The sequence below is a fragment of the Copadichromis virginalis genome, linkage group LG7 (assembly GCF_057382275.1).
Source record: "Copadichromis virginalis isolate Kocher_CV1m ecotype Utaka linkage group LG7, C_Virginalis_male_GT1.1, whole genome shotgun sequence".
Lineage (NCBI taxonomy): Eukaryota > Metazoa > Chordata > Actinopteri > Cichliformes > Cichlidae > Copadichromis > Copadichromis virginalis.
Genome location: NC_140624.1, coordinates 61,712,410 through 61,784,498, shown reverse-complemented (window position 1 = coordinate 61,784,498; position 72,089 = coordinate 61,712,410). Strand labels below are relative to the sequence as shown.

Sequence of the window (72,089 nt, the reverse complement as noted above, 5' to 3'; positions counted from 1 at the left end):
ACCCATGATGCATTAGGAAATGTCTACACACTTATACATGGGCCCATTTTTAGTAACCATCACTGCTGTGTGGACAGATCACATGGTTATAAACCAGGTGAAAATTGACTTCAAACCTTTGAGCTGTAGTGTAGATTGCAATGATAGTGTATAGTTATCTATTACAGAAGAACATATACAAGTCTGAGGACAGGGAGACACTGTAAAAAAGTTATGAGCTGTCTTGCTGCAGAGAAAGTGGAGTCTGTCATCCTTGAAAAGCTCCCAAGATAGGCAGCTGGCAGGTTGAATGATGCTCTGCCTCTGTGGTCAAGTACAGACATAGGCCTTAAGCAACCATGAGCCACTGATAAGTGTGAGAAATTAGTGCACTTAATGCAGCGGTCCCCAACCCCCGGGCCTCGGAAAGGTGCCGGTCCGCGAGAGTTGAGGCTCAGGTGTGAAATGTGTGGTTTTCAGGGTTTTTATCGGTATTCAGAGTTATTTTGTTATCGTTTTTATCGTTAACTCGGTGTCCCTGGGTCTTTTCAAGTGTGTCATGAATAAATCTTCTTTTTTTCCGGTACCGGTACTAGTTTTATTTTGTTGTATTTATCCGCGACACCTTAAAGGCCGGTCCATGAAAATATTGTCGGGCATAAACCGGTCCGTGGCGCAAAAAAGGTTGAGGACCACTGACTTAATGCATGTTTCCTAATTATATACGTATGGGCCACTAAAAGGAGAAAATGAGCACGCAATAAAGTGGACTTGTTAGGGAGAGATTGCCACCAGAGTTAAAACACTCCAACTCAATTTTCATGATAGAAACAGCTAAAAAATGAGCGTTTTGTTGACACTGATGACAAAATCCTGATCAGATACAGACAGACACATGCATACAACACACACTACTGCTCAAAAGTTTGTGGTCAGATTCAAACATTCTTGTCTTAATTTTAAAATTATATTTGCTATAACATAAAATTAGGCAAAGTTTATCAGAAATGTTTTCACAGATGTGTGTTTAATGAATCATTTATGTTAAATCACCCATGATGCATTAGGAAATGTCTACACACTTATACATGGGCCCATTTTTAGTAGCCATCACTGCTGTGTGGACAGATCACATGGTTATAAACCAGGTGAAAATTGACTTCAAACGTTTGAGCTGTAGTATAGCTTGATTGCAATGATAGTGTATAGTTATCTATTACAGAAGAATATATAGAAGTATGAGGACAGGGAGACACTGTAAAAAAGTTATGAGCTGTCTTGCTGCAGAGAAAGTGGAGTCTGTCATCCTTGAAAAGCTCCCAAGATAGGCAGCTGGCAGGTTGAATGATGCTCTGCCTCTGTGGTCAAGTACAGACATAGGCCTTAAGCAACCATGAGCCACTGATAAGTGTGACAGATTAGGAAACATGCATACAGTTCATTAGTTAGACTCCTATGAACCACTAATAGGAGAAAATGAGCACGCAATAAAGTGGACTTGTTGGGGAGAGATTGCCATCAGTGTTAAAACACTCCAACTCAATTTTTGATGACAGAAACAGCTAAAAAATGAGCGTTTTGTTGACACTGATGACAAAATCCTGATCAGATACAGACAGACACGTGCATACAACACACACTACTGCTCAAAGGTTTGTGGTCAGATTCAAACTGTCGTCTTTTTAATTAATAATTTACATTTACTTTTAACATAATATTACATGAAAATGATCAGAAATGTTTTCACAGATGTGTGTTTAATGAATCATTTATGTTAAATCACCCATGATGCATTAGGAAATGTCTACACACTTATACATGGGCCCATTTTTAGTAGCCATCACTGCTGTGTGGACAGATCACATGGTTATAAACCAGGTGAAAATTGACTTCAAACGTTTGAGCTGTAGTGTAGATTGCAATGATAGTGTATAGTTATCTATTACAGAAGAACATATACAAGTCTGAGGACAGGGAGACACTGTAAAAAAGTTATGAGCTGTCTTGCTGCAGAGAAAGTGGAGTCTGTCATCCTTGAAAAGCTCCCAAGATAGGCAGCTGGCAGGTTGAATGATGCTCTGCCTCTGTGGTCAAGTACAGACATAGGCCTTAAGCAACCATGAGCCACTGATAAGTGTGAGAAATTAGTGCACTTAATGCAGCGGTCCCCAACCCCCGGGCCTCGGAAAGGTGCCGGTCCGCGAGAGTTGAGGCTCAGTTGTGAAATGTATGGTTTTCAGGGTTTTTATCGGTATTCAGAGTTATTTTGTTATCGTTTTTATCGTTAACTCGGTGTCCCTGGGTCTTTTCAAGTGTGTCATGAATAAATCTTCTTTTTTTCCGGTACCGGTACTAGTTTTATTTTGTTGTATTTATCCGCGACACCTTAAAGGCCGGTCCATGAAAATATTGTCGGGCATAAACCGGTCCGTGGCGCAAAAAAGGTTGAGGACCACTGACTTAATGCATGTTTCCTAATTATATACGTATGAGCCACTAATAGGAGAAAATGAGCACGCAATAAAGTGGACTTGTTAGGGAGAGATTGCCACCAGAGTTAAAACACTCCAACTCAATTTTGATGATAGAAACAGCTAAAAAATGAGCGTTTTGTTGACACTGATGACAAAATCCTGATCAGATACAGACAGACACATGCATACAACACACACTACTGCTCAAAAGTTTGTGGTCAGATTCAAACATTCTTGTCTTAATTTTAAAATTATATTTGCTATAACATAAAATTAGGCAAAGTTTATCAGAAATGTTTTCACAGATGTGTGTTTAATGAATCATTTATGTTAAATCACCCATGATGCATTAGGAAATGTCTACACACTTATACATGGGCCCATTTTTAGTAGCCATCACTCCTGTGTGGACAGATCACATGGTTATAAACCAGCTGAAAACTGACTTCAAACCTTTGAGCTGTAGTGTAGATTGCAATGATAGTGTATAGTTATCTATTACAGAAGAACATATAGAAGTATGAGGACAGGGAGACACTGTAAAAAAGTTATGAGCTGTCTTGCTGCAGAGAAAGTGGAGTCTGTCATCCTTAAAAAGCTCCCAAGATAGGCAGCTGGCAGGTTGAATGATGCTCTGCCTCTGTGGTCAAGTACAGACATAGGCCTTAAGCAACCATGAGCCACTGATAAGTGTGACAGATTTGGAAACATGCATACAGTTCATTAGTTAGACTCCTATGAACCACTAATAGGAGAAAATGAGCACGCAATAAAGTGGACTTGTTAGGGAGAGATTGCCATCAGAGTTAAAACACTCCAACTCAATTTTTGATGATAGAAACAGCTAAAAAATGAGCGTTTTGTTGACACTGATGACAAAATCCTGATCAGATACAGACAGACACATGCATACAGCACACACTACTGCTCAAAAGTTTGTGGTCAGTTTCAAACATTCTTGTTTTAATTTTAAAATTATATTTGCTATAACATAAAATTAGGCAAAGTTTATCAGAAATGTTTTCACAGATGTGTGTTTAATGAATCATTTATGTTAAATCACCCATGATGCATTAGGAAATGTCTACACACTTATACATGGGCCCATTTTTAGTAACCATCACTGCTGTGTGGACAGATCACATGGTTATAAACCAGGTGAAAATTGACTTCAAACCTTTGAGCTGTAGTGTAGATTGCAATGATAGTGTATAGTTATCTATTACAGAAGAACATATAGAAGTCTGAGGACAGGGAGACACTGTAAAAAAGTTATGAGCTGTCTTGCTGCAGAGAAAGTGGAGTCTGTCATCCTTGAAAAGCTCCCAAGATAGGCAGCTGGCAGGTTGAATGATGCTCTGCCTCTGTGGTCAAGTACAGACATAGGCCTTAAGCAACCATGAGCCACTGATAAGTGTGAGAAATTAGTGCACTTAATGCAGCGGTCCCCAACCCCCGGGCCTCGGAAAGGTGCCGGTCCGCGAGAGTTGAGGCTCAGTTGTGAAATGTATGGTTTTCAGGGTTTTTATCGGTTTTCAGCGTTATTTTGTTATCGTTTTTATCGTTAACTCTGTGTCCCTGGGTCTTTTCAAGTGTGTCATGAATAAATCTTCTTTTTTTCCGGTACCGGTACTAGTTTTATTTTGTTGTATTTATCCGCGACACCTTAAAGGCCGGTCCATGAAAATATTATCGGGCATAAACCGGTCCGTGGCGCAAAAAAGGTTGAGGACCACTGACTTAATGCATGTTTCCTAATTATATACGTATGGGCCACTAAAAGGAGAAAATGAGCACGCAATAAAGTGGACTTGTTAGGGAGAGATTGCCACCAGAGTTAAAACACTCCAACTCAATTTTGATGACAGAAACAGCTAAAAAATGAGCGTTTTGTTGACACTGATGACAAAATCCTGATCAGATACAGACAGACACATGCATACAACACACACTACTGCTCAAAGGTTTGTGGTCAGATTCAAACATTCTTGTCTTAATTTTAAAATTATATTTGCTATAACATAAAATTAGGCAAAGTTTATCAGAAATGTTTTCACAGATGTGTGTTTAATGAATCATTTATGTTAAATCACCCATGATGCATTAGGAAATGTCTACACACTTATACATGGGCCCATTTTTAGTAACCATCACTGCTGTGTGGACAGATCACATGGTTATAAACCAGGTGAAAATTGACTTCAAACGTTTGAGCTGTAGTATAGCTTGATTGCAATGATAGTGTATAGTTATCTATTACAGAAGAATATATAGAAGTATGAGGACAGGGAGACACTGTAAAAAAGTTATGAGCTGTCTTGCTGCAGAGAAAGTGGAGTCTGTCATCCTTGAAAAGCTCCCAAGATAGGCAGCTGGCAGGTTGAATGATGCTCTGCCTCTGTGGTCAAGTACAGACATAGGCCTTAAGCAACCATGAGCCACTGATAAGTGTGACAGATTAGGAAACATGCATACAGTTCATTAGTTAGACTCCTATGAACCACTAATAGGAGAAAATGAGCACGCAATAAAGTGGACTTGTTAGGGAGAGATTGCCATCAGTGTTAAAACACTCCAACTCAATTTTGATGATAGAACCAGCTAAAAAATGAGCGTTTTGTTGACACTGATGACAAAATCCTGATCAGATACAGACAGACACATGCATACAACACACACTACTGCTCAAAAGTTTGTGGTCAGATTCAAACATTCTTGTCTTAATTTTAAAATTATATTTGCTATAACATAAAATTAGGCAAAGTTTATCAGAAATGTTTTCACAGATGTGTGTTTAATGAATCATTTATGTTAAATCACCCATGATGCATTAGGAAATGTCTACACACTTATACATGGGCCCATTTTTAGTAACCATCACTCCTGTGTGGACAGATCACATGGTTATAAACCAGGTGAAAATTGACTTCAAACGTTTGAGCTGTAGTGTTGATTGCAATGATACTGTATAGTTATCTATTACAGAAGAATATATAGAAGTCTGAGGACAGGGAGACACTGTAAAAAAGTTATGAGCTGTCTTGCTGCAGAGAAAGTGGAGTCTGTCATCCTTGAAAAGCTCCCAAGATAGGCAGCTGGCAGGTTGAATGATGCTCTGCCTCTGTGGTCAAGTACAGACATAGGCCTTAAGCAACCATGAGCCACTGATAAGTGTGACAGATTAGGAAACATGCATACAGTTCATTAGTTAGACTCCTATGAACCACTAATAGGAGAAAATGAGCACGCAATAAAGTGGACTTGTTAGGGAGAGATTGCCATCAGAGTTAAAACACTCCAACTCAATTTTGATGATAGAAACAGCTAAAAAATGAGCGTCTTGTTGAAACTGATGACAAAATCCTGATCAGATACAGACAGACACATGCATACAACACACACTACTGCTCAAAAGTTTGTGGTCAGTTTCAAACAGTTGTCTTTTAATTAATAATTTACATTTACTTTTAACATAATATTACATGAAAATGATCATAAATGTTTTCACAGATGTTTGTTTAATTAATCATTGAAGTTAAATCACCCATGATGCATTAGGAAATGTCAACACACTTATACGTGCGCCAAATTTTAGAAACAATCACTCCTGTGTGGACAGATCACATGGTTATAAACCAGGTGAAAATTGACTTCAAACTTTTGAGCTGTAGTGTAGATTGCAATGATAGTGTATAGTTATCTATTACAGAAGAATATATAGAAGTCTGAGGACAGGGAGACACTGTAAAAAAGTTATGAGCTGTCTTGCTGCAGAGAAAGTGGAGTCTGTCATCCTTGAAAAGCTCCCAAGATAGGCAGCTGGCAGGTTGAATGATGCTCTGCCTCTGTGGTCAAGTACAGACATAGGCCTTAAGCAACCATGAGCCACTGATAAGTGTGAGAAATTAGTGCACTTAATGCAGCGGTCCCCAACCCCCGGGCCTCGGAAAGGTACCGGTCCGTGAGTCGTTTGGTGCCGGGCCGCGAGAGTTGAGGCTCAGGTGTGAAATGTATGGTTTTCAGGGTTTTTATCGGTATTCAGCGTTATTTTGTTATCGTTTTTATCGTTAACTCGGTGTCCCTGGGTCTTTTCAAGTGTGTCATAAATAAATCTTCTTTTTTTCCGGTACCGGTACTAGTTTTATTTTGTTGTATTTATCCGCGACACCTTAAAGGCCGGTCCGTGAAAATATTGTCGGGCATAAACCGGTCCGTGGCGCAAAAAAGGTTGAGGACCACTGACTTAATGCATGTTTCCTAATTATGTACGTATGAGCCACTAATAGGAGAAAATGAGCACGCAATAAAGTGGACTTGTTAGGGAGAGATTGCCATCAGAGTTAAAACACTCCAACTCATAATAACTCCAACTCTTATGAATACAATATTACAAGAGGTGGGACTGATTGATGTATGGAGAACACGTAATCCTCAAACCAGGGACTACACCCACTACTCTGCACCTCATGCCACATATTCGAGAATTGATTATTTTCTAATTAATATTGAAGAACTTCATAATGTTATAGATTGTAAAATAGGTGTGGCAGATGTCTCAGACCATAGTTTGATTAGTCTAGAAATCAGTCTCGATAATAGGAAAATACATACAGCATGGAGACTTAATTTGGGTATTTTAAATAGGGATGAACATGTTAAGAAAATTAAAGAAGATATAAAAATGTATATAGAAGACAATGATACCGGAGATGTGAGCCCAACTATACTTTGGGATGCATTAAAGGCAGTCTTAAGGGGAAAACTCATAGCCCTAACAGCAGCACAAAAAAAAGCGCGACTGGCCCTATATAAAAATTTGATAGAAAAACTTAAACATCTGGAGAGGGAACATAAACTACTTAAAAATCCTGAAATTCTAGAAGAAATATCAGACATCAGAAACCAAATTGATGAATTACTAAAAGAAGAAGTAGAAAAAAAGGCTAGGTATATGCAACAAACCTATTATGAATCAGGGCCCAAAGCAACTAAAATACTTGCCAGTAGACTGCGTAAAAAGCAGAGATCAAGGATTATTGATAAAGTAAGAAATTTGGATAGTAACAAATTACACTATATGCCTAATGAGATAGAAAATGAATTTAAAAAATATTACACGAGACTGTATTCACAACCGGCAGCTGCAGACCTTGAGACAATAAAAAATTTTCTTGACCCGCTGGATCTGCCCTCCATAGGAGATACCCAAAACAAGTTACTGATTTCACAGATTACAGATAAGGAACTAGATACAGTTATTGCCGAACAAAAAACAAATAAAGCCCCAGGAAGCGATGGCTTTCAGGCTGAATTTTACAAAGTTTTCAAAGAAGAACTCAAGCCACTTCTTCTATCTTGCTTCAACTGGACTCTGAATCAGGGAATAGCTCCACCATCATGGGGAGAAGCTATTATAACAATCTTACCCAAAGAAGGAAAAAACAAAGAATACTGCAAGAATTATAGACCCATTTCCCTCCTAAATAACGACTATAAATTGTACACTTCGATCATTAGCAAAAGACTCCAAAAATTTGTACCAGATCTGATAGAAGTGGATCAAACTGGATTCATCAAGGGACGTCAGGCACAGGACAATATAAGGAGAGTCCTTCACATTATTGACAATGCAGAAAAAACGAATATCAGTACTGTGTTAATTAGCTTAGATCAAGAAAAGGCATTTGATAGCGTAAGCTGGCTCTTCCTATTTGGAGTATTGGAAAAATTCGGGTTTAAGGACAGCTCAATACAATGTATAAGGACAATCTATAATCAACCTACAGCTAGAATCAAGGTGAATGGCAGTCTGACAGATAGAATTCGGCTATATAGAGGTACAAAACAGGGCTGTGTCTTGTCACCAATTCTTTTTGCTTTATATGTTGAGCCACTAGCACAAGCAGTGCGACAACATTCAAAGTTGGAGGGGGTATCCCTTGCTGGACAAAAACACCTTATTGGATTGTTTGCTGATGACGTTATTATTTTTCTACGAAACCCTGACAAGTGCTTCCCAATTTTGATGCAACTATTCCATACCTTTGAATACTTATCAGGCTATAAAATTAATGTATCCAAAACACAAATTCTATCATTCAATTATATACCCTCCCAAAAGATCAGAGACGAATACAAATTAAATTGGCACTCGAACAACATGAAATATTTGGGCGTAACCTTGACAAAATCATTATCAGATATGGCGGACATAAACTATAATCAGGTGGAGGGCAACATTAGAAAAGATCTAGAACGGTGGTCGGCAACACCTACAAACTTCTACTCAAGAATCCAAATAATAAAGATGAATATTCTCCCAAGACTGTTATACATGTTTCAGTCACTCCCACTTCCTATATCTCAAAAAAAATTCAAAATATGGGACAAGATGATATCAAGGTTTATTTGGGGTGGGAAGAAGCCCAGAATAAGACTAACAACACTGCAACTCCCGAAGCGCAAGGGAGGGATGGCCTTGCCGAACCTAAGGGAATACTTCTATGCAGCCCAACTCGGACCACTTGCTGGTTGGTGTAGACCAGAATATGAGGCAAGATGGAAGGAAATTGAGAAAGAAATCGAGGGAAACAACATTCAAATTTTTATCTCTGACAAACATTTAATGACAAAGAATAAAAGTGGAATGAATCAAATTGTGAAATTTACATTAGACATATGGCACACAGTAATAGAAAAATGTCAGTTAAAAGAACAATTATTTATACTCAGATGGTTTAGACATGATAAAAATTTCAAGGCAGGACAATTGGACCAAACATTCAAACAGTGGGAACTAAAAGGGATTACAGCAGTTTGCACCCTTATGAAAAACGGAGGACTAATGAGTTTCCAACAACTAAAAAACAAATACAAATTGGAAAATAGAGATTTCTTTAGATATTTGCAAGTTAGGGACTACTACGCAAAACAAATAAAATCTGACTGGCTTGGGAAACCACTGGGGGTTGTCGGAAAAGTAAAAGATTGCTATGAACATAAACAATTTAAAACTATTTCCACCTTCTATAGGTCATTAGAAGAAAATAGACAAGATTCAACACTCTATATTAAAAAGAAATGGGAAGTTGAACTGACCATAAAAATAACAGAGAAAGAATGGCTCAATATGTGTGAATTGCAACACAGTACAACTAATTCGCCGTTGTGGAGGGAATTTTGTTGGAAAAATTTGACACGTTTTTTCATTACACCCAAAATAAAAAGCAAACTGACCTCAAGTTTACAAAATTGTTGGAGATTGTGTGGAGAAATGGAAGCGGATCATTCTCATGTATTCTGGAAATGCATTAAAATTAAAAAGTATTGGGAAGACTTAAAAATGAATATGGATAATATTTTGAGTTATACATTCCCAAATACTTGCCAAGTGATGTATCTAGGAAACATAAAAGAATACATACAAAAAGAGGACGTGTATTTAGTCAAAATAATTCTGGCCGCAACAAAAAAAGCAATTACAAAGAAGTGGTTACATCCAGATCCTCCCACCCAGCAGGATTGGATCAGTATTGTAGAGGATATCTCAGAGATGGAAAAAATAACACTCAACATTAGACTGATGGGAGGTAAATACGACAGACTATGGAGGAAGTGGAAAACATTCAGAAGTGACACAAATGAAATAACATAATAGGTTTTCTTTTTTTTTTCTGCAATGTGATAAATGGAGAAAGATATGTAAACTCCAGACTCTGTTTGTTTATATGTATGTCTGTTTGTTATTTTCTTTACTGTATGTCCACAATGATAAAATAACCTAATAAAAATCAAAGTAAAAAAAAAAAAAAAAACACTCCAACTCAATTTTGATGACAGAAACAGCTAAAAAATGAGCGTTTTGTTGAAACTGATGACAAAATCCTGATCAGATACAGACAGACACATGCATACAACACACACTACTGCTCAAAAGTTTGTGGTCAGATTCAAACATTCTTGTCTTAATTTTAAAATTATATTTGCTATAACATAAAATTAGGCAAAGTTTATCAGAAATGTTTTCACAGATGTGTGTTTAATGAATCATTTATGTTAAATCACCCATGATGCATTAGGAAATGTCTACACACTTATACATGGGCCCATTTTTAGTAACCATCACTGCTGTGTGGACAGATCACATGGTTATAAACCAGCTGAAAACTGACTTCAAACCTTTGAGCTGTAGTGTAGATTGCAATGATAGTGTATAGTTATCTATTACAGAAGAACATATAGAAATATGAGGACAGGGAGACACTGTAAAAAAGTTATGAGCTGTCTTGCTGCAGAGAAAGTGGAGTCTGTCATCCTTGAAAAGCTCCCAAGATAGGCAGCTGGAAGGTTGAATGATGCTCTGCCTCTGTGGTCAAGTACAGACATAGGCCTTAAGCAACCATGAGCCACTGATAAGTGTGACAGATTAGGAAGCATGCATACAGTTCATTAGTTAGACTCCTATGAACCACTAATAGGAGAAAATGAGCACGCAATAAAGTGGACTTGTTAGGGAGAGATTGCCATCAGTGTTAAAACACTCCAACTCAATTTTTGATGACAGAAACAGCTAAAAAATGAGCGTTTTGTTGACACTGATGACAAAATCCTGATCAGATACAGACAGACACATGCATACAACACACACTACTGCTCAAAAGTTTGTGGTCAGATTCAAACTGTCGTCTTTTTAATTAATAATTTACATTTACTTTTAACATAATATTACATGAAAATGATCAGAAATGTTTTCACAGATGTGTGTTAAATGAATCATTTATGTTAAATCACCCATGATGCATTAGGAAATGTCTACACACTTATACATGGGCCCATTTTTAGTAACCATCACTGCTGTGTGGACAGATCACATGGTTATAAACAGGTGAAAATTGACTTCAAACGTTTGAGCTGTAGTGTAGATTGCAATGATAGTGTATAGTTATCTATTACAGAAGAACATATAGAAGTATGAGGACATGGAGACACTGTAAAAACGTTATGAGCTGTCTTGCTGCAGAGAAAGTGGAGTCTGTCATCCTTGAAAAGCTCCCAAGATAGGCAGCTGGCAGGTTGAATGATGCTCTGCCTCTGTGGTCAAGTACAGACATAGGCCTTAAGCAACCATGAGCCACTGATAAGTGTGAGAAATTAGTGCACTTAATGCAGCGGTCCCCAACCCCCGGGCCTCGGATCGGTGCCGGTCCGTGAGTCGTTTGGTGCCGGTCCGCGAGAGTTGAGGCTCAGGTGTGAAATGTATGGTTTTCAGGGTTTTTATCGGTATTCAGCGTTATTTTGTTATCGTTTTTATCGTTAACTCGGTGTCCCTGGGTCTTTTCAAGTGTGTTATGAATAAATCTTCTTTTTTTCGGTACCGGTACTAGTTTTATTTTGTTGTATTTATCCGCGACACCTTAAAGGCCGGTCCATGAAAATATTGTCGGGCATAAACCGGTCCGTGGCGCAAAAAAGGTTGAGGACCACTGACTTAATGCATGTTTCCTAATTATATACGTATGAGCCACTAATAGGAGAAAATGAGCACGCAATAAAGTGGACTTGTTAGGGAGAGATTGCCATCAGTGTTAAAACACTCCAACTCAATTTTTGATGATGGACACAGCTAAAAAATGAGCGTTTTGTTGACACTGATGACAAAATCCTGATCAGATACAGACAGACACATGCATACAACACACACTACTGCTCAAAAGTTTGTGGTCAGTTTCAAACATTCTTGTTTTAATTTTAAAATTATATTTGCTATAACATAAAATTAGGCAAAGTTTATCAGAAATGTTTTCACAGATGTGTGTTTAATGAATCATTTATGTTAAATCACCCATGATGCATTAGGAAATGTCTACACACTTATACATGGGCCCATTTTTAGTAACCATCACTCCTGTGTGGACAGATCACATGGTTATAAACCAGGTGAAAATTGACTTCAAACGTTTGAGCTGTAGTGTAGATTGCAATGATAGTGTATAGTTATCTATTACAGAAGAACATATACAAGTCTGAGGACAGGGAGACACTGTAAAAAAGTTATGAGCTGTCTTGCTGCAGAGAAAGTGGAGTCTGTCATCCTTGAAAAGCTCCCAAGATAGGCAGCTGGCAGGTTGAATGATGCTCTGCCTCTGTGGTCAAGTACAGACATAGGCCTTAAGCAACCATGAGCCACTGATAAGTGTGACAGATTAGGAAACATGCATACAGTTCATTAGTTAGACTCCTATGAACCACTAATAGGAGAAGATGAGCACGCAATAAAGTGGACTTGTTAGGGAGAGATTGCCATCAGTGTTAAAACACTCCAACTCAATTTTGATGACAGAAACAGCTAAAAAATGAGCGTTTTGTTGACACTGATGACAAAATCCTGATCAGATACAGACAGACACATGCATACAACACACACTACTGCTCAAAAGTTTGTGGTCAGATTCAAACTGTCGTCTTTTTAATTAATAATTTACATTTACTTTTAACATAATATTACATGAAAATGATCAGAAATGTTTTCACAGATGTGTGTTTAATGAATCATTTATGTTAAATCACCCATGATGCATTAGGAAATGTCTACACACATATACATGGGCCCATTTTTAGTAACCATCACTGCTGTGTGGACAGATCACATGGTTATAAACCAGGTGAAAACTGACTTCAAACCTTTGAGCTGTAGTGTAGATTGCAATGATAGTGTATAGTTATCTATTACAGAAGAATATATAGAAGTCTGAGGACAGGGAGACACTGTAAAAAAGTTATGAGCTGTCTTGCTGCAGAGAAAGTGGAGTCTGTCATCCTTGAAAAGCTCCCAAGATAGGCAGCTGGCAGGTTGAATGATGCTCTGCCTCTGTTGTCAAGTACAGACATAGGCCTTAAGCAACCATGAGCCACTGATAAGTGTGAGAAATTAGTGCACTTAATGCAGCGGTCCCCAACCCCCGGGCCTCGGAAAGGTGCCGGTCCGCGAGAGTTGAGGCTCAGTTGTGAAATGTATGGTTTTCAGGGTTTTTATCGGTATTCAGAGTTATTTTGTTATCGTTTTTATCGTTAACTCGGTGTCCCTGGGTCTTTTCAAGTGTGTCATAAATAAATCTTCTTTTTTTCCGGTACCGGTACTAGTTTTATTTTGTTGTATTTATCCGCGACACCTTAAAGGCCGGTCCATGAAAATATTGTCGGGCATAAACCGGTCCGTGGCGCAAAAAAGGTTGAGGACCACTGACTTAATGCATGTTTCCTAATTATATACGTATGAGCCACTAATAGGAGAAAATGAGCACGCAATAAAGTGGACTTGTTAGGGAGAGATTGCCACCAGAGTTAAAACACTCCAACTCAATTTTGATGATAGAACCAGCTAAAAAATGAGCGTTTTGTTGACACTGATGACAAAATCCTGATCAGATACAGACAGACACATGCATACAACACACACTACTGCTCAAAAGTTTGTGGTCAGATTCAAACATTCTTGTCTTAATTTTAAAATTATATTTGCTATAACATAAAATTAGGCAAAGTTTATCAGAAATGTTTTCACAGATGTGTGTTTAATGAATCATTTATGTTAAATCACCCATGATGCATTAGGAAATGTCTACACACTTATACATGGGCCCATTTTTAGTAGCCATCACTGCTGTGTGGACAGATCACATGGTTATAAACCAGGTGAAAATTGACTTCAAACCTTTGAGCTGTAGTGTAGATTGCAATGATAGTGTATAGTTATCTATTACAGAAGAATATATAGAAGTCTGAGGACAGGGAGACACTGTAAAAAAGTTATGAGCTGTCTTGCTGCAGAGAAAGTGGAGTCTGTCATCCTTGAAAAGCTCCCAAGATAGGCAGCTGGCAGGTTGAATGATGCTCTGCCTCTGTGGTCAAGTACAGACATAGGCCTTAAGCAACCATGAGCCACTGATAAGTGTGACAGATTAGGAAACATGCATACAGTTCATTAGTTAGACTCCTATGAACCACTAATAGGAGAAAATGAGCACGCAATAAAGTGGACTTGTTAGGGAGAGATTGCCATCAGTGTTAAAACACTCCAACTCAATTTTGATGATAGAAACAGCTAAAAAATGAGCGTTTTGTTGACACTGATGACAAAATCCTGATCAGATACAGACAGACACATGCATACAACACACACTACTGCTCAAAGGTTTGTGGTCAGATTCAAACTGTCGTCTTTTTAATTAATAATTTACATTTACTTTTAACATAATATTACATGAAAATGATCAGAAATGTTTTCACAGATGTGTGTTTAATGAATCATTTATGTTAAATCACCCATGATGCATTAGGAAATGTCTACACACATATACATGGGCCCATTTTTAGTAACCATCACTGCTGTGTGGACAGATCACATGGTTATAAACCAGGTGAAAACTGACTTCAAACCTTTGATCTGTAGTGTAGATTGCAATGATAGTGTATAGTTATCTATTACAGAAGAACATATAGAAGTCTGAGGACATGGAGACACTGTAAAAAAGTTATGAGCTGTCTTGCTGCAGAGAAAGTGGAGTCTGTCATCCTTGAAAAGCTCCCAAGATAGGCAGCTGGCAGGTTGAATGATGCTCTGCCTCTGTGGTCAAGTACAGACATAGGCCTTAAGCAACCATGAGCCACTGATAAGTGTGAGAAATTAGTGCACTTAATGCAGCGGTCCCCAACCCCCGGGCCTCGGAAAGGTGCCGGTCCGCGAGAGTTGAGGCTCAGTTGTGAAATGTATGGTTTTCAGGGTTTTTATCGGTATTCAGAGTTATTTTGTTATCGTTTTTATCGTTAACTCGGTGTCCCTGGGTCTTTTCAAGTGTGTCATAAATAAATCTTCTTTTTTTCCGGTACCGGTACTAGTTTTATTTTGTTGTATTTATCCGCGACACCTTAAAGGCCGGTCCATGAAAATATTGTCGGGCATAAACCGGTCCGTGGCGCAAAAAAGGTTGAGGACCACTGACTTAATGCATGTTTCCTAATTATATACGTATGAGCCACTAATAGGAGAAAATGAGCACGCAATAAAGTGGACTTGTTAGGGAGAGATTGCCACCAGAGTTAAAACACTCCAACTCAATTTTGATGATAGAACCAGCTAAAAAATGAGCGTTTTGTTGAAACTGATGACAAAATCCTGATCAGATACAGACAGACACATGCATACAACACACACTACTGCTCAAAAGTTTGTGGTCAGATTCAAACATTCTTGTCTTAATTTTAAAATTATATTTGCTATAACATAAAATTAGGCAAAGTTTATCAGAAATGTTTTCACAGATGTGTGTTTAATGAATCATTTATGTTAAATCACCCATGATGCATTAGGAAATGTCTACACACTTATACATGGGCCCATTTTTAGTAGCCATCACTGCTGTGTGGACAGATCACATGGTTATAAACCAGGTGAAAATTGACTTCAAACGTTTGAGCTGTAGTGTAGATTGCAATGATAGTGTATAGTTATCTATTACAGAAGAACATATACAAGTCTGAGGACAGGGAGACACTGTAAAAAAGTTATGAGCTGTCTTGCTGCAGAGAAAGTGGAGTCTGTCATCCTTGAAAAGCTCCCAAGATAGGCAGCTGGCAGGTTGAATGATGCTCTGCCTCTGTGGTCAAGTACAGACATAGGCCTTAAGCAACCATGAGCCACTGATAAGTGTGACAGATTAGGAAACATGCATACAGTTCATTAGTTAGACTCCTATGAACCACTAATAGGAGAAAATGAGCACGCAATAAAGTGGACTTTTTAGGGAGAGATTGCCATCAGTGTTAAAACACTCCAACTCAATTTTGATGACAGAAACAGCTAAAAAATGAGCATTTTGTTGACACTGATGACAAAATCCTGATCAGATACAGACAGACACATGCATACAACACACACTACTGCTCAAAGGTTTGTGGTCAGATTCAAACTGTCGTCTTTTTAATTAATAATTTACATTTACTTTTAACATAATATTACATGAAAATGATCAGAAATATTTTCAAAGATGTGTGTTTAATGAATCATTTATGTTAAATCACCCATGATGCATTAGGAAATGTCTACACACATATACATGGGCCCATTTTTAGTAACCATCACTGCTGTGTGGACAGATCACATGGTTATAAACCAGGTGAAAATTGACTTCAAACCTTTGAGCTGTAGTGTAGATTGCAATGATAGCGTATAGTTATCTATTACAGAAGAATATATAGAAGTCTGAGGACAGGGAGACACTGTAAAAAAGTTATGAGCTGTCTTGCTGCAGAGAAAGTGGAGTCTGTCATCCTTGAAAAGCTCCCAAGATAGGCAGCTGGCAGGTTGAATGATGCTCTGCCTCTGTGGTCAAGTACAGACATAGGCCTTAAGCACCCATGAGCCACTGATAAGTGTGAGAAATTAGTGCACTTAATGCAGCGGTCCCCAACCCCCGGGCCTCGGATCGGTGCCGGTCCGTGAGTCGTTTGGTGCCGGGCCGCGAGAGTTGAGGCTCAGGTGTGAAATGTATGGTTTTCAGGGTTTTTATCGGTATTCAGCATTATTTTGTTATCGTTTTTATCGTTAACTCGGTGTCCCTGGGTCTTTTCAAGTGTGTCATAAATAAATCTTCTTTTTTTCGGTACCGGTACTAGTTTTATTTTGTTGTATTTATCCGCGACACCTTAAAGGCCGGTCCGTGAAAATATTGTCGGGCATAAACCGGTCCGTGGCGCAAAAAAGGTTGAGGACTACTGACTTAATGCATGTTTCCTAATTATATACGTATGAGCCACTAATAGGAGAAAATGAGCACGCAATAAAGTGGACTTGTTAGGGAGAGATTGCCATCAGAGTTAAAACACTCCAACTCAATTTTGATGACAGAAACAGCTAAAAAATGAGCGTTTTGTTGAAACTGATGACAAAATCCTGATCAGATACAGACAGACACATGCATACAACACACACTACTGCTCAAAAGTTTGTGGTCAGATTCAAACATTCTTGTCTTAATTTTAAAATTATATTTGCTATAACATAAAATTAGGCAAAGTTTATCAGAAATGTTTTCACAGATGTGTGTTTAATGAATCATTTATGTTAAATCACCCATGATGCATTAGGAAATGTCTACACACTTATACATGGGCCCATTTTTAGTAGCCATCACTCCTGTGTGGACAGATCACATGGTTATAAACCAGCTGAAAACTGACTTCAAACCTTTGAGCTGTAGTGTAGATTGCAATGATAGTGTATAGTTATCTATTACAGAAGAACATATAGAAGTATGAGGACAGGGAGACACTGTAAAAAAGTTATGAGCTGTCTTGCTGCAGAGAAAGTGGAGTCTGTCATCCTTGAAAAGCTCCCAAGATAGGCAGCTGGCAGGTTGAATGATGCTCTGCCTCTGTGGTCAAGTACAGACATAGGCCTTAAGCAACCATGAGCCACTGATAAGTGTGACAGATTAGGAAACATGCATACAGTTCATTAGTTAGACTCCTATGAACCACTAATAGGAGAAAATGAGCACGCAATAAAGTGGACTTGTTAGGGAGAGATTGCCATCAGAGTTAAAACACTCCAACTCAATTTTGATGACAGAAACAGCTAAAAAAATGAGCGTTTTGTTGACACTGATGACAAAATCCTGATCAGATACAGACAGACACATGCATACAACACACACTACTGCTCAAAAGTTTGTGGTCAGATTCAAACATTCTTGTCTTAATTTTAAAATTATATTTGCTATAACATAAAATTAGGCAAAGTTGATCAGAAATGTTTTCACAGATGTGTGTTTAATGAATCATTTATGTTAAATCACCCATGATGCATTAGGAAATGTCTACACACTTATACATGGGCCCATTTTTAGTAACCATCACTGCTGTGTGGACAGATCACATGGTTATAAACAGGTGAAAATTGACTTCAAACCTTTGAGCTGTAGTGTAGATTGCAATGATAGTGTATATTTATCTATTACAGAAGAATATATAGAAGTCTGAGGACAGGGAGACACTGTAAAAAAGTTATGAGCTGTCTTGCTGCAGAGAAAGTGGAGTCTGTCATCCTTGAAAAGCTCCCAAGATAGGCAGCTGGCAGGTTGAATGATGCTCTGCCTCTGTGGTCAAGTACAGACATAGGCCTTAAGCAACCATGAGCCACTGATAAGTGTGAGAAATTAGTGCACTTAATGCAGCGGTCCCCAACCCCCGGGCCTCGGAAAGGTGCCGGTCCGTGAGTCGTTTGGTGCCGGGCCGCGAGAGTTGAGGCTCAGGTGTGAAATGTATGGTTTTCAGGGTTTTTATCGGTATTCAGAGTTATTTTGTTATCGTTTTTATCGTTAACTCGGTGTCCCTGGGTCTTTTCAAGTGTGTCATAAATAAATCTTCTTTTTTTCCGGTACCGGTACTAGTTTTATTTTGTTGTATTTATCCGCGACACCTTAAAGGCCGGTCCGTGAAAATATTTTTTGGCATAAACCGGTCCGTGGCGCAAAAAAGGTTGAGGACTACTGACTTAATGCATGTTTCCTAATTATATACGTATGAGCCACTAATAGGAGAAAATGAGCACGCAATAAAGTGGACTTGTTAGGGAGAGATTGCCACCAGAGTTAAAACACTCCAACTCAATTTTGTTGACAGAAACAGCTAAAAAATGAGCGTTTTGTTGAAACTGATGACAAAATCCTGATCAGATACAGACAGACACATGCATACAACACACACTACTGCTCAAAAGTTTGTGGTCAGATTCAAACATTCTTGTCTTAATTTTAAAATTATATTTGCTATAACATAAAATTAGGCAAAGTTTATCAGAAATGTTTTCACAGATGTGTGTTTAATGAATCATTTATGTTAAATCACCCATGATGCATTAGGAAATGTCTACACACTTATACATGGGCCCATTTTTAGTAGCCATCACTGCTGTGTGGACAGATCACATGGTTATAAACCAGGTGAAAATTGACTTCAAACGTTTGAGCTGTAGTGTAGATTGCAATGATAGTGTATAGTTATCTATTACAGAAGAACATATACAAGTCTGAGGACAGGGAGACACTGTAAAAAAGTTATGAGCTGTCTTGCTGCAGAGAAAGTGGAGTCTGTCATCCTTGAAAAGCTCCCAAGATAGGCAGCTGGCAGGTTGAATGATGCTCTGCCTCTGTGGTCAAGTACAGACATAGGCCTTAAGCAACCATGAGCCACTGATAAGTGTGACAGATTAGGAAACATGCATACAGTTCATTAGTTAGACTCCTATGAACCACTAATAGGAGAAAATGAGCACGCAATAAAGTGGACTTTTTAGGGAGAGATTGCCATCAGTGTTAAAACACTCCAACTCAATTTTGATGACAGAAACAGCTAAAAAATGAGCATTTTGTTGACACTGATGACAAAATCCTGATCAGATACAGACAGACACATGCATACAACACACACTACTGCTCAAAGGTTTGTGGTCAGATTCAAACTGTCGTCTTTTTAATTAATAATTTACATTTACTTTTAACATAATATTACATGAAAATGATCAGAAATATTTTCAAAGATGTGTGTTTAATGAATCATTTATGTTAAATCACCCATGATGCATTAGGAAATGTCTACACACATATACATGGGCCCATTTTTAGTAACCATCACTGCTGTGTGGACAGATCACATGGTTATAAACCAGGTGAAAATTGACTTCAAACCTTTGAGCTGTAGTGTAGATTGCAATGATAGCGTATAGTTATCTATTACAGAAGAATATATAGAAGTCTGAGGACAGGGAGACACTGTAAAAAAGTTATGAGCTGTCTTGCTGCAGAGAAAGTGGAGTCTGTCATCCTTGAAAAGCTCCCAAGATAGGCAGCTGGCAGGTTGAATGATGCTCTGCCTCTGTGGTCAAGTACAGACATAGGCCTTAAGCACCCATGAGCCACTGATAAGTGTGAGAAATTAGTGCACTTAATGCAGCGGTCCCCAACCCCCGGGCCTCGGATCGGTGCCGGTCCGTGAGTCGTTTGGTGCCGGGCCGCGAGAGTTGAGGCTCAGGTGTGAAATGTATGGTTTTCAGGGTTTTTATCGGTATTCAGCATTATTTTGTTATCGTTTTTATCGTTAACTCGGTGTCCCTGGGTCTTTTCAAGTGTGTCATAAATAAATCTTCTTTTTTTCGGTACCGGTACTAGTTTTATTTTGTTGTATTTATCCGCGACACCTTAAAGGCCGGTCCGTGAAAATATTGTCGGGCATAAACCGGTCCGTGGCGCAAAAAAGGTTGAGGACTACTGACTTAATGCATGTTTCCTAATTATATACGTATGAGCCACTAATAGGAGAAAATGAGCACGCAATAAAGTGGACTTGTTAGGGAGAGATTGCCATCAGAGTTAAAACACTCCAACTCAATTTTGATGACAGAAACAGCTAAAAAATGAGCGTTTTGTTGAAACTGATGACAAAATCCTGATCAGATACAGACAGACACATGCATACAACACACACTACTGCTCAAAAGTTTGTGGTCAGATTCAAACATTCTTGTCTTAATTTTAAAATTATATTTGCTATAACATAAAATTAGGCAAAGTTTATCAGAAATGTTTTCACAGATGTGTGTTTAATGAATCATTTATGTTAAATCACCCATGATGCATTAGGAAATGTCTACACACTTATACATGGGCCCATTTTTAGTAGCCATCACTCCTGTGTGGACAGATCACATGGTTATAAACCAGCTGAAAACTGACTTCAAACCTTTGAGCTGTAGTGTAGATTGCAATGATAGTGTATAGTTATCTATTACAGAAGAACATATAGAAGTATGAGGACAGGGAGACACTGTAAAAAAGTTATGAGCTGTCTTGCTGCAGAGAAAGTGGAGTCTGTCATCCTTGAAAAGCTCCCAAGATAGGCAGCTGGCAGGTTGAATGATGCTCTGCCTCTGTGGTCAAGTACAGACATAGGCCTTAAGCAACCATGAGCCACTGATAAGTGTGACAGATTAGGAAACATGCATACAGTTCATTAGTTAGACTCCTATGAACCACTAATAGGAGAAAATGAGCACGCAATAAAGTGGACTTGTTAGGGAGAGATTGCCATCAGAGTTAAAACACTCCAACTCAATTTTGATGACAGAAACAGCTAAAAAAATGAGCGTTTTGTTGACACTGATGACAAAATCCTGATCAGATACAGACAGACACATGCATACAACACACACTACTGCTCAAAAGTTTGTGGTCAGATTCAAACATTCTTGTCTTAATTTTAAAATTATATTTGCTATAACATAAAATTAGGCAAAGTTGATCAGAAATGTTTTCACAGATGTGTGTTTAATGAATCATTTATGTTAAATCACCCATGATGCATTAGGAAATGTCTACACACTTATACATGGGCCCATTTTTAGTAACCATCACTGCTGTGTGGACAGATCACATGGTTATAAACAGGTGAAAATTGACTTCAAACCTTTGAGCTGTAGTGTAGATTGCAATGATAGTGTATATTTATCTATTACAGAAGAATATATAGAAGTCTGAGGACAGGGAGACACTGTAAAAAAGTTATGAGCTGTCTTGCTGCAGAGAAAGTGGAGTCTGTCATCCTTGAAAAGCTCCCAAGATAGGCAGCTGGCAGGTTGAATGATGCTCTGCCTCTGTGGTCAAGTACAGACATAGGCCTTAAGCAACCATGAGCCACTGATAAGTGTGAGAAATTAGTGCACTTAATGCAGCGGTCCCCAACCCCCGGGCCTCGGAAAGGTGCCGGTCCGTGAGTCGTTTGGTGCCGGGCCGCGAGAGTTGAGGCTCAGGTGTGAAATGTATGGTTTTCAGGGTTTTTATCGGTATTCAGAGTTATTTTGTTATCGTTTTTATCGTTAACTCGGTGTCCCTGGGTCTTTTCAAGTGTGTCATAAATAAATCTTCTTTTTTTCCGGTACCGGTACTAGTTTTATTTTGTTGTATTTATCCGCGACACCTTAAAGGCCGGTCCGTGAAAATATTTTTTGGCATAAACCGGTCCGTGGCGCAAAAAAGGTTGAGGACTACTGACTTAATGCATGTTTCCTAATTATATACGTATGAGCCACTAATAGGAGAAAATGAGCACGCAATAAAGTGGACTTGTTAGGGAGAGATTGCCACCAGAGTTAAAACACTCCAACTCAATTTTGTTGACAGAAACAGCTAAAAAATGAGCGTTTTGTTGAAACTGATGACAAAATCCTGATCAGATACAGACAGACACATGCATACAACACACACTACTGCTCAAAAGTTTGTGGTCAGATTCAAACATTCTTGTCTTAATTTTAAAATTATATTTGCTATAACATAAAATTAGGCAAAGTTTATCAGAAATGTTTTCACAGATGTGTGTTTAATGAATCATTTATGTTAAATCACCCATGATGCATTAGGAAATGTCTACACACTTATACATGGGCCCATTTTTAGTAACCATCACTGCTGTGTGGACAGATCACATGGTTATAAACCAGCTGAAAACTGACTTCAAACCTTTGAGCTGTAGTGTAGATTGCAATGATAGTGTATAGTTATCTATTACAGAAGAACATATAGAAATATGAGGACAGGGAGACACTGTAAAAAAGTTATGAGCTGTCTTGCTGCAGAGAAAGTGGAGTCTGTCATCCTTGAAAAGCTCCCAAGATAGGCAGCTGGCAGGTTGAATGATGCTCTGCCTCTGTGGTCAAGTACAGACATAGGCCTTAAGCAACCATGAGCCACTGATAAGTGTGACAGATTAGGAAACATGCATACAGTTCATTAGTTAGACTCCTATGAGCCACTAATAGGAGAAAATGAGCACGTAATAAAGTGGACTTGTTAGGGAGAGATTGCCATCAGAGTTAAAACACTCCAACTCAATTTTGATGATAGAAACAGCTAAAAAATGAGCGTTTTGTTGACACTGATGACAAAATCCTGATCAGATACAGACAGACACATGCATACAACACACACTACTGCTCAAAGGTTTGTGGTCAGATTCAAACTGTCGTCTTTTTAATTAATAATTTACATTAACTTTTAACATAATATTACATGAAAATTATCAGAAATGTTTTCACAGATGTGTGTTTAATGAATCATTTATGTTAAATCACCCATGATGCATTAGGAAATGTCTACACACATATACATGGGCCCATTTTTAGTAACCATCACTCCTGTGTGGACAGATCACATGGTTATAAACCAGGTGAAAACTGACTTCAAACCTTTGAGCTGTAGTGTAGATTGCAATGATAGCGTATAGTTATCTATTACAGAAGAATATATAGAAGTCTGAGGACAGGGAGACACTGTAAAAAAGTTATGAGCTGTCTTGCTGCAGAGAAAGTGGAGTCTGTCATCCTTGAAAAGCTCCCAAGATAGGCAGCTGGCAGGTTGAATGATGCTCTGCCTCTGTGGTCAAGTACAGACATAGGCCTTAAGCAACCATGAGCCACTGATAAGTGTGAGAAATTAGTGCACTTAATGCAGCGGTCCCCAACCCCCGGGCCTCAGAAAGGTGCCGGTCCGTGAGTCGTTTGGTGCCGGGCCGCGAGAGTTGAGGCTCAGGTGTGAAATGTATGGTTTTCAGGGTTTTTATCGGTATTCAGCGTTATTTTGTTATCGTTTTTATCGTTAACTCGGTGTCCCTGGGTCTTTTCAAGTGTGTCATAAATAAATCTTCTTTTTTTCCGGTACCGGTACTAGTTTTATTTTGTTGTATTTATCCGCGACACCTTAAAGGCCGGTCCGTGAAAATATTGTCGGGCATAAACCGGTCCGTGGCGCAAAAAAGGTTGAGGACCACTGACTTAATGCATGTTTCCTAATTATATACGTATGAGCAACTAATAGGAGAAAATGAGCACGCAATAAAGTGGACTTGTTAGGGAGAGATTGCCATCAGAGTTAAAACACTCCAACTCAATTTTGATGACAGAAACAGCTAAAAAATGAGCGTTTTGTTGAAACTGATGACAAAATCCTGATCAGATACAGACAGACACATGCATACAACACACACTACTGCTCAAAAGTTTGTGGTCAGATTCAAACATTCTTGTCTTAATTTTAAAATTATATTTGCTATAACATAAAATTAGGCAAAGTTTATCAGAAATGTTTTCACAGATGTGTGTTTAATGAATCATTTATGTTAAATCACCCATGATGCATTAGGAAATGTCTACACACTTATACATGGGCCCATTTTTAGTAGCCATCACTCCTGTGTGGACAGATCACATGGTTATAAACCAGCTGAAAACTGACTTCAAACCTTTGAGCTGTAGTGTAGATTGCAATGATAGTGTATAGTTATCTATTACAGAAGAACATATAGAAATATGAGGACAGGGAGACACTGTAAAAAAGTTATGAGCTGTCTTGCTGCAGAGAAAGTGGAGTCTGTCATCCTTGAAAAGCTCCCAAGATAGGCAGCTGGCAGGTTGAATGATGCTCTGCCTCTGTGGTCAAGTACAGACATAGGCCTTAAGCAACCATGAGCCACTGATAAGTGTGACAGATTAGGAAACATGCATACAGTTCATTAGTTAGACTCCTATGAACCACTAATAGGAGAAAATGAGCACGCAATAAAGTGGACTTGTTAGGGAGAGATTGCCATCAGTGTTAAAACACTCCAACTCAATTTTGATGACAGAAACAGCTAAAAAAATGAGCGTTTTGTTGACACTGATGACAAAATCCTGATCAGATACAGACAGACACATGCATACAACACACACTACTGCTCAAAAGTTTGTGGTCAGATTCAAACATTCTTGTCTTAATTTTAAAATTATATTTGCTATAACATAAAATTAGGCAAAGTTTATCAGAAATGTTTTCACAGATGTGTGTTAAATGAATCATTTATGTTAAATCACCCATGATGCATTAGGAAATGTCTACACACTTATACATGGGCCCATTTTTAGTAACCATCACTGCTGTGTGGACAGATCACATGGTTATAAACAGGTGAAAATTGACTTCAAACCTTTGAGCTGTAGTGTAGATTGCAATGATAGTGTATATTTATCTATTACAGAAGAATATATAGAAGTCTGAGGACAGGGAGACACTGTAAAAAAGTTATGAGCTGTCTTGCTGCAGAGAAAGTGGAGTCTGTCATCCTTGAAAAGCTCCCAAGATAGGCAGCTGGCAGGTTGAATGATGCTCTGCCTCTGTGGTCAAGTACAGACATAGGCCTTAAGCAACCATGAGCCACTGATAAGTGTGAGAAATTAGTGCACTTAATGCAGCGGTCCCCAACCCCCGGGCCTCGGAAAGGTGCCGGTCCGTGAGTCGTTTGGTGCCGGGCCGCGAGAGTTGAGGCTCAGGTGTGAAATGTATGGTTTTCAGGGTTTTTATCGGTATTCAGAGTTATTTTGTTATCGTTTTTATCGTTAACTCGGTGTCCCTGGGTCTTTTCAAGTGTGTCATAAATAAATCTTCTTTTTTTCCGGTACCGGTACTAGTTTTATTTTGTTGTATTTATCCGCGACACCTTAAAGGCCGGTCCGTGAAAATATTTTTTGGCATAAACCGGTCCGTGGCGCAAAAAAGGTTGAGGACTACTGACTTAATGCATGTTTCCTAATTATATACGTATGAGCCACTAATAGGAGAAAATGAGCACGCAATAAAGTGGACTTGTTAGGGAGAGATTGCCACCAGAGTTAAAACACTCCAACTCAATTTTGATGACAGAAACAGCTAAAAAATGAGCGTTTTGTTGAAACTGATGACAAAATCCTGATCAGATACAGACAGACACATGCATACAACACACACTACTGCTCAAAAGTTTGTGGTCAGATTCAAACATTCTTGTCTTAATTTTAAAATTATATTTGCTATAACATAAAATTAGGCAAAGTTTATCAGAAATGTTTTCACAGATGTGTGTTTAATGAATCATTTATGTTAAATCACCCATGATGCATTAGGAAATGTCTACACACTTATACATGGGCCCATTTTTAGTAACCATCACTGCTGTGTGGACAGATCACATGGTTATAAACCAGCTGAAAACTGACTTCAAACCTTTGAGCTGTAGTGTAGATTGCAATGATAGTGTATAGTTATCTATTACAGAAGAACATATAGAAATATGAGGACAGGGAGACACTGTAAAAAAGTTATGAGCTGTCTTGCTGCAGAGAAAGTGGAGTCTGTCATCCTTGAAAAGCTCCCAAGATAGGCAGCTGGCAGGTTGAATGATGCTCTGCCTCTGTGGTCAAGTACAGACATAGGCCTTAAGCAACCATGAGCCACTGATAAGTGTGACAGATTAGGAAACATGCATACAGTTCATTAGTTAGACTCCTATGAGCCACTAATAGGAGAAAATGAGCACGTAATAAAGTGGACTTGTTAGGGAGAGATTGCCATCAGAGTTAAAACACTCCAACTCAATTTTGATGATAGAAACAGCTAAAAAATGAGCGTTTTGTTGACACTGATGACAAAATCCTGATCAGATACAGACAGACACATGCATACAACACACACTACTGCTCAAAGGTTTGTGGTCAGATTCAAACTGTCGTCTTTTTAATTAATAATTTACATTAACTTTTAACATAATATTACATGAAAATGATCAGAAATGTTTTCACAGATGTGTGTTTAATGAATCATTTATGTTAAATCACCCATGATGCATTAGGAAATGTCTACACACATATACATGGGCCCATTTTTAGTAACCATCACTCCTGTGTGGACAGATCACATGGTTATAAACCAGGTGAAAACTGACTTCAAACCTTTGAGCTGTAGTGTAGATTGCAATGATAGCGTATAGTTATCTATTACAGAAGAATATATAGAAGTCTGAGGACAGGGAGACACTGTAAAAAAGTTATGAGCTGTCTTGCTGCAGAGAAAGTGGAGTCTGTCATCCTTGAAAAGCTCCCAAGATAGGCAGCTGGCAGGTTGAATGATGCTCTGCCTCTGTGGTCAAGTACAGACATAGGCCTTAAGCAACCATGAGCCACTGATAAGTGTGAGAAATTAGTGCACTTAATGCAGCGGTCCCCAACCCCCGGGCCTCAGAAAGGTGCCGGTCCGTGAGTCGTTTGGTGCCGGGCCGCGAGAGTTGAGGCTCAGGTGTGAAATGTATGGTTTTCAGGGTTTTTATCGGTATTCAGCGTTATTTTGTTATCGTTTTTATCGTTAACTCGGTGTCCCTGGGTCTTTTCAAGTGTGTCATAAATAAATCTTCTTTTTTTCCGGTACCGGTACTAGTTTTATTTTGTTGTATTTATCCGCGACACCTTAAAGGCCGGTCCGTGAAAATATTGTCGGGCATAAACCGGTCCGTGGCGCAAAAAAGGTTGAGGACCACTGACTTAATGCATGTTTCCTAATTATATACGTATGAGCAACTAATAGGAGAAAATGAGCACGCAATAAAGTGGACTTGTTAGGGAGAGATTGCCATCAGAGTTAAAACACTCCAACTCAATTTTGATGACAGAAACAGCTAAAAAATGAGCGTTTTGTTGAAACTGATGACAAAATCCTGATCAGATACAGACAGACACATGCATACAACACACACTACTGCTCAAAAGTTTGTGGTCAGATTCAAACATTCTTGTCTTAATTTTAAAATTATATTTGCTATAACATAAAATTAGGCAAAGTTTATCAGAAATGTTTTCACAGATGTGTGTTTAATGAATCATTTATGTTAAATCACCCATGATGCATTAGGAAATGTCTACACACTTATACATGGGCCCATTTTTAGTAGCCATCACTCCTGTGTGGACAGATCACATGGTTATAAACCAGCTGAAAACTGACTTCAAACCTTTGAGCTGTAGTGTAGATTGCAATGATAGTGTATAGTTATCTATTACAGAAGAACATATAGAAATATGAGGACAGGGAGACACTGTAAAAAAGTTATGAGCTGTCTTGCTGCAGAGAAAGTGGAGTCTGTCATCCTTGAAAAGCTCCCAAGATAGGCAGCTGGCAGGTTGAATGATGCTCTGCCTCTGTGGTCAAGTACAGACATAGGCCTTAAGCAACCATGAGCCACTGATAAGTGTGACAGATTAGGAAACATGCATACAGTTCATTAGTTAGACTCCTATGAACCACTAATAGGAGAAAATGAGCACGCAATAAAGTGGACTTGTTAGGGAGAGATTGCCATCAGTGTTAAAACACTCCAACTCAATTTTGATGACAGAAACAGCTAAAAAAATGAGCGTTTTGTTGACACTGATGACAAAATCCTGATCAGATACAGACAGACACATGCATACAACACACACTACTGCTCAAAAGTTTGTGGTCAGATTCAAACATTCTTGTCTTAATTTTAAAATTATATTTGCTATAACATAAAATTAGGCAAAGTTTATCAGAAATGTTTTCACAGATGTGTGTTAAATGAATCATTTATGTTAAATCACCCATGATGCATTAGGAAATGTCTACACACTTATACATGGGCCCATTTTTAGTAACCATCACTGCTGTGTGGACAGATCACATGGTTATAAACAGGTGAAAATTGACTTCAAACCTTTGAGCTGTAGTGTAGATTGCAATGATAGTGTATATTTATCTATTACAGAAGAATATATAGAAGTCTGAGGACAGGGAGACACTGTAAAAAAGTTATGAGCTGTCTTGCTGCAGAGAAAGTGGAGTCTGTCATCCTTGAAAAGCTCCCAAGATAGGCAGCTGGCAGGTTGAATGATGCTCTGCCTCTGTGGTCAAGTACAGACATAGGCCTTAAGCAACCATGAGCCACTGATAAGTGTGAGAAATTAGTGCACTTAATGCAGCGGTCCCCAACCCCCGGGCCTCGGAAAGGTGCCGGTCCGTGAGTCGTTTGGTGCCGGGCCGCGAGAGTTGAGGCTCAGGTGTGAAATGTATGGTTTTCAGGGTTTTTATCGGTATTCAGAGTTATTTTGTTATCGTTTTTATCGTTAACTCGGTGTCCCTGGGTCTTTTCAAGTGTGTCATAAATAAATCTTCTTTTTTTCCGGTACCGGTACTAGTTTTATTTTGTTGTATTTATCCGCGACACCTTAAAGGCCGGTCCGTGAAAATATTTTTTGGCATAAACCGGTCCGTGGCGCAAAAAAGGTTGAGGACTACTGACTTAATGCATGTTTCCTAATTATATACGTATGAGCCACTAATAGGAGAAAATGAGCACGCAATAAAGTGGACTTGTTAGGGAGAGATTGCCACCAGAGTTAAAACACTCCAACTCAATTTTGATGACAGAAACAGCTAAAAAATGAGCGTTTTGTTGAAACTGATGACAAAATCCTGATCAGATACAGACAGACACATGCATACAACACACACTACTGCTCAAAAGTTTGTGGTCAGATTCAAACATTCTTGTCTTAATTTTAAAATTATATTTGCTATAACATAAAATTAGGCAAAGTTTATCAGAAATGTTTTCACAGATGTGTGTTTAATGAATCATTTATGTTAAATCACCCATGATGCATTAGGAAATGTCTACACACTTATACATGGGCCCATTTTTAGTAACCATCACTGCTGTGTGGACAGATCACATGGTTATAAACCAGCTGAAAACTGACTTCAAACCTTTGAGCTGTAGTGTAGATTGCAATGATAGTGTATAGTTATCTATTACAGAAGAACATATAGAAATATGAGGACAGGGAGACACTGTAAAAAAGTTATGAGCTGTCTTGCTGCAGAGAAAGTGGAGTCTGTCATCCTTGAAAAGCTCCCAAGATAGGCAGCTGGCAGGTTGAATGATGCTCTGCCTCTGTGGTCAAGTACAGACATAGGCCTTAAGCAACCATGAGCCACTGATAAGTGTGACAGATTAGGAAACATGCATACAGTTCATTAGTTAGACTCCTATGAGCCACTAATAGGAGAAAATGAGCACGTAATAAAGTGGACTTGTTAGGGAGAGATTGCCATCAGAGTTAAAACACTCCAACTCAATTTTGATGATAGAAACAGCTAAAAAATGAGCGTTTTGTTGACACTGATGACAAAATCCTGATCAGATACAGACAGACACATGCATACAACACACACTACTGCTCAAAGGTTTGTGGTCAGATTCAAACTGTCGTCTTTTTAATTAATAATTTACATTAACTTTTAACATAATATTACATGAAAATGATCAGAAATGTTTTCACAGATGTGTGTTTAATGAATCATTTATGTTAAATCACCCATGATGCATTAGGAAATGTCTACACACATATACATGGGCCCATTTTTAGTAACCATCACTCCTGTGTGGACAGATCACATGGTTATAAACCAGGTGAAAACTGACTTCAAACCTTTGAGCTGTAGTGTAGATTGCAATGATAGCGTATAGTTATCTATTACAGAAGAATATATAGAAGTCTGAGGACAGGGAGACACTGTAAAAAAGTTATGAGCTGTCTTGCTGCAGAGAAAGTGGAGTCTGTCATCCTTGAAAAGCTCCCAAGATAGGCAGCTGGCAGGTTGAATGATGCTCTGCCTCTGTGGTCAAGTACAGACATAGGCCTTAAGCAACCATGAGCCACTGATAAGTGTGAGAAATTAGTGCACTTAATGCAGCGGTCCCCAACCCCCGGGCCTCAGAAAGGTGCCGGTCCGTGAGTCGTTTGGTGCCGGGCCGCGAGAGTTGAGGCTCAGGTGTGAAATGTATGGTTTTCAGGGTTTTTATCGGTATTCAGCGTTATTTTGTTATCGTTTTTATCGTTAACTCGGTGTCCCTGGGTCTTTTCAAGTGTGTCATAAATAAATCTTCTTTTTTTCCGGTACCGGTACTAGTTTTATTTTGTTGTATTTATCCGCGACACCTTAAAGGCCGGTCCGTGAAAATATTGTCGGGCATAAACCGGTCCGTGGCGCAAAAAAGGTTGAGGACCGCTGACTTAATGTATGTTTCCTAATTATATACGTATGAGCCACTAATAGGAGAAAATGAGCACGCAATAAAGTGGACTTGTTAGGGAGAGATTGCCATCAGAGTTAAAACACTCCAACTCAATTTTGATGACAGAAACAGCTAAAAAATGAGCGTTTTGTTGACACTGATGACAAAATCCTGATCAGATACAGACAGACACATGCATACAACACACACTACTGCTCAAAAGTTTGTGGTCAGTTTCAAACATTCTTGTTTTAATTTTAAAATTATATTTGCTATAACATAAAATTAGGCAAAGTTTATCAGAAATGTTTTCACAGATGTGTGTTTAATGAATCATTTATGTTAAATCACCCATGATGCATTAGGAAATGTCTACACACTTATACATGGGCCCATTTTTAGTAACCATCACTGCTGTGTGGACAGATCACATGGTTATAAACCAGCTGAAAACTGACTTCAAACCTTTGAGCTGTAGTGTAGATTGCAATGATAGTGTATAGTTATCTATTACAGAAGAACATATAGAAGTCTGAGGACAGGGAGACACTGTAAAAAAGTTATGAGCTGTCTTGCTGCAGAGAAAGTGGAGTCTGTCATCCTTGAAAAGCTCCCAAGATAGGCAGCTGGCAGGTTGAATGATGCTCTGCCTCTGTGGTCAAGTACAGACATAGGCCTTAAGCAACCATGAGCCACTGATAAGTGTGAGAAATTAGTGCACTTAATGCAGCGGTCCCCAACCCCCGGGCCTCGGAAAGGTGCCGGTCCGTGAGTCGTTTGGTGCCGGGCCGCGAGAGTTGAGGCTCAGGTGTGAAATGTATGGTTTTCAGGGTTTTTATCGGTATTCAGCGTTATTTTGTTATCATTTTTACCGTTAACTCGGTGTCCCTGGGTCTTTTCAAGTGTGTCATAAATAAATCTTCTTTTTTTCCGGTACCGGTACTAGTTTTATTTTGTTGTATTTATCCGCGACACCTTAAAGGCCGGTCCATGAAAATATTGTCGGGCATAAACCGGTCCGTGGCGCAAAAAAGGTTGAGGACCGCTGACTTAATGCATGTTTCCTAATTATATACGTATGAGCCACTAATAGGAGAAAATGAGCACGCAATAAAGTGGACTTGTTAGGGAGAGATTGCCATCAGAGTTAAAACACTCCAACTCAATTTTGATGATAGAAACAGCTAAAAAATGAGCGTTTTGTTGACACTGATGACAAAATCCTGATCAGATACAGACAGACACATGCATACAACACACACTACTGCTCAAAGGTTTGTGGTCAGATTCAAACTGTCGTCTTTTTAATTAATAATTTACATTAACTTTTAACATAATATTACATGAAAATGATCAGAAATGTTTTCACAGATGTGTGTTTAATGAATCATTTATGTTAAATCACCCATGATGCATTAGGAAATGTCTACACACATATACATGGGCCCATTTTTAGTAACCATCACTCCTGTGTGGACAGATCACATGGTTATAAACCAGGTGAAAACTGACTTCAAACCTTTGAGCTGTAGTGTAGATTGCAATGATAGCGTATAGTTATCTATTACAGAAGAATATATAGAAGTCTGAGGACAGGGAGACACTGTAAAAAAGTTATGAGCTGTCTTGCTGCAGAGAAAGTGGAGTCTGTCATCCTTGAAAAGCTCCCAAGATAGGCAGCTGGCAGGTTGAATGATGCTCTGCCTCTGTGGTCAAGTACAGACATAGGCCTTAAGCAACCATGAGCCACTGATAAGTGTGAGAAATTAGTGCACTTAATGCAGCGGTCCCCAACCCCCGGGCCTCAGAAAGGTGCCGGTCCGTGAGTCGTTTGGTGCCGGGCCGCGAGAGTTGAGGCTCAGGTGTGAAATGTATGGTTTTCAGGGTTTTTATCGGTATTCAGCGTTATTTTGTTATCGTTTTTATCGTTAACTCGGTGTCCCTGGGTCTTTTCAAGTGTGTCATAAATAAATCTTCTTTTTTTCCGGTACCGGTACTAGTTTTATTTTGTTGTATTTATCCGCGACACCTTAAAGGCCGGTCCGTGAAAATATTGTCGGGCATAAACCGGTCCGTGGCGCAAAAAAGGTTGAGGACCACTGACTTAATGCATGTTTCCTAATTATATACGTATGAGCAACTAATAGGAGAAAATGAGCACGCAATAAAGTGGACTTGTTAGGGAGAGATTGCCACCAGAGTTAAAACACTCCAACTCAATTTTGATGATAGAAACAGCTAAAAAATGAGCGTTTTGTTGAAACTGATGACAAAATCCTGATCAGATACAGACAGACACATGCATACAACACACACTACTGCTCAAAAGTTTGTGGTCAGATTCAAACATTCTTGTCTTAATTTTAAAATTATATTTGCTATAACATAAAATTAGGCAAAGTTTATCAGAAATGTTTTCACAGATGTGTGTTAAATGAATCATTTATGTTAAATCACCCATGATGCATTAGGAAATGTCTACACACATATACATGGGCCCATTTTTAGTAACCATCACTGCTGTGTGGACAGATCACATGGTTATAAACCAGGTGAAAACTGATTTCAAACCTTTGAGCTGTAGTGTAGATTGACTGCAATGATAGTGTATAGTTATCTATTACAGAAGAACATATAGAAGTATGAGGACAGGGAGACACTGTAAAAAAGTTATGAGCTGTCTTGCTGCAGAGAAAGTGGAGTCTGTCATCCTTGAAAAGCTCCCAAGATAGGCAGCTGGCAGGTTGAATGATGCTCTGCCTCTGTGGTCAAGTACAGACATAGGCCTTAAGCAACCATGAGCCACTGATAAGTGTGAGAAATTAGTGCACTTAATGCAGCGGTCCCCAACCCCCGGGCCTCGGAAAGGTGCCGGTCCGTGAGTCGTTTGGTGCCGGGCCGCGAGAGTTGAGGCTCAGGTGTGAAATGTATGGTTTTCAGGGTTTTTATCGGTTTTCAGCGTTATTTTGTTATCGTTTTTATCGTTAACTCGGTGTCCCTGGGTCTTTTCAAGTGTGTCATAAATAAATCTTCTTTTTTTCGGTACCGGTACTAGTTTTATTTTGTTGTATTTATCCGCGACACCTTAAAGGCCGGTATGTGAAAATATTGTCGGGCATAAACCGGTCCGTTGCCCAAAAAAGGTTGAGGACCGCTGACTTAATGCATGTTTCCTAATTATGTACGTATGAGCCACTAATAGGAGAAAATGAGCACACAATAAAGTGGACTTGTTAGGGAGAGATTGCCATCAGAGTTAAAACACTCCAACTCAATTTTGATGACAGAAACAGCTAAAAAAATGAGCGTTTTGTTGACACTGATGACAAAATCCTGATCAGATACAGACAGACACATGCATACAACACACACTACTGCTCAAAGGTTTGTGGTCAGTTTCAAACAGTTGTTTTTTAATTAATAATTTACATTTACTTTTAACATAATATTACATGAAAATGATCAGAAATGTTTTCACAGATGTGTGTTTAATGAATCATTTATGTTAAATCACCCATGATGCATTAGGAAATGTCTACACACTTATACGTGAGCCAAATTTTAGTAACCATCACTGCTGTGTGGACAGATCACATGGTTATAAACAGGTGAAAATTGACATCAAACTTTTGAGCTGTAGTGTAGATTGCAATGATAGCGTATAGTTATCTATTACAGAAGAATATATAGAAGTCTGAGGACAGGGAGACACTGTAAAAAAGTTATGAGCTGTCTTGCTGCAGAGAAAGTGGAGTCTGTCATCCTTGAAAAGCTCCCAAGATAGGCAGCTGGCAGGTTGAATGATGCTCTGCCTCTGTGGTCAAGTACAGACATAGGCCTTAAGCAACCATGAGCCACTGATAAGTGTGACAGATTAGGAAACATGCATACAGTTCATTAGTTAGACTCCTATGAGCCACTAATAGGAGAAAATGAGCACGCAATAAAGTGGACTTGTTAGGGAGAGATTGCCATCAGAGTTAAAACACTCCAACTCAATTTTGATGACAGAAACAGCTAAAAAAATTAGCGTTTTGTTGACACTGATGACAAAATCCTGATCAGATACAGACAGACACATGCATACAACACACACTACTGCTCAAAGGTTTGTGGTCAGTTTCAAACTGTCGTCTTTTTAATTAATAATTTACATTTACTTTTAACATAATATTACATGAAAATTATCAGAAATGTTTTCACAGATGTGTGTTTAATGAATCATTTATGTTAAATCACCCATGATGCATTAGGAAATGTCTACACACTTATACATGGGCCCATTTTTAGTAACCATCACTGCTGTGTGGACAGATCACATGGTTATAAACAGGTGAAAATTGACTTCAAACTTTTGAGCTGTAGTATAGATTGCAATGATAGTGTATAGTTATCTATTACAGAAGAACATATAGAAGTCTGAGGACAGGGAGACACTGTAAAAAAGTTATGAGCTGTCTTGCTGCAGAGAAAGTGGAGTCTGTCATCCTTGAAAAGCTCCCAAGATAGGCAGCTGGCAGGTTGAATGATGCTCTGCCTCTGTGGTCAAGTACAGACATAGGCCTTAAGCAACCATGAGCCACTGATAAGTGTGAGAAATTAGTGCACTTAATGCAGCGGTCCCCAACCCCCGGGCCTCGGACCGGTGCCGGTCCGTGAGTCGTTTGGTACCGGGCCGCGAGAGTTGAGGCTCAGGTGTGAAATGTATGGTTTTCAGGGTTTTTATCAGTTTTCACCGTTATTTTGTTATCGTTTTTATCGTTAACTCGGTGTCCCTGGGTCTTTTCAAGTGTGTTATGAATAAATCTTCTTTTTTTCGGTACCGGTACTAGTTTTGTTTTGTTGTATTTATCCGCGACACCTTAAAGGCCGGTATGTGAAAATATTGTCGGGCATAAACCGGTCCGTTGCGCAAAAACAGGTTGAGGACCGCTGACTTAATGCATGTTTCCTAATTATGTACGTATGAGCCACTAATAGGAGAAAATGAGCACGCAATAAAGTGGACTTGTTAGGGAGAGATTGCCATCAGAGTTAAAACACTCCAACTCAATTTTGATGACAGAAACAGCTAAAAAAATTAGCGTTTTGTTGACACTGATGACAAAATCCTGATCAGATACAGACAGACACATGCATACAACACACACTACTGCTCAAAAGTTTGTGGTCAGTTTCAAACATTCTTGTTTTAATTTTAAAATTATATTTGCTATAACATAAAATTAGGCAAAGTTTATCAGAAATGTTTTTACAGATGTGTGTTTAATGAATCATTTATGTTAAATCACCCATGATGCATTAGGAAATGTCTACACACTTATACATGGGCCCATTTTTAGTAGCCATCACTGCTGTGTGGACAGATCACATGGTTATAAACCAGGTGAAAATTGACTTCAAACCTTTGAGCTGTAGTGTAGATTGCAATGATAGTGTATAGTTATCTATTACAGAAGAATATATAGAAGTCTGAGGACAGGGAGACACTGTAAAAAAGTTATGAGCTGTCTTGCTGCAGAGAAAGTGGAGTCTGTCATCCTTGAAAAGCTCCCAAGATAGGCAGCTGGCAGGTTGAATGATGCTCTGCCTCTGTGGTCAAGTACAGACATAGGCCTTAAGCAACCATGAGCCACTGATAAGTGTGACAGATTAGGAAACATGCATACAGTTCATTAGTTAGACTCCTATGAGCCACTAATAGGAGAAAATGAGCACGCAATAAAGTGGACTTGTTAGGGAGAGATTGCCATCAGAGTTAAAACACTCCAACTCAATTTTGATGATAGAAACAGCTAAAAAATGAGCGTTTTGTTGACACTGATGACAAAATCCTGATCAGATACAGACAGACACATGCATACAACACACACTACTGCTCAAAGGTTTGTGGTCAGATTCAAACTGTCGTCTTTTTAATTAATAATTTACATTTACTTTTAACATAATATTACATGAAAATGATCAGAAATGTTTTCACAGATGTGTGTTTAATGAATCATTTATGTTAAATCACCCATGATGCATTAGGAAATGTCTACACACATATACATGGGCCCATTTTTAGTAACCATCACTGCTGTGTGGACAGATCACATGGTTATAAACCAGGTGAAAACTGACTTCAAACCTTTGAGCTGTAGTGTAGATTGCAATGATAGTGTATAGTTATCTATTACAGAAGAATATATAGAAGTCTGAGGACAGGGAGACACTGTAAAAAAGTTATGAGCTGTCTTGCTGCAGAGAAAGTGGAGTCTGTCATCCTTGAAAAGCTCCCAAGATAGGCAGCTGGCAGGTTGAATGATGCTCTGCCTCTGTGGTCAAGTACAGACATAGGCCTTAAGCAACCATGAGCCACTGATAAGTGTGAGAAATTAGTGCACTTAATGCAGCGGTCCCCAACCCCCGGGCCTCGGACCGGTGCCGGTCCGTGAGTCGTTTTGTACCAGGCCGCGAGAGTTGAGGCTCAGGTGTGAAATGTATGGTTTTCAGGGTTTTTATCGGTATTCAGCGTTATTTTGTTATCGTTTTTATCGTTAACTCGGTGTCCCTGGGTCTTTTCAAGTGTGTCATAAATAAATCTTCTTTTTTTCGGTACCGGTACTAGTTTTATTTTGTTGTATTTATCCGCGACACCTTAAAGGCCGGTCCGTGAAAATATTGTCGGGCATAAACCGGTCCGTGGCGCAAAAAAGGTTGAGGACCACTGACTTAATGCATGTTTCCTAATTATATACGTATGAGCAACTAATAGGAGAAAATGAGCACGCAATAAAGTGGACTTGTTAGGGAGAGATTGCCACCAGAGTTAAAACACTCCAACTCAATTTTGATGATAGAAACAGCTAAAAAATGAGCGTTTTGTTGACACTGATGACAAAATCCTGATCAGATACAGACAGACACATGCATACAACACACACTACTGCTCAAAAGTTTGTGGTCAGATTCAAACATTCTTGTCTTAATTTTAAAATTATATTTGCTATAACATAAAATTAGGCAAAGTTTATCAGAAATGTTTTCACAGATGTGTGTTTAATGAATCATTTATGTTAAATCACCCATGATGCATTAGGAAATGTCTACACACATATACATGGGCCCATTTTTAGTAACCATCACTCCTGTGTGGACAGATCACATGGTTATAAACCAGCTGAAAATTGACTTCAAACGTTTGAGCTGTAGTATAGCTTGATTGCAATGATAGTGTATAGTTATCTATTACAGAAGAATATATAGAAGTCTGAGGACAGGGAGACACTGTAAAAAAGTTATGAGCTGTCTTGCTGCAGAGAAAGTGGAGTCTGTCATCCTTGAAAAGCTCCCAAGATAGGCAGCTGGCAGGTTGAATTATGCTCTGCCTCTGTGGTCAAGTACAGACATAGGCCTTAAGCAACCATGAGCCACTGATAAGTGTGACAGATTAGGAAACATGCATACAGTTCATTAGTTAGACTCCTATGAACCACTAATAGGAGAAAATGAGCACGCAATAAAGTGGACTTGTTAGGGAGAGATTGCCACCAGAGTTAAAACACTCCAACTCAATTTTGATGATAGAACCAGCTAAAAAATGAGCGTTTTGTTGACACTGATGACAAAATCCTGATCAGATACAGACAGACACATGCATACAACACACACTACTGCTCAAAAGTTTGTGGTCAGTTTCAAACATTCTTGTTTTAATTTTAAAATTATATTTGCTATAACATAAAATTAGGCAAAGTTTATCAGAAATGTTTTCACAGATGTGTGTTTAATGAATCATTTATGTTAAATCACCCATGATGCATTAGGAAATGTCTACACACTTATACATGGGCCCATTTTTAGTAGCCATCACTGCTGTGTGGACAGATCACATGGTTATAAACCAGGTGAAATTTGACTTCAAACGTTTGAGCTGTAGTATAGCTTGATTGCAATGATAGTGTATAGTTATCTATTACAGAAGAATATATAGAAGTATGAGGACAGGGAGACACTGTAAAAAATTTATGAGCTGTCTTGCTGCAGAGAAAGTGGAGTCTGTCATCCTTGAAAAGCTCCCAAGATAGGCAGCTGGCAGGTTGAATGATGCTCTGCCTCTGTGGTCAAGTACAGACATAGGCCTTAAGCAACCATGAGCCACTGATAAGCGTGACACTACTGCTCAAAGGTTTGTGGTCAGATTGAAACAGTCGTCTTTTAATTAATAATTTACATTTACTTTAACATAATATTACATGAAATTTATCAGTAATGTTTACACAGATGTGTGTTTAATGAATCATTTATGTTAAATCACCCATGATGTATTAGGAAATATCTACACACTTATACATGGGCCCATTTGTAGTAACGATCACTGCTGTATGGACTGATCACATGGTTATATACCTGCAACACATCTGACAAGTGCAAACAGAAAATGGAGTGATCCATCACAAACTTCAACAATTTGCTCTTTTTAATCCACACAATGATTTTGGTTTGTGCTGATATCTTTGGAAAAAGATTTCTTCACTGACAAGTTGGGATCTAACATCACAAACTGACATCTGGTGATACGATGTACCAAATAAAAATGGGCCTCAGTAGATGTCATGGTTCCCTTGCTCTCTTTTGCTGGCCTGCTTCTTTCTCTCTCCTCTTTCGGTGTATGCCTGTGTTGTTGTCCGTGTGCTTGTCTTTTTTAGGGGATGCTCCTCCATCTTCCCGTCCCTCAGTCACTTGTGAACAATCAGCTGATTACTCGCCTGTTCCTCGCGAGGTCTTCATGCTGGCTTCTAAACAACCAGATCATTGCAGTACCAAGGTAACGTATTATGCCACAGTCATGTCACATTTTCCATCAGTTCTTGCCTTTGAATTGAATAGAATAGAATAGAATAGAATAGAATTCAACTTTATTGTCATTGCACATGCACAGGTACAGGGCAACGAAATGCAGTTTGCATCCATCCAGAAGTGCTTTAGTGATATAGATATATTACAATATATATTAGCAATAATATAGATATGTGAGTATATTACAGAAATGGGTCTATTATGGTATGTTATAATGTACACGGTATGAAGTAGGTTGTGAATATTCTATAACTATAAGTATGTACAGGCTGTAGTGAGTACAAGCTATGTACAGGATATGAACAGGATATAAATATGAAAAACTATACAGAATATGAAATAAATAACTTTACAGAATCTGGGATATACAGCTATACAGAAATGGGAACTATGCAAGTTGTAAACAGTTGTAGGATTAAAAATTATCGAATGTACAGAATGATTATTTACACAGAGCTATACAGTAGTGCAGTTAAGATAAGTGAGGGTGTAGATAGTTTCTACAGAGGCTGTATAAAGTGCTAGTGGTTGTGAGTGGTGGTTCAGTCCATGTTATTATTGTGTTTGAGGGTACAGTTGTCCATTGTGGGTGTGTGTATGTTCAGTCCATGAGTTTAACGTGGGTCAGATGTCAGGAGGCAGAGTTCAGGAGTCTGACAGCTGTGGGGAAGAAGCTGTTCCGGTACCTGGTGGTCTTAGTCCGGAGGCTCCTGTGGCGCCTCCCAGAGGGCAGGAGGGTGAAGAGTCCATGTGATGGGTGACTGGGGTCTTTGATGATTTTCCCAGCCCTTTTCAGACACTGCTTCCTGTAGATGTCTTTTATGGCAGGAAGTGGTGCTCCGGCGATGCGCTGGGCAGTTTTCACGACCCTCTGCAACGCCTTCCGGTCCGAGGCAGAGCAGTTCCCGTACCAGACTGTTATACAGTTGGTCAGGATGCTCTCGATGGTGCAGCGATAGAAGTTCACCAGGATGTCTGAGGACAGGTGGTTCTTCCTCAGAGTCCTCAAGAAGAAGAGGCGCTGGTGAGCCTTCTTGACCAGCTTGGAGCAGTTGGTCGTCCAGGTGAGATCCTCGGAGATGTGGACTCCCAGGAACTTGAAGCTGCTCACACGCTCCACAGCCGTCCCCTTAATGTGGATGGGTGGATGTGGGTCAGCATTCCTCCTGTAGTCCACGATGAGCTCCTTGGTCTTCTCGGTGTTAAGCAGCAGGTTGTTTCTGTCGCACCACTCAGCCAGACGATCCACCTCCTCCCTGTAGGCGGCCTCATCGTTGTCACTGATGAGGCCAATCACCGTGGTGTCATCTGCAAACTTAATGATGGTGTTGGAACCATCAGCAGGTCTGCAGTCGTGGGTGAAGAGGGAGTAGAGGAAAGGGCTCATCACACAGCCTTGTGGTACACCGGTGTTCATTGTGATGGTAGATGAGCAGCGGTTATCCAGCCGGACATGTTGGGGGCGGTTGGTCAGGAAGTCCAGTAACCATTTGCAGATGAGGGAACTGATACCCAGGTTTGTCAGTTTCCTGATGAGTTGTGAGGGGTGGATTGTATTGAATGCTGAACTGAAGTCTATAAACAGCATTCTGGCGTAGGTGTTGTTGTTGTCCAGGTGTGAGAGGACAGAGTGCATTGCGATGGAGACTGCATCCTCTGTGCTCCTGTTCCGGCGGTATGCGAATTGGTGGGGGTCCAGGGTGGGGGGGAGACAGGATTTGAAGTGTGCTAGGACCAGTCGCTCTAAGCACTTAGTGATGATGGGGGTGAGTGCTACTGGGCGGTAATCATTGAGGCAAGATGGGTTGCTCACTCTTTGTTTCTGTGCAGACGTTTCAGTGTTACGGATCTCCATGACCTTCTGTGACAGTGTCTGAGTGTGCCTCCAGACAACCTTACCTACATCTGCCCCGTCTCCTGGAGCCCACAGTGTTTATCCTGTATTGATAACTATCTGCAAATATACCTGTAAGACTTTACCACAGTGTCTCATCATCATTCTGTTGTTTTCATAACAGTACACTGTAGAAATAATGGACTGTCTAATAGGTATTGAGGTCATAGTGAATGTAGTTTATTAGTGTGTGTCGTAGTATGATTTTGTTGTTTATAGGATTTAAGATTAGAAAATAGAAAATAGTCCTGGGATGGGAACAAAGAACTGGGGTGCAGGGAAGTGGGGCAATTAACCCCAAACACAGGACAGTAGCAAGATTTACTGAGGGTGAGGGGCAGACAATTGCCAATGTACATTACCTTAAAAGGAGATGGGGGTCAGGGTGTCAGCACCCCAGGCCACTTTACCAGTGTTTTTCCATTGTGGGGGATTTACTGTAGAAATTGGAGACCAGAGACTATAACTGTAGCTGTTGTGTGAAACTCTTCAGATCAGCCTTTAGAGTAGGACTGCACAGGATGCAGTGTGCTGATCTCCAGATGCATCTGTAAGGAAAATGGGTAATAAAAGGATTGTGTGAAATTTGGAAACATCTCTGCGTGATCTCTACCGAGACAAAAAGAATCGGAGAGACCGACGTCTCAACAACACTAAGTAGATATTCCACTAAATCTCATTTGTGATTTATGATAAATGTTACCGTTAATTATTTATATTTCTTTACGCTTCTGATTAATTTAGTAAAACTTCTAAACGATTTTTACTGTTGTCAGAAAATAAGACATTTCTAATTCTCTACAGACTTTTGAGCTGTAGTATAGATTGCAATAATAGTGTATGGTTATTGTTTATAGCAGATGAAATAGCAGTATCAGGACAGATACGAGAGAAACGCTCTCGTATTTTAACATTAAACTCATAACTTTCCTTTTTGATGGTTTGCATTTGGCCTCTCAGGGCCACTGCAGTACAGCCCCCCCCCCCCCCCCCCATTTTTTTTTTAACTTAACCCAACAACATAGTTGGTTAAATTATACCAAAAAAAAAAAATCATATGTGCCCATAAAAGAGGTCAAAATAACAGAACTCTACTCAAAGTTAGCAACAACCAATACTGATACCTCAAACAAACTGACCTCACTAAAGAAGACAACGGGGGAAACTTAAATAGTGGCTGATCAGCCCACAAAAATCACAAAAAGGGGTAAAGCACACAAAAACCTAACTGAGACCAAAACCAGTTATTTATTATCCTGTAAATTAAACCTTATATTTAAAGAAAGACCAATGTGAATGCAGTGTTGTGTGTAAGCCTCTACACTGATATTACCACTGTGTGGCTGTAACTGCAGCCATCACATCGCCTGACCACGTTAAGGTGGTAATCTCTCAGGGGGAAAACAGAAAAACAAAACAACAAAAAAGAAAATAAAATAATGCTCATCAGATTCTAACAATTCAAAACATGACATTTACCTTAACTGGATGACCTATATAATAAATATATTCTAACCCAACAATAGTACTTCACACTATTGCCAATATTAACAAAACCAAAAAGGGTAAGCCAAGTTATTTAAAAAAAGACAATTCACAAAGTCTTGAAAAATAGAAATAAAGAATAAAAATCCTCAATCCACTCTATAACAACAGTCTCCTGCTTCCCTGCAGATCAACACGTTCTCACTCCTAACTCGTCATATGTGCGACGCCCATACAGCATGTATCACTTCTCAGTTATTTATTGCACTTCTTGCTCGTCAGTGAGGCACTTTTAGTGCTTTATCTATGTTTGTGTGGGGACTTGTTATAAATCAGTCTTCAACCTTTAATCTCTCTCTGAAAATGACTGGGATTAAATGCAGTGTAATAAACTTTCCTGAACGTGTGTCTTGTCATGATCTCCAGTGCTGCCATTTCATAGGATCTCCTGTCCAGGGCTTCTCAAACGTTGGTTGTTTTTATAACTCCTCTCACCTTCTGCTCTTGTGTCTGCTGTGATAAGCCTTTTATACTCACCCATTTTATTTCCATTTCTGTTTCTCACTATTTTTCTTAACAACATTAAACCAGAATCAAGGTATGACTCAAGTATGTGAGGAAATTCTACACTAATTGGTACCTGCGGTCTTTCTTCTGTTGCATACCACACCCCAAAGAATGGACACACATAATGCAGACACATTTTCAGTGACCCAAATAACATTCAAACACGCTCCGTATCATAACCTCCTTTTTGTTTGTGTTTATTTTAAGCAGTTGATTTAACATAAGGATTAAAATAGAAAGAACAATCCTTGAAATAACACATGTGTGTGAAATACATAATAAAAAACATAAAATAAATAAAATAAATAACTATGTCAAACCTCCTGAGATCCAGCCTCACAATCACTTGTTCTATGATGACTAAAGGAAGTTTATTTACTTCATAGACCCAGTGACGCCCATTCAGTTTCATTATCCAGGAAATAACAGCTGATGCTCACTTCTGTTTAAGACACAGTCCAATCTTAGGTTCCTCATCCTGAGTGGAACAATGGGTCTATAGAATAGAATAGAATAGAATAGAATAGAATAGAATAGAATGCCTTTATTGTCACTATACAGTTGTACAGAGCATCTCATACTCAGTGTAAACATGCTGGGGGGGGGGGTACAGTTCTGCAGCGCTATGTACATATGGACAGTATTAACATGAGGAAAAACATATATATATATATAAAATGTACAATATACAAGACGTAAGTAATATGTAATAAATAGTGTTATGTATATAAAGTTGAGTATTGCACATGGAATTGGTATAAATAGTGTTATGTATATACAGTGTGAGTACAGCTGCCTTTTTCAGATCATCTCTACATTATATGAGTTGATGATTCTAGCATTACAGATAATGTCTTAATTATTCCAGACTGAGCTGTGGTGAGATCTTTTATTTTCTTTCTTGTGTTTCAGTGACAGCCTTAGCCATCACAGCCGGGCAGGTAACAAACCTATTTGCTTATTTATTTATTTATTTTTGTCTCTAAAACTCATAAATACATATCAATACATGTATTCATTGTGAAGCATCCTGATGATCAGTAACCAAGTGTTTCTTCCTGAAACAATTACATGTAACTGTGCTGCAGTGAGGATAATACGATGTAGTATTAGGGCAAAGTTAAGAAAGGTATTATCGATCATTTTGAGAATAAAGTCAAAATGTGGAGATTACAGCTGTCTCAAGGCAAGCTGCCATGGTTGCTACTGTATATCATCTGAGTTGGTGAAACCGTACTTCAGAATTGGTTTTAGCAAGAAGGAAACATGAGCTAAAATAACCAGAACACAACTTTAAAATGCTTTTCACAGGAGTTTTAGCTCATGAGCTAAAACTCCCTGGTTTTAGCTCATAAACGCAGTGTGGTGATAAGTATTAGGTTGTACCAAAAAAGGGCTGGTAATAATAATAATGGATTGCATTTATATAGCGCTTTTCAAGACCCTCAAAGCGCTTTACAATTCCACTATTCATTCACTCTCACATTCACACACTAGTGGAGGCAAGCTACAGTTGTAGCCACAGCTGCCCTGAGGCAGGCCGACAGAAGCGAGGCTGCCATATCACGCCATCGGGCCCTCTGGCCTCTACTAGTAGGCGGTAGGTGAAGTGTCTTGCCCAAGGACACAACGACCAAGACTGTCCGAGCCGTGGCTTGAACCGGCAACCTTCCAATTACAAGACAAACTGCCAAGTCTTGAGCCACGATCTAATGGACAGATGCAAGGTTATCGATGGTTACATCCTCGTGCAATAAAGAGGTTGAATGTTGTATCACACAATGGCTGATCAATTTGTTTCACTAACTCATCTAAATAAGGAATTTTGTAGCAGAAACAGTAATTATAGCAGTTTGTTGTGGGACAGTAATGTCCATATCAACAACTTTTTTCTTGTGGCTCTAATACTCCATCGTAGCGTAGAGCCTCCCCGTCTTCTCTGTAGCTCAGTTACTTGATCTAAATCCTTGATCAGCTGTGTGCTGAGCTATGGCCCAGTTAGATGTTAATGTGTGTTCTTATGTTGTGTTATAGTGACAGCTGTGTGTACTGCTGCAGGAGCAAGTAAGCTAATTTGAATCAAAGCCCGATCCATGTCTGATACATGTCTTGTCTTCCTGCAGTAGGTGCTGTAGTCACTGCTCCTGCTCTTCTGGGAGTTGCAGGTTTCAATTCAGCTGGAATAGCTGCAGGCTCCTGCGCTGCAGGCATGATGTCGTCTGCTGCAGCTTCTAATGGAGGAGAAGTGACAGCCGGAAGTGTGGTGGCTGTTTTGCAGTCAGCAGGTAAATAAATAATTAGACGTTTTATTAGGATTTTAACTTACAACAACATGCAAAAAGAAGAAGTTCATGGCTTTGGGCCTTGGATTCCAGGCCGGAGTTGTGTCCTCAGCCTGTAGTCTGACTTGGAGGAAGAAAACTAAATCTTGTGGACCCCATTGCAGTGTGAGTGTGGTAGTTTCTTACTGGTCAATAGTAGACCTTACTACGTTCTTGTACGGGAGTCATTGTGAACCATACGTAACATTTGACGTTTGTCGACAGGATTTTTGACCAGCATACAAAACCACCTGCCTTAGACTGATCAATATGGCTGATGAACTATCTGAAACCGTTAATATGGTGTCACCATTTTTTATTGGTGCACCCTGTGTACCAGAATTTTGTGGCTTAACACGAATTACGAAGACCGGGAGAGCCAGATTAGTGCAATGCTCCATGCTCAAAAGTGGTCTATAGAACAGCAGTGTGATTTTGTGCTGAGTGCATTAGGAGAACCACAACGTGAAATTCTTATTTTGGAGCAAGTGGAGCGGGATACGCCAGATAAGATCTTTCTTCAACTTAAAGAACTGTACGGGGACAAAACAGCTGTGGGTACCTTGCATGCCATGTTTTATGACTGCAGACAAAGGCCAGAAGAGCCTATTAGAAAGTTCACTTTACATTTAAGGGAGATCTGTAATTTATTACTTTGGTTTGATTTTTCAGTTTTAACGATGGATAAGCTTGGTGTTAGTCCTTTCCATCAAGTTTGCTTTGTTAAAGCTGTTTTCTGCTTACAGTATGTGAATATCAAATAAAGTCTTATGAATCAAATTATGTCAGTCCTTCATCACATGTATCACTTGTTTTTTTGGAGTGTTTTTTTTTCTTTGTTTTTTAATTTTGTTATCCACATGAAAAATTCCAAAACTGCAGATTTTAGACACTTTAGACCTAAAATGTATATTCATTAGGGGAAAAAACATTCATTTGTGATAGTAAACGTAAAACAACCTGAAAGACTCCATGTGACAGTCAGAACATTGAGCTTAACAACTAAGGTCCAGTTATTTGTTTTAACAAACATTTCAGGCACATCCTCTAGTCTATTTGTAGGATTGTTGGCTGTCCACTCAAGAAGTTCAGAATACAAAAAGCAGAATAAGAGATTTTTGACTACCTGACTTCTGTCTGTATTAAGAGTGGCCTTTGCTGCCCCTGGGTGGGTCCGGGATGGGCGTGAGGTTCTGGGGGCGCTCCGTCTCTGGGCTGGGGCCCGGGCCGGGCCTCGGGGGCTTGGGTCCTGGTTGGTGTGTTGCCGGGGTTGTGGGCGGGTGGGTGCATGGGGGCCCAGCCCTGGAGCAGGGTGCCGCCGGTGCGTCGAGCCACCTGGGGGGCTCTTCAACTGGTGGGGGAGATAGTCACATCTTGCAGGAGCTTTCCTCTCTTCAGGAACTCTCTCTGCAGGAGGGGGAGATACAGGAGAGGTGGAGGAAGATCTCAGCCTGGGCGTTTATTGTCTTATGTAGTCTGGAAGATGAGTGGATGGTGGGGTGGGTGCAGTTTTCTCTGTGGTGGGGTTGGGTGGACTGTCCCGGGCTCTGTGGGGCCGGGAGGCGCTGCTGCACTGGGCCCCGGTCTGGATGGGCCTGGGCCCCCTTTCCCTGGCGGGTCGCGGAGTGTGGGAGTGCCTACTGGGGTCAGCGGGGGAGCTGGCCCCAGGGAGGGGTTACCTGCCCCTCCCTTCCTTCCCTCCCCATCTCCAGCTGCCTCCCTCTTCCCGCTCCACCACAACCACCCACACATGCAGGGCCTTGGAGTAGGGGTATGTCACCAGGGTGCAGAGGAGGCTACCCCCCCCTCTGTCCCCTTCTGGCTGCCTCTGCCTCAATTTTATCCCACAACTTAGACATTCACATTATTCACACTCTCATTACACATACATATAGGATCTTGGGGGTGGGCACGATACACGGAGTCCAAATTACCATCAGGGTGTACACCTCACCCCTGGCGTCGTTGCCCACCTCTCAATTTTAAATACACGTAGACATTGAGGGCTATCAGGAGGGACTATGCGCTTACCTGCTGCTCTCTGGCAGGTAGCTCCATGCCCTCCTGGGTTTTAAATGCACCTTAGAACACACATGCATCAACACTACAATGAGCGGGTGGAGGGAGGTTTGGAGTCTTCTCCCACCCCCATTCTCTGCGGCCTGCTGGAGCGGGAGGGCTAGGAGGAGTTGGCCGTCCGACTGCGGTCTGGAGTGTGGGGCCTCCCTGCTGCTACGGAGTCGGGGCGGTCTGCCTCTCCCCACCGCAGGGAAAAGGGTAACACCACCTGGATCTGGGTGCAGTTCCCCCCTCCAGGGGCAAGGGTACCTAGACCCGGTTCGTAGAGTACGCTTGGGGAGCGTCTCTTTATGTCTGTCTCCACGTTGGTTGAGTGTGGAGTAAGTGCATATGAGAGCATGAGGGGGGGGGAATGGATGTTTGTGTCTGTGTGTGCCTGTATGTCTGTGTCTATATGTCAGGTTGGGTATCAGACGCCACCTCTCTGGGGACATCTCAGGCCCTCCAAGGTTTGGAGGCCTATCTCCCCCCACCACCACTTCCCCTGCCAGTGGCGGACTCCCTCAGACATCGGTGCGTTGGTGGTTCTTTGTGTCTGGGGATGGGCGTCCAGGTACACGCCGGCTCACTTCTTGGCGGCCGCTTATCGGGGCCTGGGGCCTGGGGCTCGCTTGGGCCACTTCGGAGGTGGGGTGCCCCCGGCCTCTCGGCCTGGGGCTCGGTCACTCAGGCACAGCTGGCTGCCGGCAGAGCTCACGGGCGCGTCACTGCAACTCCCCCTGGCTTCTGCTCCGCGGCTGCTGGGTGAACCCTCATCTGGGACTCTCCTCAGCTCTTACTGGGACAGTGGCGCGGCTGCCCCTCTGTTGGTCTTCCATAGTCTCTTGTGTTCTGGGGGCCTCTGGATGTCTGGAGTTTTGATCTCCTCCATACCTGCTTCATGCCCTGGAGGACGGGGCTGTGGCTCCCCACACTCCCTAGCAGATCGTTACATGGAGAAACCTTTGGAATACAAGCATGCTGATCCACACAGGTGTACACACGGGTATTCACAGACGCGGACTACAGCTTTCTTGGCTGCTGCCTCAAAGCACATTGTGCGCTGTCTATCTTGCGTGCTGCACAATATCGTTTATTATTTAGTATCTACTGATATCTACTGCTAGCTAGTTTATTGTGATTGTGCCGTTTTTTTTATTATGTTGCTCTTTGCTGTTTGCTTTCTCTTCTGTTTTTTTTCTCCATACAGGTGACCCAGGTGCTTTGTTTGTTTTTTTGTTTTTTGTTTTTTTTTTTCTTTCTTCCCCCCCTTCTCACCCTCTCTTCTCCCCTTTGGTTTTCTTTCTCTCCCTCTCTCTCTTTCTTTCATTCTTTCTCCCTGTCCTATCCCCCAGTCATGTCTGTCCCGTTTGTAGCAACCGAAAATAAAATAAATTCATAATTATAATAAAGGTCAATCAAATGGACCAATATGGCAAGGCCATGATGATCCACTTGGTAAAATAAATCCGCTTGGCATCTCTCTTGGCCTTAAGACAACAATTCTGATGGCTAAAGATCCAAACGGGACACAAAAAAAAAAAAAAAAAAGAGTGGCCTTTGGTGTCATATTTTAGCTGCTGCATTGGTTAATTGATTTAATAGACTTTAATATTTGAGACTGCTATTAAGCAGGTCAAAAATGAAGTTTCATGCTCATCTGAGGCTACATATATACAAACCCGATTTACTTCACACCAGATCATTTCTCATATGTAGGAAAAGGTAAGTTCATTGATGAAACTTAAAGGATCTTTGGCTCACGACTTCATCTGGATGGTACAGCATAACCAGGTTAAGACAGCTCTAAAAAATATATATTTTTGAGTGTTTTTAATTATTTATTTAAATTTTATTTTCCATTGTTCACTGTGGCCTGTTAAGCATTTTATCAAGATAGATTTCGTTAAATATTTACAAGAAATCAGGCATTATACAGTGTAAACTTCAGTCCAGTGTGATTTGGATGCTCAGCAGAAAATGTAGCCAGATATCAGCTGGGTTTAGATACAGTTCAGATAAGTTGGGAAATTCAAATTGTTACTGCAGCAGAGTACACAAGGCAGGAACAAATGAACACATGCAGCATACCTAACAGCAATAATGCTTTGCAAAAATAGAAGAAATATAGACTATGCAGGTACAATGAATAGATATGTACTTATATATGTAAATCACTCTATCTATCTATCTATCTACACATACACACACACACGTACACACACACACACACACACAAATACACACACATACATATACAGACATACATATATACACATATATGATGCAATTATACAGATTACTAGTAGAAGAAGAATGAAACATAGTGCAGTGTTTGGGTGTTAATAGTAGCAGGTATTTAGTATTGCACACTGATATATGTAAAGACCCCAGTGTGTTCATATGTGGTGTACATTCACTGCTGTTGTGCAGTGTACAGTCTGGCAGGAGCAGCAGCCTGTCACTGAAGGGACTGCTCAGTGTTGTCAGGGTGACCTGTATGGGATGGATCGAAGATGGGGTATTTTAATCGAGTATATAGGGAAATGTGAACTCCTCTGACAATCTGAGTAATTGGATAACGCACTGTTATTGAAATTTCCAACTTCTGAGCCACAGAAAGACATAACAGGCTTCATTAGGTTACCTTCCACTTGTTGACAGCAACTAAATAAAACCAACATATCCACATAATAACACCTTAAAGCAGGGGTGTCAATCTTAAATGAGCTGTGGGCCACTGCTGGTACTGTCATGTCATTGGAGGGCCACTTTAGTGTTCAAGTAGTACAAAAACAAACAAACAAGAAAACACCCACAAATCTTTCAGAAAATGTAGTGTTTTGTTTGTTTGTTTTAAGTTTCAAATATTGTATAACAAAACTGCAAATGTGAATGCAAAAAACTTCTCACTCTTAACTAACTGAAACCTTTTTATTGAACTAACAAATAAAAAGGAAAGATACTCTCTTTCTGGCCAGACACGTGGAAGCATTTCTACAATAGTTTTGTCCATATTTAACAAAATAAAAATGCAGACATAAGTGAACACATTAGTTTTTGACTGCTAGTGAAAATTGTTTTCTTTACATATAACTCTCTCACTGAACAAAGACAGCCAATCCCTCAACATGTTTTTACTCTCTGCTCATATTGCCCTCATTTTAAAACATTTTTGCTTTTTAAACAACTTATTTTCAATTTCCACAAAATCCCCCGTAACAAAAACTAACTTCAAGGGCCAAATTGCATTTCCTTTCTTCACGTCAACAGTAAGGGTGGCAAGTAGGGGTGACGTGGGCCGCAGGTGGCCCCTGAGCCGTGAGTTTGAGACCCCTGGTTTACCTACTGTCACTGCAGTGATATTAGCGTTTTTGTTTTGAAAGGTTACTAGGGGATGCTGGCAACAATCTTGGAAGAGAACAATACAATCTGTTATAAGGCTTTCACTGGAAAATATTTGGAATGTAATACCAACATGTAATTTGAAGATAACATGTAGTCAAAGAAGCTTGCAAAGAAAAGCATCTGGACTTCTTTAAGTTACTTGAAGACGTAACTTAAAGAAGTTGCAAGCTCCTTTGACTACGATGACCTGGATGACTGAGAACCTTCACAGACAAGATAACATATAGTATTTCAGTGACCAAATAGTATTTGGGTAAAAGTTACTGAATAGTGTTGGAATAAAGTGTGAAAATTGTGAAGGATTAAAATATCCAGGAGCTCAAATTACTTCACCAAAACATGTTTCAATCATATTTTATCAACACAAATTGCACAGGTTTATTGAATATGAATAACTTGTGTTAATTCACCTCAATAGTTTAAGTTCGTGCCAAAGCAAAACATCTGTGTGCAACCAGTGTCCACTATTGAATTATCTAAACCAACATGTTTTTTTTCAGTGCATAATCACATTTAGTGAAATAAACTATTAAACCAGAATTACATATTAGGATTTAGCCAAGTGTTAGGATGTAATGCAGAGAAGTATTTCTAGTAGGCTTTTTTTCATATGCCTGTTTTCATTTTATTTTCTAATTTTTAAAGAAGGCTTTAGAAAGGTCAAAATAAATCTTCTGTAAGGGAGTATCAGCTATTCTAGTAGAATTTATTTTACCAATGCAAGGGTGCATTAGTACCTTGTAATACAACATATCTATTTCATAAAGGGCGAACACAAATGTCCAAAGAGACTTCCTGGCAGCTGCCATTTTAAGTATAACCTCTGGTACGGGCACGTTCAGTTTGCAGCAGCTATACAACAGTGGCCTCTAGAGGTGTTTACACACTATGACCAAATCAGACAATGCAACACAACACGCAGGTCGCCCCAATGAATTGATTAGGCTGGTAGCAGTGACTTGTTAACTTATCATTTATCAAGCATATCTCCCATGAATGATATGAAATAATTTAGAGACATAACATTGACTAAACAAAGTAGAAGCTGCAATCAGTTTTTAGGAAAGTGAGTTTAATAAGAGTAGGTGAAATAATGCAGTAATTTCTTAGATTTTATAATCCCTTTATGAATCATGTTGGCTACAGCCTATTTAGCAGTGCAACAAGAGCATCAGACAAACAAACAAATAAATAAACAGTCAGCAAAAACAAAAAAGTTAGTACCCAGGGATAAAAATGTTGAGTATGAAAGGGAAACCTAATGGACAGATGTGATGCCTGAACAGTGGTGGCTTTAAGTGATGTATCAACTTAAACATGCATCCACAGTCTATGTTACATAAGTACGATGATCGGTGGTGACGGCTGGCGCCACTTTGGAAGCAGAAACTGTTGGTTTGAAAGCCTTTAGTGTCTCCTTGTGGCGGGACTCTTATACTGTACTGTGAGATGTCGAGCAGTGACACCCCCCCCCCCCCCGTCACTCTGGCTCCTACCTCAAAGCACACTGTGCGCTGTCGATCTTACGTGCTGCACAATAATATTCAATATTTAGTATTTACTGTTATATTCACATAGATCATCGCGATGATGTTATTTATTATATTGCTCTCTTTTTTTTTGCTCGTTTTCTCTTTTTTCTTTCCTGACAGGTGATCCAGGTGATTGATATATGTATTTTTTTGTCTGTTTGTTTTTCTTTTTTGTCCTTTATCACGTTCCTCTTCCCCGCTGTTTTTCTTTCCCTCTTTCTTTCTCCATTTTCTTTCCCGCAGTCAAATCTGTCCCATGTTTAGCAAGTGAAAATAAAACAAAATAAACAATAAAAGCAAAGGTGAATCAAATAGATCATTAAGGCAAGGCTGGGATGGTCCATTTGGTAAAGTAAATCTGTTGGGCATCTTTCTTTGTCTTTACACAATAATTCTGATGGCAAAAGAACCAAACGGGACACGCAAAAAAAAGAAAAGAAGATGTCGAGCAGTGTCAGTAGTATGCTAGAAAGTGATACATTAAAATTTCTGGGGTCACCATGAAGAGCTTACTTCCTTTCTTGCTCAGTGTGTAAAATGTGGTACTTAATGGATTGAAAAGAAAAATGATGGCACCCTTGTAGTTCACACAGGTGGTGATGATTCAGGGTTTTAATTTGTAAGGTTTGAATTTTGAGCCATCATAAATTTTAAACCAGGAAAGTATAATATTTAACATATGATAAGTCAAAGCTAATATAGCTGCTCATATATAGCTACTTATAATTTGAAGAACTACCTACACCAATGAGTAGACTTCCCAGAATGGAAACAGCACTCTGTGTGTGGTTGGAGAAAACAGTCAAGTTGTTAAGAACTCTGACTGAGAAGAATCCGCCTGTGTACAGCAGCAGGCTGCCTTCCTAGAATTTGGATATCCCCCGTGCGCTCGTCTCTGCATTATGTGCATTACCTCTCTTGGAAAATTAAAACCACAGCAGCTTTTTATAGCTTTTTTCATTCACTATCAGCTTACACCAAAAGTCTACTCTGAAGAAGATTATTCAAAACATGCAACACAGTCACCAATCCCAGCAAATCCACCCCTAAGTCAGACTGTACAATACAGAAAATAAAAGAGCTACAGCTCAGACTCTACAGGCTTCAGTTAGCATGTTAAATGTGAAAGTTCAGTTAGAAAAAGACTGAACAAAAACGGCCCGAGTTTAGCAATTAACCAAAGTGACAAACATTGCTCTAAATAATACTCCCCTAATCCAAGTAGTCACCCAAACCTGGACGTGGATTTAGAGGCCCGAGGGCTATCTCACACATTTATTCAGAATAAAACAAGTTTCAATTAAAAAAATCAAAATCTTGTGGACGTATGCCTTTTACATGTTGGTAAAATGTTTAGGATGAGATGGAGATGTAACACTCATGCACCCTGAAAATTATGAAGGTCTAAACATGTATCAAAGGGACTCACTGAACATCAGTGGATTTCTATGGTGCAAACGTACTTAAACTAGCCACTGTGACCATTGAGGCAGAGCAGAATGAATGATACTGACGGGAACTATGAGAGTTTGTAGTTAAATTCCTGCTCTTACACACTGTAAAATCTAATTAGTTAGAACTCAAAATAATTGAGGAAACTCGTTGCCTCAAAAAAATTGAGTAAAGCTTAGCTAAAAATGACTAAATTAGGACAACTTATTTATTTTGAGTACTCTGTACAAGCTCATTTGTTCCCAGAACTCAAGAAAATTGGATCAAGTTTACGTAAGTTGACCAAGTTAGGGCAACTTACTCATTTTGAGTACACTGTAAAGCCTTGTTAGTTCCCAGAACTCAAAAAAATTAAGGAAACTCATTGCCTCAAAAAAACTAAGTAAAGCTTACTTAAGATGCCTGTTAGGACAACTTATACAGTGCAAGTCTGCAGTATTAAGAATAACTTGATATTTCTGACTGTACAGTGCTAATTGTTTACTTACTGACAAACATTTCAAGTTCAACTAAATGAAAAAACAATTTGTGGTAACCTGAATATGATTAAAAATAATTAACAACACTTTTTGTAAGGATGTTAAAATCAGACCAACTTTTATTTTCAAACACAACAAAGTATAACAGCCAACATACTGGACACTGTTCTGCTGAACAACAAACAATTATATTGCCATCACTGTTATAATCTTACAATGAAACAAAGTCGCAGATGTAGTTATTCTAAAAATAAGATTAGGCCTACCACAAGTTTGTTTTGTACTTACATTACTTATATAATCAAAATAAAAATATGTGTTGTTCTGTCACAAGTGCAGTCTCTAATTTAAACAACACATTTGTTTTGCATTCCAACACATGAGCTGGAATGTTGTAATATTTTAAGGATGGCTTGTTTCCAGTCCAGGCATTACTGCCTGAATGACTATCATGGATCGAGGTGATCCAAATGTAGGTGCAGAAGAAAGTCTTTAACTTCCCTTAAGTATAGTGGCAGTGGATGTGGGTTGGAGATGCAGTGAGCTTGAACCTGCAGGCGACCATCTTCACTGACCACACCATCTGTGACGGAGGACTCATCTCTCCTGGTGTCCTGCAAGCAAACAATCATATTTTTTGGAACATGAACTTAATTGCTTTCTTAAAACATTTTTTTCTGCATTTGGTATAAAACAGACTCCAATTTGGACAATCTCAGGCTCCTTCCCCACCGGAGAGGTGACATTCAATGTCCCAATTGTCAGTCTGGATAGCCCTGACCCCCACCCGACACACAATAATGTCATGAAAGCATCATTTTAAAAAGGGCTATGCAAACATGGCCAATAACTTTCATTCTAATGATGTGCAAAATGATTTGGGCACAAAACAAATTTTGCTGTTAGAAAACTTGCAGACTTCACTATATTCAGTGTAGACCCTCTAAACTAAGTTTGGGGGATGTGATCTTTCAAGAAATGCAGACCAAACTGTTGTTGTTTGTTTACTTACACAGCATGTCTTGTAGAATTAACTGGAGTCACCAGCAACAGCCTAGTGCAGTCATATCTCAAGTCTAATAACAGAAGACAGGAAAAGATCAGTAAAGAAACAACTTCCCCAAACCAAAAAACAAATAAAACAATAAGTAAAACAGGCTGATCTAAAGTATGATTAAAGTTCAGCCTGATTAATATAAATGTCACTGACAGTTGCTAATATATTGGAAAACCAAAATACTTACCACTGAGTTGATGTCTTTCTGTCCAACAGCAGGAGTGCTGGTCCCGAGCCTCAAAGACAGTAAGAAGCAAGCAGAGGGAGAAAAAACAGAACATTTTTCAGAAACCGATTTGATCCTTAATGGCTGTGCAATCATTGTAACATAGAGTTTGCTTATGTTGTTAAATAAAGGCTAGATTTGACATTAATAGATGCCACAGATGTTCAAGGTGCCACAAAGCATGAAAAAAATAGACATCTCAGAAAACGTCGGGGCATTTTTGCAAATATGTGATGTCTTGATAAATCGAGCAGATATTTGAACTTTCGACAGCTACATTCTCGCCTGAAAATATCTTAAAAGTTGATTTTGTGACCCAGAAAAAGCAATAAGCCGCGCTCCTCCGCCATTGGCGAGCTTACAAGTACGCACAGGCTCCGACAACCATGGCCGACATATGCGATCCTCCTTTCCCCTAGATTACCCTTTCTGGGTCACAAAATAACCTTTTAAGATATTTTCAGCGGAGAATGTAGCTGTGTAATGCTCAAATATCTACTTAATTTATCAAAATATCACATATTTGCAAAAGTGCTTCCACGTTTTCGGAGAGCTCTGTTACCCAGCTGACCGGGAGGTCAAGGCTTGATAAGAGTCCGCAAGCACAGCTAACTCTTGGCTTATTGTTTTCACACCCCCGAAGAATTTTGTCTGGGCTCTTATCTCACTTTTTTATTTCAAACAATCAACAGAAAATTTCACAGACATATTTTTATATAAGGTTTTTAAGGCTGTGGTGTTAATTTTTAAGTAACATGAGCCCAGCCGCAGCAGCAACGCTAGGCTAACACTAACTAGCTAGCACGATTATAAACCTGGTGCTAAACTAAGAGAAGCCACAAAATCAGTTTGAATAAGAGTAAACATTTACTCACCAAGTCAGTGTATCAGGTAAAGATCCACAGCAATGACAACAATAATCCCTTGAGCTGACGCTTTTCTAGGTTTGCTCAACATATTCCATAAAAAATGCTGGCACCATGAACATGCGGACTGATCCGTGCTAGGGAGGAGGACGGTAGTGACGTGGCATTTTCAAAACACATCTTTCATCCTTCCACACTGAGAAGAAAAACTTCCATCTTACTTAGTTTTTCTAAGTTAAGACAACTCAAATAAATTGAGTTTATCAGCATTTCTGTAGCGGACAGAACCACCTGCTTTAATCTACCATGATGCTCTGTGTTATGTTGTCATGGCAATATGAAGTCAAATAAATACAAATTCATAAAATGCACATTTGAAGGAGGACAAGAAGACAGGCAACTGGAAGAGCTTTTGAAGCAGGAAAACTTTTCTGGATTACTCTTAATTTAACTGGAAATTTTGCGAATACAAGTCAAGGAGGAAACAAGGAGGCAGGTTGGATTATATTTGAGGACAGGACGCATGAAGGAGAAGCATGAGGAGAGAGGAAACAGCAGAGCGATGGTGCAGAGCTAATCGTGGGTCAAGTCGAAGAAGCAAGCATCAAAACTGTGAGTAAACATAACACATAAAGACTTAAAAATTACTGTGCTGATTAAGGAAACATTAAATTTGGTTAGTTTGGGGTCTGCAGCTTCAGGTTTGTGGGTTCAGTTGGTCTCAAAATTGAGGAAAGACAAAAAAATTTCTTTTGAAAGGTTGTTGGAGGATTTTTACTGTAAGAAATATCTGGGTGTGCAACTGCTTTTATTTAAAAAAATTTTTAATTTAATTTAGTCACATTGGAAAGGGAAAATTGGAGGATCGGGACAATAATGTGGCCAGATTTACTGTTTCCTTAATCAGAACAATAAGTTTGATCTGAACTAGAAATTTTGAAATGGGTTATTTTCTTTCTTCTCTACTGATCACTGTGTGATCGGTTGAGTTACTTGTCAGTCTACATTTATGTTAAAGGTAATTTTAAAAAATGCAGTTTATTCGTAATTTTGTAGAAAAAGGCTCCGCACCTATGAAAAAAAGAAAATGGGTATCCACACCCCCAAAATTCCTGTAGATCAGAGTAGCTAAGCCCTGGTTAACTGCAATTATATAACAGAAGATGAAAAATATTGGAATGATTGAAAGAAACAAAGATTGCTTTAGGGTTTGAAGATTTGACTTTCTTATTGAAAGAGACGAAAACTAATCCATGTGTGACACTGAGAAAAAAACTGAAAGCTTAAAAGATCTGGAGGTCTGACTACTGTTATTCAAATGTGCAAAATTGTTTTAATGACATTAGAAAGAAAAATGGGATGTTTAAAAAGGTAATATATAAAGATGATTTTTATATTACTTGAAAAAATGATGTTGTTTAGCACTTCTGTACTTAGAAAAATGCTGGGTCACTAGTAAGCTGAGATTTAATGTGATAAACTGAGGAAAGGTAATATAATCTACACACTCGCTATTATTGTTCCAATCCATACACCAGTTAATATTTAATCAATCGTCATTCATAATTGGTGATCTATGCAAGTTTTAAGGAATAATATTTGAATTGAGGTTGAATGATGCTCTGCCTCTGTGGTCAAGTACAGACATAGGCCTTAAGCAACCATGAGCCACTGATAAGTGTGAGAAATTAGTGCACTTAATGCAGCGGTCCCCAACCCCCGGGCCTCGGACCGGTACCGGTCCGTGAGTCGTTTGGTACCGGGCCGCGAGAGTTGAGGCTCAGGTGTGAAATGTATGGTTTTCAGGGTTTTTATCGGTTTTCAGCGTTATTTTGTTATCGTTTTATCGTTAACTCGGTGTCCCTGGGTCTTTTCAAGTGTGTTATGAATAAATCTTCTTTTTTTCGGTACCGGTACTAGTTTTATTTTGTTGTAAAACTAGTACCGGGCGCAAAAAAGGTTGAGGACCGCTGACTTAATGCATGTTTCCTAATTATGTACGTATGAGCCACTAATAGGAGAAAATGAGCACGCAATAAAGTGGACTTGTTAGGGAGAGATTGCCATCAGAGTTAAAACACTCCAACTCAATTTTGATGACAGAAACAGCTAAAAAAATGAGCGTTTTGTTGACACTGATGACAAAATCCTGATCAGATACAGACAGACACATGCATACAACACACACTACTGCTCAAAGGTTTGTGGTCAGTTTCAAACAGTTGTTTTTTAATTAATAATTTACATTTACTTTTAACATAATATTACATGAAAATTATCAGAAATGTTTTCACAGATGTGTGTTTAATGAATCATTTATGTTAAATCACCCATGATGCATTAGGAAATGTCTACACACTTATACATGGGCCCATTTTTAGTAACCATCACTCCTGTGTGGACAGATCACATGGTTATAAACAGGTGAAAATTGACTTCAAACTTTTGAGCTGTAGTGTAGATTGCAATGATAGTGTATAGTTATCTATTACAGAAGAACATATAGAAGTCTGAGGACAGGGAGACACTGTAAAAAAGTTATGAGCTGTCTTGCTGCAGAGAAAGTGGAGTCTGTCATCCTTGAAAAGCTCCCAAGATAGGCAGCTGGCAGGTTGAATGATGCTCTGCCTCTGTGGTCAAGTACAGACATAGGCCTTAAGCAACCATGAGCCACTGATAAGTGTGAGAAATTAGTGCACTTAATGCAGCGGTCCCCAACCCCCGGGCCTCGGACCGGTACCGGTCCGTGAGTCGTTCGGTACCGGGCCGCGAGAGTTGAGGCTCAGGTGTGAAATGTATGGTTTTCAGGGTTTTTATCGGTTTTCAGCGTTATTTTGTTATCGTTTTTATCGTTAACTCGGTGTCCCTGGGTCTTTTCAAGTGTGTTATGAATAAATCTTCTTTTTTTCCGGTACCGGTACTAGTTTTGTTTTGTTGTATTTATCCGCGACACCTTAAAGGCCGGTATGTGAAAATATTGTCGGGCATAAACCGGTCCGTTGCGCAAAAAAGGTTGAGGACCGCTGACTTAATGCATGTTTCCTAATTATATACGTATGAGCCACTAATAGGAGAAAATGAGCACGCAATAAAGTGGACTTGTTAGGGAGAGATTGCCATCAGAGTTAAAACACTCCAACTCAATTTTGATGATAGAAACAGCTAAAAAATGAGCGTCTTGTTGAAACTGATGACAAAATCCTGATCAGATACAGACAGACACATGCATACAACACACACTACTGCTCAAAAGTTTGTGGTCAGTTTCAAACAGTTGTCTTTTAATTAATAATTTACATTTACTTTTAACATAATATTACATGAAAATGATCAGAAATGTTTTCACAGATGTTTGTTTAATTAATCATTGAAGTTAAATCACCCATGATGCATTAGGAAATGTCTACACACTTATACGTGAGCCAAATTTTAGTAACCATCACTGCTGTGTGGACAGATCACATGGTTATAAACAGGTGAAAATTGACATCAAACTTTTGAGCTGTAGTGTAGATTGCAATGATAGCGTATAGTTATCTATTACAGAAGAATATATAGAAGTCTGAGGACAGGGAGACACTGTAAAAAAGTTATGAGCTGTCTTGCTGCAGAGAAAGTGGAGTCTGTCATCCTTGAAAAGCTCCCAAGATAGGCAGCTGGCAGGTTGAATGATGCTCTGCCTCTGTGGTCAAGTACAGACATAGGCCTTAAGCAACCATGAGCCACTGATAAGTGTGAGAAATTAGTGCACTTAATGCAGCGGTCCCCAACCCCCGGGCCTCGGACCGGTACCGGTCCGTGAGTCGTTTGGTACCGGGCCACGAGAGTTGAGGCTCAGGTGTGAAATGTATGGTTTTCAGGGTTTTTATCGGTTTTCAGCGTTATTTTGTTATCGTTTTTATCGTTAACTCGGTGTCCCTGGGTCTTTTCAAGTGTGTTATGAATAAATCTTCTTTTTTTCGGTACCGGTACTAGTTTTGTTTTGTTGTATTTATCCGCGACACCTTAAAGGCCGGTATGTGAAAATATTGTCGGGCATAAACCGGTCCGTTGCGCAAAAAAGGTTGAGGACCGCTGACTTAATGCATGTTTCCTAATTATATACGTATGAGCCACTAATAGGAGAAAATGAGCACGCAATAAAGTGGACTTGTTAGGGAGAGATTGCCATCAGAGTTAAAACACTCCAACTCAATTTTGATGACAGAAACAGCTAAAAAAATGAGCGTTTTGTTGACACTGATGACAAAATCCTGATCAGATACAGACAGACACATGCATACAACACACACTACTGCTCAAAGGTTTGTGGTCAGTTTCAAACAGTTGTTTTTTAATTAATAATTTACATTTACTTTTAACATAATATTACATGAAAATGATCAGAAATGTTTTCACAGATGTGTGTTTAATGAATCATTTATGTTAAATCACCCATGATGCATTAGGAAATGTCTACACACTTATACATGGGCCCATTTTTAGTAACCATCACTGCTGTGTGGACAGATCACATGGTTATAAACAGGTGAAAATTGACTTCAAACTTTTGAGCTGTAGTGTAGATTGCAATGATAGTGTATAGTTATCTATTACAGAAGAACATATAGAAGTCTGAGGACAGGGAGACACTGTAAAAAAGTTATGAGCTGTCTTGCTGCAGAGAAAGTGGAGTCTGTCATCCTTGAAAAGCTCCCAAGATAGGCAGCTGGCAGGTTGAATGATGCTCTGCCTCTGTGGTCAAGTACAGACATAGGCCTTAAGCAACCATGAGCCACTGATAAGTGTGAGAAATTAGTGCACTTAATGCAGCGGTCCCCAACCCCCGGGCCTCGGACCGGTGCCGGTCCGTGAGTCGTTTGGTACCGGGCCGCGAGAGTTGAGGCTCAGGTGTGAAATGTATGGTTTTCAGGGTTTTTATCAGTTTTCAGCGTTATTTTGTTATCGTTTTTATCGTTAACTCGGTGTCCCTGGGTCTTTTCAAGTGTGTTATGAATAAATCTTCTTTTTTTCGGTACCGGTACTAGTTTTATTTTGTTGTATTTATCCGCGACACCTTAAAGGCCGGTCCGTGAAAATATTGTCGGGCATAAACCGGTCCGTGGCGCAAAAAAGGTTGAGGACCACTGACTTAATGCATGTTTCCTAATTATATACGTATGAGCCACTAATAGGAGAAAATGAGCACGCAATAAAGTGGACTTGTTAGGGAGAGATTGCCATCAGAGTTAAAACACTCCAACTCAATTTTGATGATAGAACCAGCTAAAAAATGAGCGTTTTGTTGACACTGATGACAAAATCCTGATCAGATACAGACAGACACATGCATACAACACACACTACTGCTCAAAAGTTTGTGGTCAGTTTCAAACATTCTTGTTTTAATTTTAAAATTATATTTGCTATAACATAAAATTAGGCAAAGTTTATCAGAAATGTTTTCACAGATGTGTGTTTAATGAATCATTTATGTTAAATCACCCATGATGCATTAGGAAATGTCTACACACTTATACATGGGCCCATTTTTAGTAACCATCACTCCTGTGTGGACAGATCACATGGTTATAAACCAGGTGAAAATTGACTTCAAACGTTTGAGCTGTAGTATAGCTTGATTGCAATGATAGTGTATAGTTATCTATTACAGAAGAATATATAGAAGTCTGAGGACAGGGAGACACTGTAAAAAAGTTATGAGCTGTCTTGCTGCAGAGAAAGTGGAGTCTGTCATCCTTGAAAAGCTCCCAAGATAGGCAGCTGGCAGGTTGAATGATGCTCTGCCTCTGTGGTCAAGTACAGACATAGGCCTTAAGCAACCATGAGCCACTGATAAGTGTGACAGATTAGGAAACATGCATACAGTTCATTAGTTAGACTCCTATGAACCACTAATAGGAGAAAATGAGCACGCAATAAAGTGGATTTGTTAGGGAGGGATTGCCATCAGTGTTAAAACACTCCAACTCAATTTTGATGACAGAAACAGCTAAAAAATGAGCGTTTTGTTGACACTGATGACAAAATCCTGATCAGATACAGACAGACACATGCATACAGCACACACTACTGCTCAAAGGTTTGTGGTCAGATTCAAACTGTCGTCTTTTTAATTAATAATTTACATTTACTTTTAACATAATATTACATGAAAATGATCAGAAATGTTTTCACAGATGTGTGTTAAATGAATCATTTATGTTAAATCACCCATGATGCATTAGGAAATGTCTACACACTTATACATGGGCCCATTTTTAGTAACGATCACTCCTGTGTGGACCGATCACATGGTTATAAACCAGGTGAAAATTGACTTCAAACCTTTGAGCTGTAGTGTAGATTGCAATGATAGTGTATAGTTATCTATTACAGAAGAATATATAGAAGTCCGAGGACAGGGAGACACTGTAAAAAAGTTATGAGCTGTCTTGCTGCAGAGAAAGTGGAGTCTGTCATCCTTGAAAAGCTCCCAAGATAGGCAGCTGGCAGGTTGAATGATGCTCTGCCTCTGTGGTCAAGTACAGACATAGGCCTTAAGCAACCATGAGCCACTGATAAGTGTGAGAAATTAGTGCACTTAATGCAGCGGTCCCCAACCCCCGGGCCTCGGAAAGGTGCCGGTCCGTGAGTCGTTTGGTACCAGGCCGCGAGAGTTGAGGCTCAGGTGTGAAATGTATGGTTTTCAGGGTTTTTATCGGTTTTCAGCGTTATTTTGTTATCGTTTTTATCGTTAACTCGGTGTCCCTGGGTCTTTTCAAGTGTGTTATGAATAAATCTTCTTTTTTTCCGGTACCGGTACTAGTTTTATTTTGTTGTATTTATCCGCGACACCTTAAAGGCCGGTCCATGAAAATATTGTCGGGCATAAACCGGTCCGTGGCGCAAAAAAGGTTGAGGACCGCTGACTTAATGCATGTTTCCTAATTATATACGTATGAGCCACTAATAGGAGAAAATGAGCACGCAATAAAGTGGACTTGTTAGGGAGAGATTGCCATCAGAGTTAAAACACTCCAACTCAATTTTGATGATAGAACCAGCTAAAAAATGAGCGTTTTGTTGACACTGATGACAAAATCCTGATCAGATACAGACAGACACATGCATACAACACACACTACTGCTCAAAAGTTTGTGGTCAGTTTCAAACAGTTGTCTTTTAATTAATAATTTACATTTACTTTTAACATAATATTACATGAAAATTATCAGAAATGTTTTCACAGATGTGTGTTTAATGAATCATTTATGTTAAATCACCCATGATGCATTAGGAAATGTCTACACACTTATACATGGGCCCATTTTTAGTAACCATCACTGCTGTGTGGACAGATCACATGGTTATAAACAGGTGAAAATTGACTTCAAACTTTTGAGCTGTAGTGTAGATTGCAATGATAGTGTATAGTTATCTATTACAGAAGAATATATAGCAGTCTGTGGACAGGGAGACACTGTAAAAAAGTTATGAGCTGTCTTGCTGCAGAGAAAGTGGAGTCTGTCATCCTTGAAAAGCTCCCAAGATAGGCAGCTGGCAGGTTGAATGATGCTCTGCCTCTGTGGTCAAGTACAGACATAGGCCTTAAGCAACCATGAGCCACTGATAAGTGTGAGAAATTAGTGCACTTAATGCAGCGGTCCCCAACCCCCGGGCCTCGGACCGGTACCGGTCCGTGAGTCGTTTGGTACCGGGCCGCGAGAGTTGAGGCTCAGGTGTGAAATGTATGGTTTTCAGGGTTTTTATCGGTTTTCAGCGTTATTTTGTTATCGTTTTATCGTTAACTCGGTGTCCCTGGGTCTTTTCAAGTGTGTTATGAATAAATCTTCTTTTTTTCGGTACCGGTACTAGTTTTATTTTGTTGTAAAACTAGTACCGGGCGCAAAAAAGGTTGAGGACCGCTGACTTAATGCATGTTTCCTAATTATGTACGTATGAGCCACTAATAGGAGAAAATGAGCACGCAATAAAGTGGACTTGTTAGGGAGAGATTGCCATCAGAGTTAAAACACTCCAACTCAATTTTTGATGACAGAAACAGCTAAAAAAATGAGCGTTTTGTTGACACTGATGACAAAATCCTGGTCAGATACAGACAGACACATGCATACAACACACACTACTGCTCAAAAGTTTGTGGTCAGATTCAAACAGTTGTCTTTTAATTAATAATTTACATTTACTTTTAACATAATATTACATGAAAATTATCAGAAATGTTTTCACAGATGTGTGTTTAATGAATCATTTATGTTGAATCACCCATGATGCATTAGGAAATGTCTACACACTTATACATGGGCCCATTTTTAGTAACCATCACTGCTGTGTGGACAGATCACATGGTTATAAACAGGTGAAAATTGACTTCAAACTTTTGAGCTGTAGTGTAGATTGCAATGATAGTGTATAGTTATCTATTACAGAAGAATATATAGCAGTCTGTGGACAGGGAGACACTGTAAAAAAGTTATGAGCTGTCTTGCTGCAGAGAAAGTGGAGTCTGTCATCCTTGAAAAGCTCCCAAGATAGGCAGCTGGCAGGTTGAATGATGCTCTGCCTCTGTGGTCAAGTACAGACATAGGCCTTAAGCAACCATGAGCCACTGATAAGTGTGAGAAATTAGTGCACTTAATGCAGCGGTCCCCAACCCCCGGGCCTCGGACCGGTACCGGTCCGTGAGTCGTTTGGTACCGGGCCGCGAGAGTTGAGGCTCAGGTGTGAAATGTATGGTTTTCAGGGTTTTTATCGGTTTTCAGCGTTATTTTGTTATCGTTTTTATCGTTAACTCGGTGTCCCTGGGTCTTTTCAAGTGTGTTATGAATAAATCTTCTTTTTTTCGGTACCGGTACTAGTTTTGTTTTGTTGTATTTATCCGCGACACCTTAAAGGCCGGTATGTGAAAATATTGTCGGGCATAAACCGGTCCGTTGCCCAAAAAAGGTTGAGGACCGCTGACTTAATGCATGTTTCCTAATTATGTACGTATGAGCCACTAATAGGAGAAAATGAGCACGCAATAAAGTGGACTTGTTAGGGAGAGATTGCCATCAGAGTTAAAACACTCCAACTCAATTTTGATGACAGAAACAGCTAAAAAAATGAGCGTTTTGTTGACACTGATGACAAAATCCTGATCAGATACAGACAGACACATGCATACAACACACACTACTGCTCAAAGGTTTGTGGTCAGTTTCAAACAGTTGTTTTTTAATTAATAATTTACATTTACTTTTAACATAATATTACATGAAAATTATCAGAAATGTTTTCACAGATGTGTGTTTAATGAATCATTTATGTTAAATCACCCATGATGCATTAGGAAATGTCTACACACTTATACATGGGCCCATTTTTAGTAACCATCACTGCTGTGTGGACAGATCACATGGTTATAAACCAGCTGAAAACTGACTTCAAACCTTTGAGCTGTAGTGTAGATTGCAATGATAGTGTATAGTTATCTATTACAGAAGAATATATAGAAGTCTGAGGACAGGGAGACACTGTAAAAAAGTTATGAGCTGTCTTGCTGCAGAGAAAGTGGAGTCTGTCATCCTTGAAAAGCTCCCAAGATAGGCAGCTGGCAGGTTGAATGATGCTCTGCCTCTGTGGTCAAGTACAGACATAGGCCTTAAGCAACCATGAGCCACTGATAAGTGTGAGAAATTAGTGCACTTAATGCAGCGGTCCCCAACCCCCGGGCCTCGGACCGGTACCGGTCCGTGAGTCGTTCGGTACCGGGCCGCGAGAGTTGAGGCTCAGGTGTGAAATGTATGGTTTTCAGGGTTTTTATCGGTTTTCAGCGTTATTTTGTTATCGTTTTTATCGTTAACTCGGTGTCCCTGGGTCTTTTCAAGTGTGTTATGAATAAATCTTCTTTTTTTCCGGTACCGGTACTAGTTTTGTTTTGTTGTATTTATCCGCGACACCTTAAAGGCCGGTATGTGAAAATATTGTCGGGCATAAACCGGTCCGTTGCGCAAAAAAGGTTGAGGACCGCTGACTTAATGCATGTTTCCTAATTATATACGTATGAGCCACTAATAGGAGAAAATGAGCACGCAATAAAGTGGACTTGTTAGGGAGAGATTGCCATCAGAGTTAAAACACTCCAACTCAATTTTGATGATAGAAACAGCTAAAAAATGAGCGTCTTGTTGAAACTGATGACAAAATCCTGATCAGATACAGACAGACACATGCATACAACACACACTACTGCTCAAAAGTTTGTGGTCAGTTTCAAACAGTTGTCTTTTAATTAATAATTTACATTTACTTTTAACATAATATTACATGAAAATGATCAGAAATGTTTTCACAGATGTTTGTTTAATTAATCATTGAAGTTAAATCACCCATGATGCATTAGGAAATGTCTACACACTTATACGTGAGCCAAATTTTAGTAACCATCACTGCTGTGTGGACAGATCACATGGTTATAAACAGGTGAAAATTGACTTCAAACCTTTGAGCTGTAGTGTAGATTGCAATGATAGCGTATAGTTATCTATTACAGAAGAATATATAGAAGTCTGAGGACAGGGAGACACTGTAAAAAAGTTATGAGCTGTCTTGCTGCAGAGAAAGTGGAGTCTGTCATCCTTGAAAAGCTCCCAAGATAGGCAGCTGGCAGGTTGAATGATGCTCTGCCTCTGTGGTCAAGTACAGACATAGGCCTTAAGCAACCATGAGCCACTGATAAGTGTGAGAAATTAGTGCACTTAATGCAGCGGTCCCCAACCCCCGGGCCTCGGACCGGTACCGGTCCGTGAGTCGTTTGGTACCGGGCCACGAGAGTTGAGGCTCAGGTGTGAAATGTATGGTTTTCAGGGTTTTTATCGGTTTTCAGCGTTATTTTGTTATCGTTTTTATCGTTAACTCGGTGTCCCTGGGTCTTTTCAAGTGTGTTATGAATAAATCTTCTTTTTTTCGGTACCGGTACTAGTTTTGTTTTGTTGTATTTATCCGCGACACCTTAAAGGCCGGTATGTGAAAATATTGTCGGGCATAAACCGGTCCGTTGCGCAAAAAAGGTTGAGGACCGCTGACTTAATGCATGTTTCCTAATTATATACGTATGAGCCACTAATAGGAGAAAATGAGCACGCAATAAAGTGGACTTGTTAGGGAGAGATTGCCATCAGAGTTAAAACACTCCAACTCAATTTTGATGACAGAAACAGCTAAAAAAATGAGCGTTTTGTTGACACTGATGACAAAATCCTGGTCAGATACAGACAGACACATGCATACAACACACACTACTGCTCAAAAGTTTGTGGTCAGTTTCAAACAGTTGTCTTTTAATTAATAATTTACATTTACTTTTAACATAATATTACATGAAAATGATCAGAAATGTTTTCACAGATGTTTGTTTAATTAATCATTGAAGTTAAATCACCCATGATGCATTAGGAAATGTCTACACACTTATACATGGGCCCATTTTTAGTAACCATCACTGCTGTGTGGACAGATCACATGGTTATAAACAGGTGAAAATTGACTTCAAACTTTTGAGCTGTAGTGTAGATTGCAATGATAGTGTATAGTTATCTATTACAGAAGAACATATAGAAGTATGAGGACAGGGAGACACTGTAAAAAAGTTATGAGCTGTCTTGCTGCAGAGAAAGTGGAGTCTGTCATCCTTGAAAAGCTCCCAAGATAGGCAGCTGGCAGGTTGAATGATGCTCTGCCTCTGTGGTCAAGTACAGACATAGGCCTTAAGCAACCATGAGCCACTGATAAGTGTGAGAAATTAGTGCACTTAATGCAGCGGTCCCCAACCCCCGGGCCTCGGACTGGTGCCGGTCCGTGAGTCGTTTGGTGCCGGGCCGCGAGAGTTGAGGCTCAGGTGTGAAATGTATGGTTTTCAGGGTTTTTATCAGTTTTCACCGTTATTTTGTTATCGTTTTTATCGTTAACTCGGTGTCCCTGGGTCTTTTCAAGTGTGTTATGAATAAATCTTCTTTTTTTCGGTACCGGTACTAGTTTTGTTTTGTTGTATTTATCCGCGACACCTTAAAGGCCGGTATGTGAAAATATTGTCGGGCATAAACCGGTCCGTTGCCCAAAAAAGGTTGAGGACCGCTGACTTAATGCATGTTTCCTAATTATGTACGTATGAGCCACTAATAGGAGAAAATGAGCACGCAATAAAGTGGACTTGTTAGGGAGAGATTGCCATCAGAGTTAAAACACTCCAACTCAATTTTGATGACAGAAACAGCTAAAAAAATGAGCGTTTTGTTGACACTGATGACAAAATCCTGATCAGATACAGACAGACACATGCATACAACACACACTACTGCTCAAAGGTTTGTGGTCAGTTTCAAACAGTTGTTTTTTAATTAATAATTTACATTTACTTTTAACATAATATTACATGAAAATGATCAGAAATGTTTTCACAGATGTGTGTTTAATGAATCATTTATGTTAAATCACCCATGATGCATTAGGAAATGTCTACACACTTATACATGGGCCCATTTTTAGTAACCATCACTGCTGTGTGGACAGATCACATGGTTATAAACAGGTGAAAATTGACTTCAAACTTTTGAGCTGTAGTGTAGATTGCAATGATAGTGTATAGTTATCTATTACAGAAGAACATATAGAAGTCTGAGGACAGGGAGACACTGTAAAAAAGTTATGAGCTGTCTTGCTGCAGAGAAAGTGGAGTCTGTCATCCTTGAAAAGCTCCCAAGATAGGCAGCTGGCAGGTTGAATGATGCTCTGCCTCTGTGGTCAAGTACAGACATAGGCCTTAAGCAACCATGAGCCACTGATAAGTGTGAGAAATTAGTGCACTTAATGCAGCGGTCCCCAACCCCCGGGCCTCGGACCGGTGCCGGTCCGTGAGTCGTTTGGTACCGGGCCGCGAGAGTTGAGGCTCAGGTGTGAAATGTATGGTTTTCAGGGTTTTTATCAGTTTTCACCGTTATTTTGTTATCGTTTTTATCGTTAACTCGGTGTCCCTGGGTCTTTTCAAGTGTGTTATGAATAAATCTTCTTTTTTTCGGTACCGGTACTAGTTTTGTTTTGTTGTATTTATCCGCGACACCTTAAAGGCCGGTATGTGAAAATATTGTCGGGCATAAACCGGTCCGTTGCGCAAAAAAGGTTGAGTACCGCTGACTTAATGCATGTTTCCTAATTATGTACGTATGAGCCACTAATAGGAGAAAATGAGCACGCAATAAAGTGGACTTGTTAGGGAGAGATTGCCATCAGAGTTAAAACACTCCAACTCAATTTTGATGACAGAAACAGCTAAAAAAAATGAGCGTTTTGTTGACACTGATGACAAAATCCTGATCAGATACAGACAGACACATGCATACAACACACACTACTGCTCAAAAGTTTGTGGTCAGTTTCAAACAGTTGTCTTTTAATTAATAATTTACATTTACTTTTAACATAATATTACATGAAAATTATCAGAAATGTTTTCACAGATGTGTGTTTAATGAATCATTTATGTTAAATCACCCATGATGCATTAGGAAATGTCTACACACTTATACATGGGCCCATTTTTAGTAACCATCACTGCTGTGTGGACAGATCACATGGTTATAAACAGGTGAAAATTGACTTCAAACTTTTGAGCTGTAGTGTAGATTGCAATGATAGTGTATAGTTATCTATTACAGAAGAATATATAGCAGTCTGTGGACAGGGAGACACTGTAAAAAAGTTATGAGCTGTCTTGCTGCAGAGAAAGTGGAGTCTGTCATCCTTGAAAAGCTCCCAAGATAGGCAGCTGGCAGGTTGAATGATGCTCTGCCTCTGTGGTCAAGTACAGACATAGGCCTTAAGCAACCATGAGCCACTGATAAGTGTGAGAAATTAGTGCACTTAATGCAGCGGTCCCCAACCCCCGGGCCTCGGACCGGTACCGGTCCGTGAGTCGTTTGGTACCGGGCCGCGAGAGTTGAGGCTCAGGTGTGAAATGTATGGTTTTCAGGGTTTTTATCGGTTTTCAGCGTTATTTTGTTATCGTTTTATCGTTAACTCGGTGTCCCTGGGTCTTTTCAAGTGTGTTATGAATAAATCTTCTTTTTTTCGGTACCGGTACTAGTTTTATTTTGTTGTAAAACTAGTACCGGGCGCAAAAAAGGTTGAGGACCGCTGACTTAATGCATGTTTCCTAATTATGTACGTATGAGCCACTAATAGGAGAAAATGAGCACGCAATAAAGTGGACTTGTTAGGGAGAGATTGCCATCAGAGTTAAAACACTCCAACTCAATTTTTGATGACAGAAACAGCTAAAAAAATGAGCGTTTTGTTGACACTGATGACAAAATCCTGGTCAGATACAGACAGACACATGCATACAACACACACTACTGCTCAAAAGTTTGTGGTCAGATTCAAACAGTTGTCTTTTAATTAATAATTTACATTTACTTTTAACATAAT

At 39.5% G+C, this 72,089-nt stretch overlaps 2 long non-coding RNA genes across 5 annotated transcripts; one reads left to right on the top strand and one right to left on the bottom strand.

The window, feature by feature from the left end:
- Window positions 1–39,518: 39,518 nt before the first annotated feature.
- Window positions 39,519–47,096, top strand: LOC146706440 (uncharacterized). 4 transcript variants are annotated; one of them, XR_014921551.1, is made up of 4 exons: window positions 39,519–40,245; window positions 42,108–42,245; window positions 45,136–46,287; window positions 46,347–47,096. It is a non-coding gene; the product is annotated as an uncharacterized LOC146706440 (long non-coding RNA). The 4 variants fall into 4 exon arrangements; XR_014921553.1 differs by having other exon boundaries at window positions 45,136–46,508; window positions 46,599–47,096; XR_014921552.1 differs by having other exon boundaries at window positions 45,136–46,670; window positions 46,770–47,096.
- An 8,472-nt stretch (window positions 47,097–55,568) lies between these two features.
- LOC146706439 (uncharacterized) lies at window positions 55,569–57,991 on the bottom strand. The gene is made up of 3 exons (XR_014921549.1): window positions 56,718–57,991; window positions 56,486–56,549; window positions 55,569–56,087 (listed from the first exon to the last, which is right to left on the bottom strand). It is a non-coding gene; the product is annotated as an uncharacterized LOC146706439 (long non-coding RNA).
- Window positions 57,992–72,089: the final 14,098 nt, after the last annotated feature.